This window comes from Tasmannia lanceolata, unplaced genomic scaffold (assembly GCF_043159265.1).
Source record: "Tasmannia lanceolata isolate RefF3 unplaced genomic scaffold, GAP_Taslan_0.1 ptg000024l, whole genome shotgun sequence".
Classification (NCBI taxonomy): domain Eukaryota; kingdom Viridiplantae; phylum Streptophyta; class Magnoliopsida; order Canellales; family Winteraceae; genus Tasmannia; species Tasmannia lanceolata.
The window spans coordinates 6,228,673-6,300,761 of NW_027518701.1; the positions used below are offsets into that span (position 1 = coordinate 6,228,673).

At 39.0% G+C, this 72,089-nt stretch overlaps 2 protein-coding genes across 3 annotated transcripts; one reads left to right on the forward strand and one right to left on the reverse strand.

Moving 5' to 3' along the window:
• Nucleotides 1–2,305: 2,305 nt before the first annotated feature.
• LOC143856901 (putative phospholipid hydroperoxide glutathione peroxidase) lies at nucleotides 2,306–10,232 on the forward strand. 2 transcript variants are annotated; one of them, XR_013238424.1, is made up of 7 exons: nucleotides 2,306–2,608; nucleotides 5,563–5,639; nucleotides 5,920–5,981; nucleotides 6,182–6,300; nucleotides 9,674–9,841; nucleotides 10,002–10,115; nucleotides 10,163–10,232. XR_013238424.1 is itself a non-coding variant. In XM_077367153.1 (6 exons), exons 1-6 carry the CDS (start codon nucleotides 2,330–2,332, stop codon nucleotides 10,032–10,034), a joined length of 738 nt encoding a protein of 245 aa, XP_077223268.1. In that variant the 5' UTR covers nucleotides 2,306–2,329; the 3' UTR covers nucleotides 10,035–10,232. The 2 variants fall into 2 exon arrangements, 1 of the variants encoding a protein (XP_077223268.1); XM_077367153.1 differs by having other exon boundaries at nucleotides 10,002–10,232.
• Nucleotides 10,233–15,766: 5,534 nt separating this feature from the next.
• Nucleotides 15,767–59,614, reverse strand: LOC143857134 (uncharacterized). Its single transcript, XM_077367452.1, has 13 exons — nucleotides 59,456–59,614; nucleotides 56,126–56,540; nucleotides 48,493–48,739; nucleotides 44,272–44,384; nucleotides 26,485–26,564; nucleotides 25,829–25,970; nucleotides 25,357–25,437; nucleotides 21,622–21,726; nucleotides 18,258–18,440; nucleotides 18,061–18,153; nucleotides 16,294–16,433; nucleotides 16,121–16,187; nucleotides 15,767–16,019 (listed from the first exon to the last, which is right to left on the reverse strand). The coding sequence occupies exons 2-13, from the start codon at nucleotides 56,516–56,518 to the stop codon at nucleotides 15,900–15,902; spliced, it is 1,764 nt and encodes a 587-aa protein (XP_077223567.1). The 5' UTR covers nucleotides 56,519–56,540; nucleotides 59,456–59,614; the 3' UTR covers nucleotides 15,767–15,899.
• Nucleotides 59,615–72,089: the final 12,475 nt, after the last annotated feature.

A 72,089-nucleotide genomic window follows, 5' to 3' on the forward strand; every position in this document is an offset into this window, starting at 1 on the left:
TCTCACCTCATCACTTTAAGCTTTTAAGTTTAACCTTTGACATTAAACTTAATGTTTTCCTTTTCAGGGACTTGTTGAGGAAATCATCTACCACTAGTGGCCCTTTGAGCATAGACCAACTGGATGTCATGATAGATTGGGTTGCAGAAGAAGAAGATGTCATATTCACGCCGAAAGACATTGGGTGGGAAAATCTTGAAACGCCTACTATTGTGGTTGGGGCCGGGGACGACGACGACGACGACGACTTTCTCAGCCTCTTGAAGAAGATGTCCCTACTGGTGGTCCAGGTGGTGATGACGGCGGCGACGACGACGATGAAGAAGGCATTGAGTATGATCATCCGGGTTATGATGACTGAGAGTTGTTGCTACTAGCTATTGTCTATATTTCACTTTCATGTATCTCTTCTTTTTTATGTTTTTCTATGTATCAGACTATCAGTTGGACTTGTGCAAGACTTTATGTGTTTAAGTAATGAATATGCCTTTTGGGACATATATTTTGGACTATTTATTAGTTTTTCATATTTTTCTATTGATTTTATATTTTTTTGGATTTTTCTCATATTTTTTAATATATTTTTCGTGTGATCGAAAAGTTTCGACTGAAATACACCGAAATGACCGAAATCCCACCAAAATTTCGTTTCGGTGACCAAAACGAAATTGCGACCGAAACAGAATTTACAACTATGATCGTTACACAATCATAAATTTTCTTATCATTTTTCATTTGAAAATATGGAAGTAATCAGTAATTGGGTAATGTCATTTCTATAAAATATTGAAATTTAATTTACTTATCGTTAGATGAAGCTTTATAAGCACATCTTGGTTTTGCCTTCTCTTTCGAATTTATAAGTTACTTATTTCTCATTTACTATTTATGGTTTTCGAGTGTAACGCATGGATATGCAGGTATTCAGCTTCGTGAGAGCAACAATGTGTTGGGCATCCAATGTCGTGGCCGGATTTGGAAGAAGAGGATAACTCCCAATATTATGTCCCGTTCAGATTTTGTCATTTGTCCGATTGGGTTTATCAACTAACTGTTAAAGTAGAGACTCAGGAGAGGATTGGCAATCTTGAAAAAGGCTTGGATATATCATTTTTACTTCTTTTAAGAAACTAAATTGCATAAATCTAACCCAAGAAGACAAAGAAACCATGCTTCTCTTCAACTCATAGTTTCTTTTCTACCATTTTAACTTGCATTATTGAGAACTCAGTTATAGCTTCTTTCTCTGTTTCAAAATCTTAATTTTCCAATCTCCACAAAAAAACAAAAAATTAATGATTTCCTTTCTCAGTTTCTGGAACCTCTGCTCTTGGATTTTGTTATCTCCTTCACACGTGCCAACTCCATCCGAGGATTAATTACATTCACGCAATGTAAAAGGTGTTTATTCCACAGAGTTATTTCTTCCAAAATTTCCTGAGATTTTATATGATGTGTGGCAGTATTCAAAAAGTACAGTACGGCCCCCTCCATAGGATGATCCAAACCGTCCATATGTTGGGCCCTAATGTAAATTGGTGTTGACCCAAAACTTATCTATAGAAGTCCCTCTACAGATTGGAGGCTTAGGATCATATTTAGAAATGATTTTTGGGGGCAGTGATAATTTCACCCCCTTCTATTACAATATTCACCCTGTATTTAAAAAAATGGACTGTACAGCCCACACCGTAGGATGATCCAAACCGTCCATTTGATGGGCCACAATGTAAATACATTGCCACCCGAAAATCATTTCCATAGGATTATCCTAGCCATCCAATCTATAGAGGTTTGATTATATGGAGTTTAAGAAACATCCTATGGAAATAATTTTTGGGGCACAACCTATTTACAATGTGGCCCATCAGATGGACGGTTTGGATCATTCTATTTCGGCCCAGAGTCCATTTTGAAAAATAGGGGTGAATATTGTAATAGAAAGGGGTCTTTTTTTGGAACTGTGGCAAAAAAAATGGACGGTTTTGATCATTTTATGGAGTTGTCGGCTGTACCGTATTTTTTGAAAAAAATACCGGTGATACCGCCACACATTATATAAAATTTTCCACGTCTCCTTATCTTATTGCGATTGGCCAAACAAATGGACGGTTTAGATCATCTAAATTGCGACTGGTCAGAACTCAGAACTATAGGTGTGAATAGTGGGACATTATTCAATACGTGGGAACGCAATTTTAGGAGTTCTAAGAAGAATTGCATACGTGGTGCGATAGAATTGGACACGTGTCCTAATATTATTCACATGCAAAACTTTATATACAGAGATGAAATACAAATGTTTTTTCCATTCTCTGTTTTACTCCTCATGTTTTGTTCTTCTTTCAGAAATTTTCGAATCTCTGTAATTTCAGCATCTTTGTATTTGAAAAAACCCTTCTCTTCTCAATCTAAACAATCTCCTTTCATTTCTTTTGAATCTTCTCCTTGTTTTCATTACTTTTCTTCTGTTAAATCCAGGGTTCTTTGTTCATCTTCTCTTACCTTTTCATCTACAAAAAGTTTGTTTTATTATCCATCTCGATCCTATTCTGAAATGGCGAGCCAATCTGCGAATGCCCAATCAATCTATGACTTCACTGTGAAGGTTTGTGAGCTCGATCTGTCTTTATTTCGTTTTGATTTGTGTGAATTTTGGGTGCTTTTTTTTTTTTTTTCCTAATTTGGGGTTTTGCATTTTGGGGTTTTGGTGATGGGTTTTTGCGTGTATTTGTTTGCGTGAATTAGGGTTTTTGGGTTTTGTGATATAGGGTTTTGCAAATGATTTGCGTGGATTAGGGTTTTCGGATTTTGTGATTTAGGGTTTTCAAATTAATTGGAGATGGGTTTTTGCGTGAATTAGGGTTTCTGCATTTTGTGATTTAGGGTTTTGAAAATTTAATAGAGAATGGTTCTTTGATTTATGGAATTGATGTTGTTTTTTATGAATTTATGGAGAATTTGTGTGGTTTTATGATCTTCTTCTGATTTTAAGTCTTTGTTTTCGTGAATTGGGGTTTCGGGCTTTTGTTTGATTTAGGGTTTTGGAATTAATTTGTAAGAGATAATCTGTTCTTTGATTGATGGAATTGGTGCTGTTTGTGATGAATTTGTGTTGTGACCCATTACTTTATGAGCCATTTGTGAGGTTTTATTATTATCTTCTTCTGATTCATGGGTGTGTGAAATTTTTCTCTATGTTTTAGATAGTCATCAGGGGTTTCGAGATAGGTTTATATGATTTTTGTTTTATTTGTTCCCGTAATGCTAAAGATTTTCGTGGTTTGTGTTGTGGGGTTTTGGCATATCTCCAGTCAAATATCAGAGGGAAATTTGAGATGGGTTTGTGAGAGATCTATTTTCTTCTCTTTAGCATAAGGATAATATTTTGTGACATTATGTTCCTTCGGGATTTATGTGCTGTTTTTTGTCGTATTAACACTTTTTTGCAATTCGTTTTCGAAGTTCAGTTTTCTTCTTCCTATGGAATTGATGTTATTGTTCTTTAAAATTTTCATATTTCTCATAGATTTCGTGGTCTTCTTTGAGGGTCATTGTTTCTCCTATTTTTTTTTCCAGTGAACTGATAAAATTAGGGGGTGCAACTTGGGTCAGGTTGGGTCGGGTTGAGGCCAACCCGACCCAACCCGAGGAACCCAATTTTCCAACCCAACCCGATTCCAACCCGACGGGGTTCAACCCGACCCAATCCGAGTTCCTATTTCCTCAACCTGACCCGACCCAATTTCCAAAATGCCCTTTCTCAGCACAAAAACTTGAAACTTGAAATCATTCGGAAAAAAAAAATAATGAATCCAGCAAATAGCAACATTAATCAATAAAAACTAAGTAGAAATCATAAATCCCGTAGATCTTTAAAGAAACCCACATCTTACGGAGAAAAATCAACAAAAATGCCTTTTTTCAGCACAAAAACCTCAAATCTCACAAAAAACGAACGAATCGAGCAAATAGAAACATATAATCAATAGAAACTAACTAGAAATCATTTATTAGCCAGACAGATCTGAGATCCAAAGGAAAAAGAAGAAGAAATCAACTCCAAACCTCACAAAACAAACCCAGAAAGACTAGAGAGATGGAGGCAAAGGTGAAGTCTTAAACTCTTATCGAAGCCATGGAGACGGAGATGTGGAGGAGGTGAAGGCGTGGGGATGGAGCCGTGGAGAGAGACGGAGAACAGAAGAAGAAGAAGGAAAGAGATTTAGGGCTTCTAAACTTTCTATAGTTCTATTTTTAGAGCTTCTGATTTTGGGGAAAGCCAAAGAAAAGAAAGGCCGAGCGGTATTTGCTATTTTGCTGGGAAAGAAAGTCTAAATCGTAAAAGACTTACTAAATAATTCTACATATATCGGAATACGGGAATAGTGGAATACTTGTCGGGTTTCGGGTCGGATCGGATCGGGTTGACCGACACCCCAACCCTACCCAGCTCGATTTCCAATTCGGGTTGATTTTTCCCAACCCTAACCCAACCCGAATTGCACCCCTAGATAAAATTAATGCATGGAAATAGGCTTCTGAGTCTCTCTTATAATCTTCTGATTGAAATTGTTATCTTCTTCTGATAATAAATGGATGGGCTGTGAGGTCTTACCGTTGTTTTTTATGTTTTGATAAAATGGAGGGTGTTTGAAAAATAGGAAATGTGTAATTATAAGCTGAGTCTAAGTCTCTAGGCAATTTGTTTTGTACTATTTTTATAGCTGGAAGATGTTCTAAGGAGGGTTTAATTATATTTTGATTTCTATTTTTTATTAGGGTTCATGAGATTTCATGATTTTTGTTAGCTGTGCAGTCTTATATCTTGTTTCGAGATTTAGATCAATCCTTCCCTTTAGAAAGCACTAAAGCAGCATAGTTTTTCAAAATATAATTAAACTTGCTTATTTGTTCTATCTTCTCTATTTTTGTACGGACGATCTTGGTCTTCTTTGTTTTCATCAATAAAATTGGCTACTTTTTTCCTTTTTCCAAAAAAAAAAGGGAGCATAATTTTAGAACTCCCCTTGCGTCTGCGTTGACTCACCAGAGTCGACTCCCTTTTACGTTGTCTGTGTTAAGCCACATCCTTGTTCCCCGTTTTGCCGAGTCAATAAAAACTCCTTCGACTCAAATTATGACCTTGACTCGAATTATGACCGCGACAACTGAGTACTCAGCTGCTTCAACTGAGTTATCGACCGCGTCGTTCCGAGTCAACTAGGATTTTCTTCGGCCATGTTCCATATCGCATCCACGTTTTTAATCACTGGAAAGGAGTGTTTTTTTAGTGCAGCTTGCCAGATTTTGTTGGCTTCTAATAGAATAATGGACCCTCATCATGAATGTGTGGGCTTCTCAGTCCTTTACTGGTTTAGTGTTTTTGAAATGAGGTGTTTAAGGATTTTTTTCCTTCTCACAGGACTAAGCCTTCTATTTTTTATGCTTGGAACTAGGGTTCTTGGTATTTTTTCTATTGTATTTTACTATTATGTTAGTCCTTTTGAATAGAGATATATTTTCTCATTTTTTTTAATAGTTTGTTGGTTGTCCTTGCAGGATGCTAGGGGAAAGGATGTGGATCTTAGCATTTACAAGGGAAAAGTTCTGGTGGTTGTAAATGTCGCATCTCAATGGTAAATCATATCTGTTTCTCCTTCTCTCTTAGATTCTATACTAGCTTTTTTCTCTTTCTTTTTTTAAGATCTTGTCGAAGAGGTAAGACTGTTTTGGCATTCAGTGGAGTAAAATCTCATCAAATGCCTCATTGCATTTCTTTTTATGAGTCGGATCATATTATTTCTTTCCTGTGCTCCTATTCTACTAATGCTGTTTTTCTTCTGTTGGTTAATTCCTTAATTCGGTTTTGTTTTATATTGGACATTTTTTAAAATTTTCCATGATTTGTTGTCACAGTGGATTGACCAATTCAAATTATACGGAGTTGGCTCAGCTGTATGAGAAGTACAAAGATCAAGGTTTGAATCTAGACTATCTTTCTTCTGGATTCCTTCTTCAGGCATTCTTAGTAGCAATAAGAACTTTTGGATTAACATTTCACGAAAAGGAAAAGGGAACCCCAGTTGGTTTAAATTTGAGGGGCCTGATTTAATAAAAGTTATATTCCTTTTAATTTGTCAGTAGACAAAAGGACTAATTTCTTTCATGATCATTATAGGTCTAGAAATTCTGGCTTTTCCATGCAATCAGTTTGGAAATCAGGAGCCAGGAGACAATGAGCAGATCTTGGAGGTTGCTTGCACCCGCTTCAAAGCGGAGTTCCCTATCTTTGACAAGGTGACATATTATTTGTTTCTATGTTCCCTGGCCAACTTGTTTCAATAGTCTTATGTTGCAATTCTATCCTCACACAGTCGAACAATAGATTTTAATCTGAGTAGCTAAGATTACAATGGTTATGGGAACAAACATTAGATACTTTGTGTATGAAAGAGAGAATAGCAAACAATTCAAGGAGCCTGATAATTGTTCCCATTTATAACTCACTTATTTCACCTCTTTTTTCAGACAAAAGGGGAATATACCTTAAATTGAGTTTCATGCAACAAGGACAAAGAATGAAGAATGCACATCTTATCATCTTATTATAACTTCTGATGACCCTGTCAGTGAAAATGCATCTCCTAGAGTAATCTAGTGGTTAAGAATTGAGGTCACCTTTTTACTATGATTTAGCCTACATTTTGAATTTATCACCGACACACGTGTCGACACACGTCAACATTCCTCTGGACACTTTTAAATGTACTGCCAGAAGTGTTAGACTTAATGTGGGCGCGTGGTACAATTTTGTACCGTGTCAAGTGTGACATTCTGTTTTATTATTGAATATTGTGTTTACCTTTTTTATTATTAATTTTTCTTTTATTATAAATTCTTCTTTTAGCTCTTTTTTAACTAATATTTGTTGTTATATCCCCTTCCTAAACGATCTCTTGTCCCAATACTATATTCATTGTAGCATATTGGTCTCCCTTTCTCGTTGTATATTTGAGATGGAAGAGAACTAGATGAAATTGATGAATCCGTTATTACTTGATTATCTCGTGTTTGTTTTAGATTATATGTAATTCTAAGATTTATTAATTTGTTAAATAAATACCATATTTATATTGTTACAAATTATGATAGTAATCGGTAATTTTATATGCATGTAAGTGTCACCATTTCTAGATTTTTAGATGTTGCCATGTCGGACAACTCGTATCCATGTCAAAACTCTACACATGAATCCGTATCAACAAATCATAATTATATATACTTTCTATTTCAGCCGTGTCCTCGTTTCTAAATTTTTGGGGTTTGCCGTGTCGGACACTCCGTGTCCGTGTCCATGTCGACACGCGTCACTTGTGTCTGTGCTCGCAAATCATAGCCTTTTTAAATATCTTCTGAATATTGTTTCCATTTATTACTCGTCTTCAACCAAAAATGAAATTATACCTTGAATTGAGTTTGAAAAATAGACATCTTATCAACATTTGATTTCTATTACCGACAACTCTCCCACAGAAAATGAAATTATACATTGAATTGAGTTTGAAAAATAAACATCTTATCAACATATGATTTCTATTACCAACAACTCTCCCAGTGAAAATGCATCACCTATACTAATCTACTAAAAAAGGTCGGCCCAGTGCATGAGGCTCTCGCCATTGCGGGGTCTGGGGAGGGCTAAATGTACGCAGCCTTACCCCTGCTTTGCAGAGAGGCTGTTTCTGTGACTCGAACCTAGGACCACCAGGTCACAATGGAGCAACCTCACCGTTGCGCCAAGGCTTGGCCCTCTACATATACTAATCTAATGGGATCAGTTTTTAAAACATCTCTAGCCAATAAACGACTTGTCCAGGTTGACTTTGTTAAACCTTCAATGAGTTCTTGTTCATGTCCAAGTTTCCCTTAACATGCCCAAGTTAAAACAAAATAGACCACATCAGCCGTTTACTTTCCCTAGTCGACTCCTGTTTACCTTGGCCAACTTCTCGTCTAAGTCGGAGTCAAACAGTGATTGAGATTAATTGCATTCATGCAACGCCGCTAACTTGCTGGAGCTGCTGTAAACTGTGTAATGGCAATATTCCAATTAATTGAATACTTACGGTTGAGATGGATATCCAGAATAGTGTCAATTTTGGCCTCACTGTATTTTGGATCAAGTACATACTATTTAACCCAGCTCTATAATACCAGCATCCTCTTTATTTGATATTAGTATTCCTCTGCTTTATACTTTTTGCTTACCTTCGATAGATGCTATAATTCCCAAAAGATAAAGTTCCAATATCAAACTAGGAGTAGAGGAATGTGGTTAGTCGATTATTGCTCTCTCTGTTTGGCCGCTGGCGAATCAATTGATCACCTTTTCATCCACTGTAAGGTTGCTAGAGTTATTTGGGGTCTCATCTTCACTCGCTTTCGAATCTGTTGGATCCCGTCCAAATCTATGGCTGATTTCATTAGGAGTTGGGAATGGAGTCTTTGGAGAAAGAAAGGTAGGATCCTTTGGAAGATGTGCCTTCTGGCTGCGTGGTGGTTTCTGTGGAAAGAGAGGAATGCGCGAGTCTTTGAAGGAGAGGCTCGGTCTCCCCATTGGATTTACGTAAAGCTGATAGCAGCGGTTATATCTTGGGTTCGAAGTCTTCCTTTGTTTCGTTTTGTCTCAGCTTTTGACCTCTGGGAAGGATGGGCAATCATCTGTATGGAAGGGGTCAGCAAAGTGAAAGTCACACACTCCTGGAATCCTCCTTCGCAGGGGCTACTGAAGCTTAATTTTGATGGTTCGTCTCTTGGTAACCCGGGCGAGGCAGGAATTGGGGGTCTATGTAGAAATAACAAGGGGGAAATCCTTTGGGCTTACTCAGGTCCTATCGGAGTCGCAGACTCGAATGAAGCTGAGGTTAGAGCCGTTCACAGAGGGATTAAGTTACTGGATTGTCAGGCTTTCGACAAAATTATAGTCGAAGGGGATTCCTTAAATGTCATCAGATGGCTTTCGGGTAAGGAGACTCCTCCCTGGAGATTTTTGCCTTTCTTTGAGGAAATCAAGGACCCGACTTAGGGCTCTTCCATTGTGTTCGGCCATGTTAGGAGGTCAGCCAATGCTGAAGCAGATTCCCTAGCCAAAGGAGGTGTCTTTAGGACAGCCTTAGAGTGTTTTGATTATCTTCCTCCTTGATTTATTGTAATTTTTTCTCTTTGTATCTTCAGGACCACCTTGGTTCTGTTTTTCACATATATACTATTCTGCCCTTTTCAAAAAAAAATATCAAACCAGGGAGAGCAGATATCGTCATATTCAGTTTATGCAGTAGAAAACCGCCAAACTTTGATCACCTCTCAAATACAACTATACGAGAATGGGTCTCCCGTATTAGAGTTACTTTTGTTGGAAAAAAACTATCCAACTCTCACAAGTGAAACTAGTTGAGCTAAAGGAGAAGATTTGAGAGGAGGACAGTGTACTGAACCATCAGAAAATTATTCTGCTGTCACAAGTGAAACTTGTTGGTCTACAGTGAAAGATTTGAGAAGAAAAGGATAGTGGTGAACTATCCTGGTTGATTAGGCTTATAACTAAATTACATAGGTATAAAACCATCATAAGATCACTGACAAGTCCATCTTTTATGTTTGTTGTATTTAGGTGGAAGTGAATGGGTCCAATACTGCTCCAGTGTACAAGTTCTTAAAGTCGAGCAAAGGTGGCATCTTCGGAGATGGCATCAAATGGAACTTCGCGAAGTTCTTGGTTGACAAGGACGGGCACGTGGTTGACCGATATGCCCCGACCACTTCTCCTCTCAGCATTGAGGTAAAAAACCCACACTAGCTGTGTTATAGAGGCAGGGGAAATTTGATTAAGTTAATAATATGGGATTACTGATCCTCCTTTTTCCTCTTTCTTTTATACCTTCTGTTACTATAATCTTGTAGTTATCTAAATACATCTCTGGTTTTGTTGATCTTTACAGAAGCACATAAAGAAGCTGCTGGGAGTCTCTTAAGTCTTAAGTACCATCTTTGTGAAGCTACTGAATAAATAGTTAACTCCTATGAGGAGGACCTCCTCTCTCTCTATATTAATGTTGCTTTTTTTTTTTTTTTTTTGCTCGGCATATTAATGTTGTTGATATTGTTGCTTGTTGGCTTTGGAGATGTTCTTTGAATAATAAATTAGTAATATATATTGAGCTTGTTGCCTATGATTGGTCTTAATATGGGTTGGTGGCTGTGTTGTGATGGCAATTTTGTATGAAAAATGGAGGCTCAGTAGGATTTTTCAAATAAATAACAGGGGATTGGATCCTTTTTAGAAGAATAACCAAATGCACAAGAAGAGGGGAAAATAACTTCTGATCCAGATCATACTCGAAAATCTCTATATTTCCCACCCTCTTGATTTAATATCAACTGTAAAATTTCCATATTTCCTCCTTTGCTCCCTCCCTCTTTCTCAGTTAAAACCTCACCTTGTTTCCCAGTCGGATATCTATAGTGGGAACTCGATCCTTTGTGTCCTGGGCTGATACTGTAGAAGCTGATGTGGTGTTTTGAGTTTCATTCAAATATTTTTCGTTCTACTTCTAAACAAATGAAAATTTCAGTCAAGCTTTGTCCTATTGTTTTTCCACATGATATTCAAACCACTGATCATTATCTGTTGGCTGTCTCAAGGGCTTTTGGGTATGATTTGAATTCAGTAGGTTTCCTTTTGGGCTCTGGTTCTTATCGGCACACGCACACACACCCCTCTGCAATTTGTTGGAAATATTTTCAAAATAAATGTTCAAGGGCCTGTTTGGATATGCGGATTTTAGAATCCAGATTTTAATTTCAAAAGAGTGTAAAAGAGTGTCAAGGAACTTGGGCAAGACATGGATTGTTTGAAAACTCAAATGAGCCAAAGGCAGGACAAGAAAAGAAGATATCGAGACTTAAAGAAGACATAATTGAAAACTCAAGTCAAGTCCTAGAGTCTATTTTGTAAAAAAATGTTGGATATAGTGTATTTGTATATGGGCATAGTTGTCATTGTACTTCTCTTGGCTTTATATAAATACATAGCTCTCTTGCTATTGGAAAGAAGGGCAATAAATTAGAAAACGACGGCCGGTCTCTTTCTTCTCTTGTATCCCATCTACAATTTTTTAGGAAATCCAAGATTCTAAAATCTGCGTATCCAAATGGCCCCTAAAGGTTTTGTTTATGGAAATGGGTTTTGCAAATTGTTGTGTAAAAATCTTACAGAGAATAAAAGTTTGTCTTATGTGGAAAAATGAGAAGCACGGAGAGGGGTAAAAGGAGAGGGGTAAAAGTTTGTCTCGTGGAAAAATGAGAAGCATGGAGAGGGGTTTACAAGTATTCCTCTGCTCAAGACAATTGCTTTTAAATCACATGTCTTTTGTAATCTGTGGTCCATATTGTTGCACCGTTCGCATGCACACACATGGAGGGGAAGTGGCTTGTAGGACGATAAAGACGCATGTGGTGCTGTTTGGTGCACTTTACACTTCGCACGATCCACTGTGACCAGACTTGAATGCACGCGATCTGGACTGTATAGTTGTGATCAAGTATAATTTTAGAATTCAGCCTGCACTGATCAGGGGTTATCAGGGGCGCTCTTCAACGTGAAAAGTCACCCATAGGTCTATAAAAGACCAGTAACGCATCCCATCCCATCCTTAACAAATAGCTTCAAAGGCACATGAAAACTATGTTTCTAGAGAATCTAGTGGGCATTTTGCACCGTAGGAGACCCCGATCGAGAAGATCGATGCAATACAAGAACAATTCACATGACCACTCCAAGAAAACGCACCAAGGGGAAGGAAATTGAAGACTTCCCAAACTGACCTTGAGCCACCATTCCTTGCTAGCCTATCGGCCTCCGAGTTTGCCGATTTCCTTACATGATGATATGAAATATTGGAGCCTCCCACCCAATCTGATATTTCATCAATCCACCAGGCAAACCGCCACGGATGAGATGCTTTACTCTCTAACCACTTTGTCACAATTAAAGAGTCACCCTCCACTATTACTTTGTTTAAGCAGTCTTTCTTTAACATCCTTATTCCTTGGTGAACCGCTCTCATCTCTGCCTCTGTTTTCCGCATAAATAAGAACTAGTCTTCTCATCAAGCTTGCCAAATTCATGAGATCTTTGGACTGTTTTTGCATTGATAAAAGTCATTTAAACTGGGCTCTTGTATTTTGGAGGCAAATTTGTTGTGACCAAGTGCACACCAACGGGGGGCAAATATCACCTCAAGGAAAGCGACATTGTAATACGCCTCAACATTTTTATTTTTATTTTTTTTTGAAAATTGACATTTTTTATTCCAAAAAGTGCCAAATAAGGGACAAGTTGTCCCCTAACAAGCTACAACAGTACCGCCCCCTACATACAGGATTGGCTACATATCCGTTATATGCTACCCATCCCCATTCCCCATTACACTACCCAATAGCCTAAATTGGCTCAAACATTCTCATTGACCATTATATTCTCCGCCATCCACCACCCCATTTTCGTTTACAAAATTCCACAATTGAAATATCCCTACTATCCCAATAATAGCATGTCCTTGTTTAACAGGCAAAAAGTTTGCCGGTCTGATTGTTAAGATCATCCAATTGGATAATTTTGGGGCCCTCTATGATGGGCCACCGAATGGGCCCATGTAATGGGTAGAGCATATGAATGAAGAATGACCTCCATAAATAGAAATGAACTGTAAAAACTATTTCAACAGAGAAAATCCCCTGGTTGAACTGTAATCATTATTTGATTTCTGAGTTTTTCACCCGTCTGAATGATGCCTTGATTTTCGATCTTGTTCTTGTGTGCTGTGTGTAAACTGGGTTAGACTCACTGGTGGGGAGAAACAGTTAAGTGGTTCAGTCAAAATCTACAGTGGGTATGTCTCATTGAGCCAGCACAGAGTAACAATTTCTCAAGACATCATCTATCTCTTCCAATACTCCAAAACTGATTAAGATCTGCATTTTTCTCAATTAACAACACATGTTTAGTTATACATATACTTCTTTTTTTTTGAAACATATGCAAAAGCAGTCACCGATTTTGTTTTATTTGCCAAAACAATCTTCTAGTTTGACAATTTGCAAAGGTAGTAGTCATCACATTTCGCTGGATTTTGAAAATCCTACCATGTAGACATTTTGTGATGGAATTACCCATGACATATTTTTCCTGACATATAAAAATGCTAAAATGCCCTTAGTAGAATACAAAAATGAAGTCAATTTTAAACTTAATCTGTATTAAGTAAAAGAATTGATTTAATTAGATTATTTTTTTTAAATTACCTTTTCCATAGGAAAACTAATTGTTTTGCAACTCTAAAATGCGAAATGAGTAGTTGGACAAGCTTAGGATGTCACAGTTAGTGTTATTTAATCATTTATACTTCAACACTCCCCTCACGCATGACTCCTCTGTTTTGGGCTACCCGTACACGCGGATTATTAATATCAAGGAGTTGTGTTTTGAACACAGGACCTGCTCTGATACCATGTGAAACAACCAATTACTCCAAAAGATTAAGCGGTTGGAGATGGTGTTATTTAATCGTTTATACTTTTAACATTACCCATGCGTGTTGCCCCTCTTTGGCCAACACGTGGCACATGTGGCCCCTCTTTTGGGTTGGCCATTACATGTAGATTTTATTATCAATGAATTATGAACCCAGAGTCGCTCTGATACTGATACGTGCCAAATACAGATTCTCCAAAAAACGGCTAGAAATCTTCTCCAAATAAATCTCCTAAGTTCGAGGCTTTTAATTATTTTATTTGAGTCCTTTAGAGTAGTGTTTGTTATATAGAATCGTGGCTGTTATCACTTTTCCTAATTTTTTTCTTTGTTAGTTATCTTTTGGGTCATTCTATTACTTGGGTTGTAGCATAGTTTCTAGGAGAGTTATGGTTCCTCTCGATTTGAACCGTTAGGAGGTCCCGGTTGCCTCGAACCAACCATCCACTTTCCTATTCTTCTTTTTCTTTTATTTATTTGTGTTACGGCCGATTAGGCACGTAACAGATACCATGTGAAAGAACCAATTACTCCAAAAGCTGAAGCTGTTGGAGATGGTGTTATTTAATCTTTTATAATTTAACAAGCGCCCATGATTAAGTGAATGTGTTTACTTGATTATGAATTGAATTCAGTTTCACTACAATGTCATTTTAGATAATTTTCAATTATTTACAAGATTAACAAATACTATATGTGAAAGTATTGAATTTGATGATAGAAATTCACATTTAATTATAAAAAAAAGTAAGAATATTATGAATTATTCGGGTTTTTTTTTTCGAGAACTTGGTTGCCCTCCTTTCTTCTCTCAGGGTACCATCCTTTTTCTTCTGAGCCCCTTTCTCCTTTGTCCAATTTCCATTCAAGTATGTCAAATTATACAGGGGATTGGATTTCAATTGACTGTAACATTCCATTGCATGTGCTAAGCATAGCTGTGTTATTAAGTATTTTAATTTAAGTTATTTTCTCTGTAAGAGGTGGGGTAGAATAACCCAACTGAGGAGATCCTAATTCTAGATAACGTCTTGGAAACAATTTTTGGTTTTCTTCACATAATCCTTCCTAAAATACAGCCTCCTATTCACAGCGGATTTGAGGGGCTAAGGTTATCCCATCTAGAAGACATCAGCAACCATTCCATCCCCACCGTTCAATCCAGCATCATGCTCCCTCATATGAAAGTAATTTCCTCTCCAGCCTATCAATGAGACTCAATTGTTAAAAATCTTGTCTGAATGAAAAGACCACTGATCCAACAATTTCAAGCATCCAATGGGTTGTATTATACAATGGGTGATTCACAATTCACGATGTAGATAGGCGGTATGGATCATCCAACCGTGCGGGCCCATCATCAATTGGCTACTATATAAGAATCACTCATGCAATCCCAACTCTTTTGATTGATGAACCTTCGCCCATTAGATGCAGATCTCTGATCATCTTCTTAATTCTAAATTTATCTCAAACTCAAGGCATGGCATTAATGTAAGGGCAATGATATTCCCACTTCCTTTTGTTTGTCTTCTCCTAAAATTGGGATCGTTTTCACATCCTTTGATTTGCATTTCTTCTTAAAATAAAGTTGGTTTCAGTAAGGCTTCATTTCTTTCGACATAAAAATGGACGTAAAAATTTGTTTTATGTTCAATTTTACAACGTAAAGCAAATTTAATGTCCATTTTACATCAAAAGAAATGAGAGCCAGATGGTGGACACGTACCATGACTTGATGGGGACCACAAATATGGCACTTTTTGTTGGACTCAATACAAGTGAGGCTAATGGGTAATGTAACGGGGAATGGGTAGATTTTGGAATAATAAATGTCAAATTGAAAAAAAAAAATGGGGTGGAAATGCTGGGAAAGGGGGTGAAAAAATCGTCAACCATTGAACAAAAGCTTAAAACATAACATGAAACTTTTACAACCGGATTCAAACTCTGCATATGCATTTTCGCCCTCTAGTGAGAGAAACCAAGAAGGCCCCAGGTGATTTGAAGAGAATCAAAACGCGGCCAACGGAAATCTTAGTTGAATTGGTGGGACGCAATCTTTATGGGGCAAAACATAGACTGGGACAAAAACTCGACCAACGTAATAAAGAGATGATGTAGGGGAGTTTTGAAACTATGATTTGAATCATAAAAAAGAGATGCAATCAGACAAAAGGAGAAACAATAATAATGTATTGTGGGTGTCATCAATCTGCAGAAATTTTAGTAGGCGGTCTAAGTTTCAAGACAAACATGGATGCAGAGAACTCGTATCTGATCCAAAATTCTGGAAAAACAATGTTTAGCTAGACATCATGGTCTGCTCACTTGCCTGAAGTGCTTGGTTGGCGAAAAACCTCACATCCACATCTGGATCCTCACTAAGCTCCACCAAACTGGGTCGGATCGTCTGCTCCACCACCTGCATCAAAAGAATCCCAAAAAACACTTCGAATATAGCGGGACCATGAATAACAGTATAAAAAGTAAAGAGTAAAAGCATGGTATAACAGTGCTACTTACAGACTGGTCAACTATGGGAATGAGGGATTGTAACACCTTTGCCACATTGAATTTGATGTTTGGTACCCTAAGAAATGTGGATGGATTCTTAGTTGGAAGCTTGAAGCAATCAAATTAAGAAGAAATGTTCTACTTGTTAAGATCAACTGTAGTTAAAAGTTTTTCGGCTTTACCTGTCCTTTGCGGAATTAATGATCACGGGCAACAACTTTTGGCATGTGATATCAGAGCCCATGACGGGGGCGAGGAGAGAAATTGCATGTAAAATGGTCATCCGGTACAAGTAATGTGGGTTGTTAATCATTTCCAACACCTGTGAACAAGTCACGACAATTAAATTGTCAGATAATTCAAGGATAAAATGGGGGGAAAAGAAAATAAATATTATGCAGACATATGTATCTAGACAACACATGAATTTAAAACCAGCAAAACATTAAGTACTACAACAGGGCCCAAAAGAAGCCCGGGAAAGTAACCAAGAGGCGACATCCCAAACTTTGAGCAGCAGCTATGTAGGGCATAAATAACAAGGTTTTCTGACGATGTTGTCTAGGCGAATAAGAGAGTTCTTCAATTCTTTCAAGTTTCTTATGAACTATGTTTGCATGACTTAACTGGGTCCATTGTTTCCCTGAAATTTTGGTTTTCATATGGCCCACATCAATTAAAAATTTGCATGTCTTTCCTTAAATGAGTAATAGAATGTTGTTCCTCATAATTAATTTTATTTAAAAAAAATGAGGAGTCCAACTAGATGGACAACCACCATCGGAACCAATTCAAACGAAACGTTTTGGATCCCCTTTTATCCTGGCCCAGTGCCCGAATGGACGTTCCATGAGTACGAAGAAAGGGCTACAAAAATCAAAGGTTCTTGGTCGAAGCTGCAGAACCTTAAATGAGGGTTGATGGAACTAGGGGCTAGGATGATCCGATCAAGATGGAGTCAAAGAAAGTGGGTCCACTTGCAGCTGTGGGTCGGATCAACGAACCTGATCACATCCATGTGACACATGATGAGTCCAACTAGACAGACAACCATCAACGGGACCAATTCAAACAATCAAATGGGACACACGTGCAAATGAGACCAATGACCTCTTCTTTTTTTCTTTTTTTGAAATTAACAATCCATTAAAGTTCAATAGATTTGGCCGGGGACAAGATGTCAGCGACAAATACAAAGGAACAGTCTGGAGACCAATTACAAAACCTTTTATAATGGAAAGTTAATGGATGACACAACTAGTACAGATTCCCGGTGGACTCCCTCCTTAGCAAATGTATCCACCGCCTCATTTGCAGACCTCCTCCGATGCTAAATCTTGGGCTCCAATAATTTCATTAGATCTAAGATTTCCGCGATTAGTCCTTGAATCCTCCGATGCTCAATGAGACCATTGATCTTGTAGTAGACCACCATGAGTCTGCCCACATTATCCTGGCCCCATGCCAAACGGACGTTCAATGAGTAAGATAAAGTGCTACAAAAATCAAAGGTATAGCCTTTCTTGGTGGAAGCCGCAGAATCTCAAACGAGGCTTGATGGAACTAAGGGCTAGGATCATCCGATCAAGCTATGGTCAAAGACAGTGCGTGGGTCCACTTGCAGCTGTGGGTAGGATTAACGAACCCGAACACATTCATGTGGCACACGGGACTAAAAAGAGCTTAAGAGTCTCCATCTTTTCAGAATTCCTCGGAAAAGATTAGCATGCCAAGAACTCATTAGAAACAAGTTATGATGTAAAGGGGGATGTGCTGGAAGAAAGAAATTGATTCCAGGATGTCCTCGTAGGCCCCAAGTAGGGCGGGTTGTCAGTTTTTTTTTTTCCTTAAATGAATGGTAATGGGTTGACAGTTATTATGAACAAAAGAAAGGAATGAATAATTTTTTACTAATACCAGTTTGTAGTTATAAAATTGTCAAAACAAACCTGTGGAACTATATGCTGCATTGCCCATTCTGGGCCAAATTCTTCAGCAAGACGCTTCAAGTTATTAGCAGCTGCATCACGAATTGAGTAAACCTGTAAAAAATTCACAGAATTGACTTGACAGTCACAAAATTATTATCTTTTTACTAATGATATTTCCACGGCCTAGTCATAAAATAAAGAAGAGTGTGGTAAACCTTATCTTCCAACCATTGCATGCAAAGAGCACCAAGCTTATCATCAAAAAATCCTACACCCAACTGGCTTGCTAGTAAAGGGATGTACTCAATTATTGCAAGGCGAACCCTCCAATGTCTATCCTCTGCAAGCTCAACGATGGCCGGTAATAGTGATTGGGACAACAAATCGATTCCAATCACCTGAAAGGAAGACTACATATCAACACATAGCTGCGTAAAAGATATTTTATTCTTTCTGGAGTATCAAAATAGAATTTCTAAAGAAATTCCTGAGTTCAATGTCAGTGATGACTACTTAATGTAGTACTAACAGCCAATTTACGTGCCACAAAAACACTTCTGGCAGCAAAATCTTAATAGATGGGTGTGGCATTGTAACCATTGTATTTAAAAGCATGGTTTTAAATTTCGGCCGAAATCAGAAATTTGACGAAATCCGAAATTTCGGCTTTACCAAATATCGGCCGAAATTTGGGAAAGAATAAAATAATACTTTTTATATTACCGGATTTTGGCCAAAATTTGTACCGAAACCAAAATTTAAAACCATGTTAAAAGCAAGGTTTAAAATTTCGATTTCGGTACCGGTTTCGGTCTTCCCTAAAACCGAAATTTCGGTCGAAATTTGGTACTCGTTCGAAATTCCGGAGACAAATTTCAAAATTTCGGACCAAAATTCCGAAATTTCGGCTGAAATTTTGTAATGCTTTTTAAAATAAAAAATAAAAAAGTCATTTTCTCGAAATTTCGGACCAAAATTACCGAAATTCCGAAATTTCGGCCAAAATTTGGTAAATGGCGAATTTTCTAATTTCGCCAAATACCAGTTTCGGTCCCCACCGAAAACCAAAATTTCGGATTTCGGTCGAAATTTTAAACCATGGTTAAAAGCACATGTATAACAGCATCTCAGAACCAGTGGGAATCCTAGAAGAAGACTACTTCACAAACAAAAAAGAAATTCAACAACAAAACAACTTTCTGACAATTCTCCCATTTAGCTGGATATAGCCAACTCCTAGAACAGAATTGGACAGTTTAAAAATGAGAACCAGATTGTGTCTTGAAGTTATTTCCATAGTTTTCTTCATTGAAAAGTAATGAAAACAGGAATACAAAGCCTCGCAAACGGGAATCCTGGCTCATATAACTGTAACGTGAACCATTTTCAAAAGGTAACTGCAATTGATGCTTACGATTGACATTTATCAGCCCGAGAGTTGCCTCCCCAACGAGTGTGGGAGAGCCTTCCAATATGCAGTGATGTGAGAAAATGGTACAAATTGAAAATTTCCAACTAGAAAACACGAAAGGGCGAGTTCTTAATTTTTAGCAGATTCTGGAAGATGCACACAGCTCTTTTCGTGAGAACTCAACACTGAATCATTTCCTATTTATAGTTTTGGGCTATGATTTACCCGACACTTCGAATTTATTGCCGACACACGTGTCTTGCCGTGTCCGACACGACACCCGTGTGGACACAACACCCGTGTCCACACGTGTTGACACTCCTTTGGAGACTTCTAAATGTATTGATAGGACTGTTAATGTGGACGTGTGGACATGTATTTGTGTACAAATCAATAATTTTGTGTATGTACGTGTCACCATTTCTGAATTTTTAGATGTTGTCATGTCGGACAACTCATATCCATGTTGAAACTTGACACACGAATCCATATCGACAAATTATGATTATATATACTTTCTATTTTAGCCGTGTCCCCGTTTCTACATTTTGGGGGTTTGCCGTGTCCAACACTCCGTGTCAGTGTCGACACGCGACACTTGTGCCCGTGTCCACAAATCATAGGTTTTGGGTGGGTTGTTCTTTTTCATTTGTGTGGGTTGGAGGTGGGGGTAGGGGGTAGATAGTTGTGATCCATCATCTTACACTTGTCCCTTAGGCTCTGTTTGGATGCCACATGCCTAGCATCCTCAAGGATTTCCCAAGCAACAAAACACACTTTTCTTCTACTTTATTGTGCTTGGTTGCCAATGTAGCATCAAAATCCATGGAGACAAATCTAAAAGAAAATTTGATGATCAATTATGAACATCAGAATGAAAATTTATGGATCATCCATATTTTTATCAATATTTTTTTTTCATTAAGAAGATAATTCTTGTGTCGCAACGAATCTGGCGAACTCACAATTTGAGTGAAATTGAAATAAAGTAAAGAAATAAAGAAACAAACTTATGCTCACAAGTTTCAGAGATAATAATTTCATGTCTGATGACTTGGCATCAATGTCCCCTTATACTTTCCAAGCCAAATTTCTCAAAAAATGAGGAATTTGGCTTGAAATTTTTTGCTTTCTCTCTTCCTCTCTCTTCCCTCTCTCTCTCTTCTCTTTCTATATTGGTAATGACACCCCCTCCCACTGCTCTATGAGGTTGGCAACCACACACTACTTATCATTATTCTGCAAGGTAAATTCTACGTAAATCAAATGTTTGTCTCCTCCCTATTGACTACTTATACCACTAATCTACAAGGTAACTACATGTATCCAAACAGAGCCTTAGTACCAAGCTTGATGTCCTGTCCATTTAGGTGGGAGCTAAGTTCCAAGAGAATAAAATAATATTAAAAAATAACTATAATTGAATACGAAAATTGATAATGGACATTCAACCTTTCTACCATTATTTGGGATGAGGCAGAATCTTGGGGGTTGATGGTAAACAATATCCTTCAAATGGGAAGGAGATAGCCATGAGTTTGTTTAGTAACATTTTGATCTCTTCTCCTTTCGAATCCGTAGTGCTGATAAAGCCAGAAAATGCTTTTAGAATGCTTTTACAAGTTCTCTTATTGCTGCTCTAATTACACTGCCTACTTTCGTTTTATTTTTTGGGGGTCACCTCAGCCCCTTTGTTGTCTTCCACTCATTAAATAAATCTATCGTTACTATTAAAAAAAAGGATATCTGGATTGCAGGGTGGTTATTGAATGCTCTTTAAATCTACAAGATGCATAGATCAAAATAAGTAGTGTGCATTAGACAGGAAGTTGTATTCTACAGTTTCCCCACCTCTTCTAAAATACAATAAGAATATCGGCTGATTTACATTGATTAGTCATAATACATCAAAAAGAATAATAATTAGGAAATGAAGACAGGCTAAATGATAGTAGATAGGAAAGAATAGAGGCAAAATAATTTAGAGGGAGAAGAATATCGTTAAAAGTAATTGGATGGTGATCAAAGTATTGTTAAAAGGCATAACCAAACATCAACAGAAAATCATAATTTGTTACTATGATCAATGAAGATACTCCTTGGAAATAGGAGGTGGACAGGATGAAGCCACCCAAAAATCTAGATTCACCTGATAAAAGATCTCGTACCTGATTAACTTGATCAAGTTTGCTGATAATATTCAGCCGGACATCAGGGAATTCATCCTTCAAAAGGGAAAGAAAAATTGGAAGAAGTTGTTCAATTGTTGCATCCTGCATACACCACCCAATAACAGTTAGCTAGCCTATAGAGGCAAGGGCTAATAATTAATAAATAGTTGTCATTATTAAGGTGATACAAATTGGTAGGCAAACTAAACATCAGTAGAGATGCAGATCTAAAAATCCTAGGAGGGCCCAAACATTAGTGCCACTGTAAATATTATTTACCTTCATAATGGACAATTTGTGGTCTGAATGTGCCCAATATCACCCATTAAACCCAAATAAACCAACAACATATGATCATATAATCAGATGCAAATGGCCTAAAAAGTTCACTGGCATAATTCACACACAATGCATCAGAACCACAATATAAACCGAGCATTCCATTAATTATCATATAGAAGATTTCATACCTCAATCATAACAAAGCAAATACAAATGTAAATGAAAATCTGCTATAGAATGTTCTTTAATTGTTATATAGAAGATTTCATATCTCAGTCATATCAAAGTATATACGAATATAAATGAAAATCTGATGTAGAATAATCTCCCATTGATAACTGACATGATGTAAAAACTCCTAAGGAATTCATAGAATTGATTAGTGTTGATTATTAACAAAAAATCATTCCAAATCAAACTAAAACCACATAACACGAGTAAGCTGTACTGATTAAAAAATATGGAGCTAGCCTAAAACAAGTGAGTCAGCCTAGGACAAGTGACCTAGCCTAAAATAAACTAAGGTGGGAAAGGGCACTTGAACTTCCACAAGAAAGCATGCAAGAGGCTTATAAAGAACACTACAGTTGCACTATGAGAATGTTTACAAGGCTAGATTCAAAGGTTGTCTTTAAATGAGGCGCTCACACCTACTTAAAGACTCACTATCTCAACACCAATGGCTTGGATCGAGTCATACAGCAGCCATCCAATGGTGTAGAACAAATGTATTAATTCTTTTCTGTTTTGAAAGGGAAAATGGATTTTCTTAAAGGTAACAGTTTTGTTTATTACTACAAGCATATTACTAGAAAGGTTGTGTTGCATTGATTCAGATTCGCGTGTCAGGATCCGATACAGATTCGAGGTCTTGGATTCGATAACCCCCAAAAGTAGGATCCAGATTCGGTAATTTTTAAATAAAATAAAATTTTCAAAACTATATATATATATATATATATATATATATATATATATATGAGAAAAGTGTAGCTACACATACGTGTAGCTAACTTAGCTACATCAAGGGCTTAAAATACAGTGGGCCCCACATTGTTTGGGTGATGCAAACCATTCATTTGATGGGCCCTCATATAGATAGGGTGTGCCCAAAAAATCAGCTCTATAGGATCATCCCAACCCTACGATTTGTGGAGGCAAAAATGAACGTGTAAAAACCTTCACAAATTTGTCCATTTTTGCCTCCACAGTTTGAAGGGTTGGGATGATCCTATGGAGCTAATTTTTGGTGGACACCCTATCTATGTGAGGGCCAATCAAATGAATGGTTTGGATCACCAAAACAATGTGGGCCCATTGTATTTTAAGCCGGCGGTGTAGATAAGTTAGCTACACCGGCGGTGTAGCTTCACTTTCCTCATATATATATATATATATATATATATATATATATATATATATATATATATAGCAGAAGAGAAAAGGAGAGAATTATTTGAATTTCTCCCAAAATTCTATGAGAATTACACATCACTTTTTTTGACTTTTTTTAACAAAGGCACGCATTCAACCCCACATATTTTCAATCCTACCCCCTCCTTTATGCTTTTTAACAAAGGCACCCATTAAAGCCACATAATTTCAATCCTACCCCCCTCCTTTATGCTTTTTTAATTATGGAAACCTCTATAGATTGGAGGGCTAGGACCAGGGAAATGATTTTACGGGCACAACCTATTGATGTTGTGTTCCATCACATGGACGGTTTGGATCAACCTATGATGTGGTCCGTATAGTTCTTTGTCGGCCCGTGCATCGCACAGGGTTTTTTACTAGTGTGTGTGTATATATATATATATATATATATATATAGAGAGAGAGAGAGAGAGGTGTATCTACTCGATCGAGTAGATAACTTATCTACTCCGTCAGCTTAAAATATAGTGGGGGCCCACATTGTTTGGGCAATGCAAACCATTCATTTGATAGGCCTTCATATAGATAGGTGTGCCCAAAAAATTAGCTCCATAGGATCATCCCAACCCTTCAAACTGTGGAGGTAAAAATGAACGCGTATAAACCTTCACAAATCTGTCCATTTTTTGCCTCCATTGTTTTAAGGGTTAGGATGATCCCATGTAGCTGATTTTTTGGGCACACCCTATCTATATGAGGGCCTATCAAATGAATGCTTTGGATCATCCAAACAACGTAGCCCCCTCTATGTTTGTGAGCTCTAGCTCAAATGGCTTGTCTGCAGCTACACAAATAAGCTATCTGTGCATGGCTGCACAAACCATGGTGGGGGCCACATTTTTTGGGGGATCCAAAACATTCATTTGGAAGGGGCCCTTCCATGGATAGGGTGTGTACCAAAAATCAGCCCTTTAGTATCATCCTAACCCTGCCATTTGTGGAGGGAAAAAATGGGCAGAAACAGTGTCTGTCCATTTTCCCCTCCAACTTTGATTGGGTTAGGATGATCCTATAGGGCTATTTTTGGTCCACACCCTATCCATGGAAGGGCCTTCCAAATGAATGCTTTGGATCCCCCAAAAAATGTGGCCCCCACTATGGTTTGTACAGCCATGCACAGATAGCTTATCTGTGTAGCTGTACACAAACCAACGGAGGGAGTCGATGTTCGAGGGTCGAGGCATTAGGGTTTTTATTAAAAGAGTACGGGTTGTGCTTTCATATAAAAAAGTTAAGAAAACACGTTTAAATAAAAAATATACAGGATTCACATTTTAAAGACAACGATGAATCAGATTCACCCGAAAAAATAGGATTCATGCGGGACACAGCAACGACGACCGAACATCCTCCAACTCGCACCCATTACATTAACACTCCCAACAGCCTATGTCAGCCTACCTCGACTCACCATAACCAGATCCAAGCCTTTGTTGGATTCAATCAGAAAGCAACCTGAAAACATGAGAATGGCCATTGAAATTAGGGTGCAACTCGGTCAGGTTGGGTCGGGTTGGTTTTTTCACAATAAGCCCTATAATTCATGCCTAGAAAGGTAGGAAATTTTCTTGGTGTATGTAAGGTGTGAGTAAGAACAACATAAACTTCAAATCAACCAAGTGGAATTACTCAAAACCAGTGCTTATTATACTAACAGAACTGCAGTAATAAGTAGTTATTATACCTATTAATCAAAACCAGTACGAATGTCTATCAGGACTCAGAAAAGCTAGAAACTTGAGCATAACAGAGCCGAATAAAAGGACATGTCATTTAATATCTACTTGGTTTTGTACTCAAATGAAATGACATGACATTTACGATCTACAGCTTGGTTTTGTACTCGAACCCGTTTATCTGCACAAATAAAATATTAGCCTCTTCTTCACGCAGTTTTTACCTTTACAACATACAGATGGAAAATAAAGGCCTGCAAATTCCATTCTCTTACTAGAATAACTACATGCATCATCAATATCCCATTTTTTAATGGCAATAATGCCCCATCATTACCTTTCCTAAGACTGGTGCCATGCCCATTATGACCGAAGCTAAAGCAGAACGAACATGCTGTGAAGAATCTGATGACAATTCCTGCAAAAGGATAGCACTTTCATTACAAAGTTCATGAAGATGATGCTACTAGGGGTACAACTAGGGTCGGGTTGAGGCCAACCCGAACCCGACCCAAGGAACCATTTACTCAACCCGAAACCCCGAACCAACCCGAGTTTTTAAGCTTACTAAAATAAAAAATAATAATAAAATGCCGGGTTTCACTTGGGTCGGGTTTCCAAAGCCCTCAACCCGAACCCAACCTGGGTTGGGGAAACTCGACCCAACCCGACCAGACTTTTTTTCGGGTTGAATTCGACCCGAGTTGCACCCCTAGATGTTACTAAATTAAACATAACCACATGACTCCATGCCCTGACAAGAAAAAATTAATGCCAAACTGCCTGAACATGCCACACAGCACATATACCTTCACACAGGGAAGAATGTGCTGAATAGAGAGTTGTGGATTCAAGATCCGGCAGAACTTTGTCACCTTTCCGGCAGCTGCGATGCGTACTTCAGCCTCATTATCTCGAAGTAGCCGCACATATGCGGGCACCAAGTCCGCCCTTAAGAAAAACCAAATCACTGTCAGTAAGATATTCACAACGATATAGAATGGACCTTTTAATACAATAATTCATGAAAAATAAGGTTCTCAACCACATTTTAAAGAAGAAGAATAGACTGAATGGCGCCCTTGCAAAAAAACAGTTACAAGGGCGCCCCCATTTGTCCTTGTAAAGAAAGTGCACACGGAAAAATAGGAAAGGGCGTTGACAACTATAAAGTTAAAACAGCATTAAATGCACCTTATAGTTGTCAATGCCATTTTCTATTTTTCTGTGCGCACTTTCTTTACAAGGACCAATAGGAGCGCCCTTGTAACTGGTTTTTTGCAAGGGTGTCCTTCAGTCTATCATTCCTCTTTAAAGAACTTGAAAACTATTAAACAGCACCTTTCAAGAAAGAAGACGTTTTTTCCCATGTGTTCCCAGAAGTAGCAATAACAAAAGGCCAAAGTATGGAATAACCGATCATCTATTTGATAAAATAGCATACATTAAACTATGATAGAAGTACCTGGTGGGTTCAGGGCCAACAGCTTCACAAAGCTCATATAACTGATTTGCAACCATATACCGAACGCGCCAAGATTTATCCTATCCAAGAAATCAAAGTGGACGTTAAATTTTATAGCATTCAACAAAATCTTGATCAGATTTCACATATCTTCTGACACTAATAGTTGTAGTTAACCGAGTATTTAACATTTAGCTGAGTACTATGAATAATTACTCATTAAGTTGATCTATAAACAAAACCAAGTATGATAGAATTTTGCTCAGAACATGGAACCCAAACCATATGACAGAATGACACAGCCTTAAAGTACGGTTATCTGCTTGGGACTCCCCAGATTGACTCGGGCCTTGTTAGGGTCAAACTCATCTAATTAATTAAAGATTAGAGATTGAGTCTATCCCTAATCTATCTTAATCTCATGTTAACCAATTAAAGAGACCCTCAAAAAATAGAAATCTGCAATCAGAGAGAAATCTGAAATCTGTTCTTCTTACTGTCCAATCCTATTTCGCCTGCAAGAAGTCCTCAACACATGTTCTAAGGTAGGGTTTCCGATCCTTAGAAGCAGGAACCTCCTCTCGGGGTGCCGCTCCCACCTCGGAACCTCGATTCCGCGCTCCTTAGGAAGGAGCTTCTAGGGAGCGCGACCCCAGAGAGACAGGAACTGTTCTAATGACGCTCACAGCCTGCTTCTATTACTCTACAAGTCCCACGATCACCAACTTCCTTATATCAAACTCCTCAAACTCTTCAAAGTAATTCGTTGGAGAAAGCACAAAGGCTTGTGCATCTTCAGAAGGCACGAGGAACGAGTGCACACAAATGAAGATGGTTAGAAATTAACTTTTAGATGTACTTAAATTTTGAAAGATACATATGAAAATGGTTAGAAACTATTATTTTTTGATGTGCTTGAATTTTGAAAGATATATAAAGAAAATATTACATACACGCTCCCATGACGCTCCCAAACTTAGACTCTTCTAGAACCCACGCTTCCCCGCCCCCGCTCCCGCCTCCGCTCCCGCCCCCGCCCCCGCTTCGTGCTTCTAAGTTCCGATCTAGCTCGACACATGTTCATTTTCCGCCAACTCCTTCGCTTCCTATCGTTTCAGTCACCAACAACTCAGAAAAGACCTGCAGGTCCTCTTACATAACCAGCTTTGCAAAAAAGGGTATGGAGCAATTGCAGAGGTCGCAACTCGCAACTCGCAACACCACCATCGCCTTCTTCGCTTAGCTTCCTTCTGTCATCGCCATACCCTTTGTCTGGCTCCACCTCATAACCTCAGGCCAGCCGTTGATCGGAAAAGGACCAAGAGAGAGAGAGAGAGAGGAGATGTCGAGCCCATTTCTATTCGTTTTTGTGAGAAGAGGTCTAGTGCGAATAAAGGTGCCTCGATAAAGAAAGATTCTCGATGTAATTTTGCCTTTTTTGTAGTTGTGAGAGGGAAAGATGTATGTGAACAACTAGTCGACAAGTCACCAAAAATGGAATCCACATAGGATTACTTCAATAAGCAGAATGTGCAACAGAACGACCGAATTTCTGTCTTTTAGGGAAAAGGGGGCTTTTTTCCTTTGCCTTTCCCATCGAAGTAACGCAACTGAACAGGGCCTAAATTGTTCAGTAATATTTTATACATCCTTTTTGTGTTTTCCAAAGGATCTAAAGATGAAGAAGATAATTGGTAGAGGGCATGAATTGAACGTCTATTACATAGATTATGTGGTGGTTCTGAGCTCACGGTGTTACAATCTTCAGCGACACTGTCACCGTGGACATCCATCATTACAAAGTTTGAAGCTAACAATCCCTTCTTTGTGCCAGTTGTTGTCCTTAGAATGTGAAGCATGTCAATTTAGTAAGTAGAACTATACCAATGAGTACTCTTTTTGTCTAGAGTCAATAGTCGTGTCACTACTAGTTCATTTCAGTTGGTTCATTTGGATGTTTGGGGGATTGGGTTTCAAGTACTTGGTTAGTTTGTAGATGACTATTCCAAAATGATGTGGATATATTCAATGAAAGATCGTATACAATTTGTTTTATATTTTTAAATCTTTTTGTATCAAGATTAAAACAAATTTTGGTACTTCTATTTGCATGTTTCAAGCAGACAATGCCAAAGAATATACTTGACGTCAATTTTGTGAATTTTGTTGATCATGTGATGAAACACCAAACTCTGTGTGCTCATGCGCCTCATCAAAATCGTGAGATTGAATAGAATAATCGCCATCTTCTTTAGATTGCCCGTGTTTTACTATTTAATATAAAAGTTCCCAAAGTTTATTGGAGTGATGTTGCTGTAAATGCATGCTTTTTTAATCAAATGAATGTCATCATATGTTCTAAATGGTCAATCTCACTCCATTTTTTTTCCTGGCAAACCTTGATTCCCTTTTATTCATATTTTTTTGGTGTTTGCTTTGTTCATCAGGTCTGGCATTGGCAAGTTAGATCCCTGAGCTGTAAAATGTGTTTTCTTGGGTTATTCTTTAACTCGGAAAGGTTAAACTGTTCTAGTCCGACATTGCAACGTCATTTTGTTTGGGCTAGTGTTATCTTATTTTAAATTAGCTTCCTTCTTGATGAAAGTCAATTTGTTGATGTGGATGTGTCATTTATTCCTCTTCCAGTCGCTGATTCTTCTATTGTGTAGGAATTTTTAAAGCTCGCCATGACACAGGTTTACTCTGTCGTGCTTATCCTCCCTCCGGTGAACTGCCACTCACACCGTCCACTCCGGCACCTGCAAATTCAATAAGTTTGTTACCATCTGCAACCCATGTTCCTACTGATTCCAATGATCTTGATACTCATATTGCTACCCTGAAGCCAAAGCATGACTCAAAGGAAAACCCTAACCTCCTTTTATCTCGTTGGTCTCATCCCCTTGATAAGTTTGTATCCTATGCTTGTTTGTCTTCTCCTCTCCGTTGCTTTACTTCCACTCTTTGTTGTCTATTCCTCAGTCTGTGCAAGAGGCTATTTCTGATTCTGGGTGGAGGAAAGCAATGGAGGATAAGATAGATGCTCTTACTTGAGAACTAATTCCTTCTTGCATGGGAAATCAAATGTTGGTTGTCTGTGTTTATACTTTTAAATTTAACCTAGATGCTCTAATGAAAGCTTGAAGGCATGTATGGATGCAAAGGGGTACACTAAGCTAAACTCTTTTTTCTCATGCCTAAGATTGCATTTTTGCGTGTTATTATTTTTTGCTATTGGTAAATCTCCATTGGCCTCTGTACCAGCATGGTGTGAAGAACGTCTTCTTGCATGGTGACCAGCAAGAGGAAGTGCATATGAAACAACCTCCTGAGTTTGTTGCTCAGGGAATATATGGCCTAGTAGTGTGTGTGGCAGAGATGCGAATGCTTAAATGGATGTGCGGCCACCTAAGTTATCAATTATGTTCCGTTCCGGCCGGAACGCACCGGAATTCCCGTTCCGGTCTGGATTCCGGAACAGAATACCCATATTTTCCGTTCCGGTCGGAATTCCGGACGAAATGGGCGAAACACCCTGTTTCGTCCGGAATTTGCTGGAATGAAGGAAAAAATTCAAAAAAATTCAAAAAAAATTACAAAAAATGCCATTATGGCCGTTGGGGACTGTTTTTTTACACATTTACCCTCATTTTATGACAGTTTTATAGCTGTTGGGAGGGCATTTTTCATCTTTTTGCACCCCAAAAGCTATAAATAGTCCTCTAACCATTGTTTTTTCACCATCTTCTCCTACAACTACAAGTCTTACACTACATACAACTACACTACATGTCTTCAGTTCTCCTACAACTACAAAGATCATCTCAAAGGCTTTTATTATTCCACTACAAGCTCAAGATTAAAGGCTTTTATCTCCTACAACTACAAGCTCTACTACACTAAAGGCAAGAGCTAAGGCTTCTTCAACTTATTCTCTTGGAAGGCTTCTATTATCTCTCTTCCAAAAGCCTTAAGGAAAGTAAAAGCTTTATTTGATTTAATTTCCTTTCATTCATTATTCTCTTTTTCTTCATTTCAACTTAAAATATGAGTTCTTCTGGAGGAGCCTCATCTATCAGTTCCACACCCGCTAGATCGGATGACCCGGCATGGGATAAGCCTAGTGATTCCGGGTCAACGAAACTGTGTTAAATGCACCTTTTGTGATAAACTCATAAAGGGTGGAGGTATAATCCGGTTTAAAGAACATCTAGCGGGTGTTCCTGGCGATGTAGCGGCATGTAAAAAAGTCTATGCCGATGTAAAATGCAGAATTGGGCAAATGTTAGGCAAAATGAGAAAAGAAAGGGCTATAAAAAGTGTACTAAGGGCAAAGGTGGGTAGTTTTTACGCCACAACAGAAGAAGAAGAGGAGGAGGAGGAGGAGGAGGGGGATGAGGACGAACCGATGGAACCACCTTCGCCTAGGCGTAAGGGGAAAGAAGCTGTTGTAGAACCGAGTGGGGCAAAGATGAAAAAGAAGGGTCTTGTAGGGGGTTGAGACATTTCTTTGCACCACGAACAACCCCTGGATCCCAGCCAAGCATTAAGAGTGCTTTGGCAACAAAACAAACAGTTGGCATGCTTTGCTATGATGCCAACCTGCCTTTCAATGTTGCCAATTCACCAAATTGGCAGCCGATGTTTGATGCCATAAATGTTGTAGGCTCTGGTTATAAGGCGCCTACTTTTCACGATTTAAGGGCGGCATATTGAAGAAAACTGTAGAAGAAGTAAACAACTACATCGGGGAAATTAAGAATTCATGGAGAACTAGTGGTTGTAGCATTATGGCCGATGGATGGACAGACACCAAACAACGTGCCTTAATTAACTTTTTGGTGTACTGTCCTAAAGGAGTAGTTTTCCTAAAATCCATTAATGCATCCGGCGTAGTGAAGAATGTTGATGCGTTGTTCGCAATTTTTGATGATATTGTTTTGGAAGTAGGTCCGGAAAATGTAGTGCAGTTTATAACTGATAGTGAGCAAAGTTATAAAGCTGCTGGGAAGAAATTAGAAATCAGATATGCCACCTTCTTCTGGTCCCCGTGTGCAGCCAATTGTTTAGACCTAATCTTAGAGCACCTAGGCAAACCAGATGTGTTTCCTCTAATAGGAAGCACAATTGACAGGACCCGAAAGGTTAAGGGGTTTATCTAGGGGTGGCCAACCGGTTCGGTTCTCGGTTCTCGGTTCCTTTTTTTTCGGTTCTCGGTTCTCGGTTCCATGAACCGTAAGAACCGAACCGAACGGTAGTACACAGTAGGACCGAACCGAACCGGACCGAACATAATCGGTTCGGTCCGGTTCGGTTCTTCGGTTCTAATGGCTAATTATTAATTATTAATTATAATTTATAAAAACTTTTAATTAAAGTTATAATATAAGTTACTTTCTTATTATAAGAATAGTATTAACTATTACTTATTAATATTATAAGTAATTTATATTATTAAGTATATGTATAATAGAAATATAAAAATATTATATATATATATATATATATATATATATTCAAAGTTCGGTTCTTCGGTTCCGGAACCGAACCGAGAACATTAGACCCGGAACCGAACCGAATAATTTCGGTTCTTCATCAGTGGAACCGAACCGGACCAAAAATATTTTTTTACAGTTCGGTTCCGGTTCGGTTCTTCGGTTCTGGTTCGGTTCTGGCCGCCCCTAGGTTTATCTACAACCATGCAGGTCTACTGAACTTGATGAGACAAAAATTCACAGGTGGGAGGGGCTTGTGTCTTCCTGCGTTGACCAGATTTGCTACAAATTTCATTAGCATACAAAGTCTGGTGCTTCATAGGAAAGCCCTACAACAGATGTTCGTGCCTGGTGAGTATGTTGCTAGTAGATTTGTTCGACATTAATTGAGTGAAGAGATCGTGACTACAGTGTTGGATAAACAATTTTGGGACAACTGCAAGTATATTTTAAACATTGGCGAGCCACTGGTGAGGGTGTTGCGTTTGGTAGACCGGCAAGACAAACCGGCGATGGGTTACATATATGAGGCCATAGATAGGGACAAAGAAAACATCAAGGTTAGGCTAAGGAACAAAAATTCAGATTATTGACTAAAGATGGGACAAACAACTTTACAGTCCCCTCCATGCAGCGGGATACTTTCTTAACCCTGCTCTTTTTTCAGTCCTACTTTCTCCAAGCATCATATAAAGTCACCCGAGGTTTAATGGACTGTTAGTCGACTAGTACCTGATGAAGGTACGCAGGACACCATCACTAGTCAGATTGAGAACTATCGGGAGTCTACCGATATGTTTGCAATGAAGATGTCAATCCGCAACCTAAGCAGATTGGGACCAGGTATATTGGTTTGTGCATTTAATGAAGTATATTTCATTTAAAATTTCCCCAAGTAAATGCTTAACTATTGTTTACTTTACAGTTGCATGGTAGAACTAGTTTGGAAATGGCGTCCCGGACTTACAGAGTTTCGCCGTCAGAATTCTCAGCCAAACCTGCAGTGCTACTGAATGTGAAAGGAAATGGAGCACTTTCGAGCACATCCACTCAGCAAGGAGAAACAGGTTGGAGCACCAGAGGTTGAATGACTTGGTGTTTGTGTCCATTACAACCTCAAGTTTAGAGAAATGTATGCTACTTAATTGAATTGGAATTAATCTTCTAATATTTCACCTCTTAAGTTTAGATTTTAAGTAGTACTTACTCATTTGTGTTGGACATTCTTTTCAGGGACTTAAACAGAAGATCTTCTACCACTAGCGACCCACTGAGTATAGATCACCTAGCGGAAGATCGAGATGTTATTCTAACGCCAGACGACATTGGATGGGAAAATATTGAAGCGCCTTCTAGAGTTGCTGCGGCCGACGAAAACGACGCAAACCTTGAAGACACTCCCCCACGAGGTGGTGGTGACGACGATGATGAGGGCTACCAGTTGGTTGAGTATGATGATTAGGGGTGTCAATGGATCCAGACGGTCCGATGGATCGTCCGAATCCGAACGTTAATGAACGGGATCTAAACATATGAATAGGATACATGGGCATATTCGGATCATCAAATCTGGGATCCGAAAAATTTTGGATTGTGTATGGGCACGCCACAGATGCCCATTGGATAGTCACGATCCGAAATGGTTTACAAAAATACCCTCCACATTTTGTTAATGCTAACCGTTCTGTGAAGGGTATTTCGATCAAAACCTCTCTTATCACTTAATGAATCGGATGGGAATGCGATTTCACTTATTTCAGTCATTTCATTTCATACTTTCACGAAGGAAAAGAGAGAGGGGTTTTGTTCTTTATGCATCATCTTCTTTGATAATAGTTATACATTATATTTGTGTATGTAATTTTGATTAGTTTTATTGTTTACAAGCATTATTATACATATAGATTGAACATAGATAAAATTTTAATTTAGTTGAAGAAAATGCATAGAGACACTAATAGTGGACTGCCATTCCATCTCTTTTTAAAAAAAATAAAAAAAATAATTGTATACTTAGCTTAGTGGGACATAATAGGACACTCCGATGGACGGTCAGAATTAAAATGGATTGTGATCGTGACGTGGAAAGTAGGATCCGAAGAACAATCCGACTCCGACCCGACTGATAAGGAATTTGAATGGATCATGACTGTGACATAGGTGGATCCGACTCAAAGTGGATCCGTTGACACCCGTAATGATGATCCTCAACCAGACGATTCACCACCATCCTGATTTAGATTTAGAGATGATCTGAGATGTGGCTGACAGTAATTTAGAGATGTATTTGGCTTTTTTTCTTGTATGTTCTACTTTTTTATGCCTTAGCTGTAGTAAACTTTATTTTTTAAATAATAAAGATGTCATTTAGTTCATTTAAGTGATTCTTATATTTTTCTAACAGTTTTTATTTTTTTGGATTTTTTCATATTTTTAACTACTTTTTTTTAAAATTCCCCTCGCCAGAGTGGAACGAAAAGTTTCGAACGAAAGGCCGAACGAAACGGGCAAAACACCGAAACATTCCGTTCCAGTAGCCAAAACGAAACGGTAACCGGAACGGAATTTATAACTTAGGCGGCCACACAAGGTTAGATAGAATAAAAAATGAAGACATTCGTAAAAAGGTGAGGGTGGCACCAATTGAGGAGGAGATGAGAGAGCACCACTTAAGATGGTTTGGAATTTGGATATATCCAACGTAGGCCTTTGGATGCTCCGGTGAGAAGAGGCGACTCGTGATGGAGTAAAAAGAGGTAGGGGCAGACCGAAAACAACTTGGGTAGAAACAGTGAGGAAAGACTTGATAGCTAGGAACATGAGAACATGACCTTGGATAGGATAGAATGGAAGAAAATGATCCACGTAGAAGAACCCAACTAGAACCAGGATTAGAGCCGGGTAGATTCCTTTTACTTTCTTCATGAATTTTTTCTAAAGGATTCATTTTAGCCGACCCCAACTAGTTTGGGACAAAGGCTTAGTTGAGTTGTGTGTGTGTGTGCGACTTGAAGAGAATATATGGCCTTAAGAAGTATCCTCATGCCTGGTTCAGAAAGTTTAGTGATGTGAGCCAATCTAATCACTCTATATTGTGTTGTGATTCAAAGTCTGGAAGGACTATTCTTGTGGCATATGTGGATGACATAGTCATCACAGGTAATTATGATAAAGGTATTGGATATTTTAAGACATTTCTTCAACAAGGGTTTCGCACCGAAGACTTGGGAAAGCTTTGGTATTTTCTTGGTATTGAAGTTGCCCGATCTAACAATGGAATAAACTTATCTCAAAGAAAGCATGTTATGGACTGGAGGAGACATGACTATTGAGGTCAAGGCCAGTTGAGAATCCAATGGATCCGAATACTGCACTCTGACAATCAGGGAGAGTTGCTTGAAGATTTGAGTAGCTAAGATTTTTAGTATCGAAGTTGAACTACTTGAATATTCCCAGACCTTTTTTTTTGTAAGGAGCAAGGTGAGTCAATCTATGAACTCTCCTAGAGCTCCTTAATGGGAAGTCGTAATACGAGTTTTGTGGTATCTTGAGAGAGGCCCTCAACATGGTGTACAAATCTAATGGGCACTTATAGATTACAGGGTTTACAAATGATGATTGGGCTCCCCGGTTTCAATTCTCCCTCCCTTATTTCATTCATTTATTTAAACCAAACACCAAAATTGGGCTGAATAGAAAGAGGATGATCAACTAGCTGATTAATCTAGAGTGGAACTAAATCACCCACCACTAACTGTTCTCTATCTAGAAGCCGATAAATCTAGAGCTAAACTGAATCAGCTACCACTAACTCTTCTTGCTCTACTCCTTTGCCAAAGCATCAGCCATCTCATTTGTTAAAACAAGTTTGTGTCAGATGAGGGGATTAATTCTACAGTACAAATGGAGATTAGAAGTTTGGGATTACCGAGTACCTGAGACTTTGTGTTCAAAGATGCCATTGGAGCTGTGGGAGGTTTTTTGGTAGCGTGGGATTCAGCGGTGTTTGACCTAATTGATTATTGGATAGGCACTGTCTCAGTTTCAATCTTAAGAAAATTTGTGATTGGCCTACATGGACTTTCATTGGGGTTTATGGGCCGGTGATCTAGGAGAAAAAAAAACACTTTTGGAAAGAACTTTCGGAACTTAGTGGGAGATGGGAGGACCCGTGGTGTATTGGAGGGGATTTCGATGAAATTAGGACAATTGAGGAGAGGTTGGGTTGTAGTAGGGTGAACCACCACATGTTGGCGTTTGCAGACTTTATTGCAATCCATGAATTAATTGATCTACCTATTTTGAGAGCCCAATTCACTTGGTCTAGGAGCATGAGTCGAAGTAGGATTGACAGATTCTTAGTGTGTCCTAGATGGTTGGACCCAAGGAAGCAGGATTCTTCCCTGGGAGTGGGGAACCTTGATTCCCAGCTTCTCGAATCTGAAAAAGGAATCTTCTCAAATCCCCAAAAACTGGGAATCCCGGATCGGATTCGCCTGAAACCCGATTCCCACTTTTGGGAATCACGGTTTATGATTCCCGGGAAATCTGATTCCCACTTATGGCAACCGCGGTTTATTGTTATGAGAAACGCGATTTCCCGGCGATTCCTCAAAGATTCCCAACTCCCCAGCGATTCCAGGCGATTCCCCGGCGACTCTCCGGTGACACTCGGTAACTTCACGAATCCCGCTTCCGACCATCCCGGGAGCCTTCGATTCCCGCTACCGATTCCCGTTTTGATTCCCGCTTTCGATTCCCGCTATGGCAACCTTGGTTGGACCTCTTACCGGACTTGTTTCAAAAAGCCTTAGTGCATTCAGTGTCGGATCACTGTCCTACGCTAGACTTAAACTCTTGAGGTCCTCAACCATTCAGATTTAAACTATCATGGTTGCACTGCCCAAAGATGGAAGAGAAATTGGGAGAGTGGTGGCCTAGTGCCAAGGTTGATGGCCCGGCCGATGTTGTGATTGGTTCAAAGCTCTGTCTTTTGAAAAGAAAATTCAAAGCCTGGAGTTTGGAAAAATCCAAAGAAGCCAATGAATAAAAGGAGTGTTAGCAGAAGTATATGTGTGCCTAAGGGAACTTTAGTCTTTGTACTCTTTTCTTTTATATAAATACATAAGTGAGGGGGATAGATCCCCAACTCACGCATTCTCTTCACTCTCCTCGCTCTCAACATGGTATCAGAGTCCTAGTATTTTGGTGCCCTAGGGACCACCATTAAAAGCCACTCTTGCTTCCTTCTTCGTCCCTCCACTCATCTTCTTCCTCTCGCTGTCGTATCCACTCCTCTTCTTCCTTCAATCGCAACCCCACACCGCCCCTGTAATTTCCTCACTCGTAACCCCAACACCCCCACGATTACCAACACTCCAACACCACCCTTAATCGCACCCTGCGATTAACCAACACTCCAACAACCACTCTTAATCGCACCCTGCGATTAACCAACACCCCAACACCACCCTTAACCGCACTCTTCGATTAACCAACACCCAACACCACCCTTAATCGCACCTTGCGATTAACCAACACCCAACACCACCCTTAATAGCACCCTGTTATTACGCAACGCCCTGTGATTAGCTCCACCACCACCCTTAATTCGTACTCTGCGATAAACAACCCCCCCCCCCCCCACACACACCAAATCGCACTCTGCGATTACCGTAAGCGCCACTCTATCTGCCACTCGCTGCCCATTTTTTCCTCCCTTTCCAACCCTCCCAATAGGGTTGCAACCCATTCATTGTTAAACCCCTACTTTTTCTACTTCTTTTTATTTAACCCTTAACACTTATTTCCTAGTTCATACCCTTCTTCTTCAGGATCGAAATCCTATTTGTGTCGCTTTTATTCCTCCCGCGGCTCCGATCCACTTGATGGTATTATGTCTCTTTTTCCTACGGGTCTTCTTCGGGGCCGTGATTTCCTCTTTGGGCTCGTCTAGTGGCTCTTCCTTCTTACTTGCCTTGTCGTTGTTGCGGTTGAGAGTTTTCTTATCTCTTTGTCTCTGTGGATCCTCCCGTCATTGAGGATCCCTCTCTCGGCCCGACTCTTGAGGTCCGTGACACTCGACCACCTCCGGCTCCTTCTTCATCTACCCATTCTCCTTCGGTGGAGGGTTCATTCCAACCGATAACTACAGTTAAACTAGACGGGTCCAAGAGATATGGGAGCAGGATGATGCTCTCATTCGCACCCTTCCTGTAGAGCATGGCCCCTCATATAGCTGGCACCATGATGTGCCTTCCGACATCCAAGCAAAAGTCTGGGACCATACAGTTATCCTATATTCTGGGATTGACAACTTCGCCCGCATTTCAGCCACCTATTCGCAGTAGATGCCCCTTACATCTGATTTGGCTACTGCCGCTCGACAGCGGGAGCAGCTCCGCATCGTTCACTTCCTCGAGGAATTGGGCCCTGACTTTCTGCCTCTCCGACAGCAAATCTTCAGCTCTAGTTTTATGTCATCTCTCATGGAGGTGTACTCGCGTGCCCCAGCAATGCCTCTCCGGTGATTCTACTTAGGATGTCTCTATTGATAACTCTGCCTTGCTGCTTATGATATTGGTGATCGTTCTATCAGTGGTGGCGGTACCTTTGACTGTGGTCGGGGACGTAGCACTCGCGGCAGTGGCCAAGATTTTGGTGGGGGTTGTGGTACTGGTGGACGTGGCCGACCCTTTTGCACTCGTTGTAGGAGGGAGTGACATCATGTTGACAGTTGCAACGCTCCACATCCCCCGAGCTACGTCCGCCTCCGGAGCCTCGTTCAGGCCGCTCGGCACACCTTTATGCTCCTGGCCCTCCTGATGCATCGGCTTCTTCCATCGCCAGCCCAACGGCTCCTGCTGACGGTTTCTTTCTCTCGTGCTAACTATAAGGAGTTTCAATGCTTATGATTGAGCAATCGCCCACCTAGTGCAGGTTTTCCCCAGCCAGGTAGTTCTTCTACCTCTCTTCTCACTAGTTCAAGCTCCTGGATCATTGATTCCGGTGCATCAAACCATATGACAGGTAATTCTCCATACCTTAGCTCATTTCGGCCTCTTCAGTCTAGCTCTCATTCTATTACTCTTGTTGATGGGAGCACTACCCCCATCTTTGGTATTGGTAGTATCTCTTCCCACCCTGGACTTACCTTATCCTCAATCTTGCGTGTTCCTAAGTCTCCATTTAGTTTACTTTTGGTTAGCCAACTTACGAAAAATCTTAACCGCTCTATCTCATTTTCTCCTTATTGTTTGTTTCACAATCTCTTGACTGGGAAAACGATTGGTTTGGAAAGTGAGGTGGATGGGCTTTATCGTATGGACTGTGGCCCCTCCAGTGCCATTTTGCACAGCTCCATCGACGCCTATCAGTGGCACTGCCGCCTTGGTCATCCCTGCCCAGAGCGCCTACGACAGACATCCATTGTATCTACGACCCCCCCCCCCCTCCCGCGCCTCAGCCATTTCAGTGCAAGGCCTGTGAACTTGGAAAACACCATCATGTGCCATTTCCTCCTAAGCTTGTTAGTCGGGTCTCGCACCCTTTTGAGTTAGTACACTCCGATGTATGGGGTCCCTCGAGGACCACCTCACTTTTTGGATATTGATACTTTATTGTCTTTATTGATGACTTATCTCGTATGACATGGCTCTTTTTACTTAAAGACCGCTCTGACATCTTCCTTGCTTTTCGCACTTTTCATGCAGAGGTCACTACTCAATATAATTGCACCCTTAAATGTTGGCGTACTGATAGCAATTGGGAATATTTTTTCTAAATCGAACGGATTTCAGGAATTCCTCTCTACTCATGGCATCCTCCGCCAATCTTCTTGTGCTTACACCTCTCAACAAAATAGTATGGCTGAGAGAAAATTGAGGTCTTTACTGCATGTGGCTTGCACCCTTCTCCTTCAAATGCGGGTTCCTAAGCTCTATTGGACTGATGCCATCCTTACTTCATGCTTCTTAGCCAACAGGCTTCCCCCCTCCGTTCTTGGTGCCATTCGTCGTGCTACATCCTCAGCACGATCCGTTTCCTCTCACCACTAGGGTGTTTGGTTGTGAGTGCTTTGTTCACAACCTTAGTCTTGGCCTAGATAAATTGGATCCTAAGGCCAAACGGTGTATCTTTCTGGGTTACTCTCGTACTCATAATGGTTATCGATGTCACATCCACGGTAACGTCGATCCTTTGTCTCTACCGATGTTACCTTCTTTGAGTCCGAGCCTTATTTTACTGCTCCTCTAGAGGGTAGTAAAGCAGCCCTTGATTCGAAGATCCCTCTTCTTGTTCCTTTTCTTCCAGATCCAGTGTCATCTCCTTCCCCTTCCTTGCAGGTGCCAGTGGATCCTTCCAGATCCAGTGGCCTCTCCTCCTCCTTCGTTGCAGGTTCCTACGGATCCTCTTTGTCCTCCTCCAGCTGCAACAAAGACATCAGAGACGTTCAAAGTCAACTAGATGTGAAAAATGCATTTCTTCATGGAGAGATCACTGAGGAAGTTAACATTGAGCAACCTCCAGGGCATGTTGCTCGGGGGGAGATGTCCTCCTCAATGTGTCGCTTGAGAAAATCTATCTCTGGACTAGAACAGTCTCCTAGAACGTGGTTTGAGAGATTTAGTGAGGCTGTCATGCGGTTTGGCATGAAGTAATGTGTCATTGATCACTCCGTCTTTAGCCATCAATCTATTGCTGGATGTGTTCTCTTGATCGTTTGTATTGATGATGTTATCATTACTGGATGTTAAAGCTACGCCTCTATTCAGATCTGTTTTAGACTATGACCTTTGGGATGGGACGAAGTGTGCAATTGGCGTAGTCGGAAGTAAGAAGAACAAGTCGAGGATTGAACGCCGTCAACCACTGATCAAATTAACCTTTGAATCCACGAAGGGTGCTCGTCGAATCCACGAAGAACAAATAACACTACTACTTTCTCTAAAAGAAGAAAGAAGAAGCTTTTCTTAAAATTCAAAACAATTGTAAATCGTGCCACAACCCATGCACGTAGGCATATAAATAAACTATATTTTCCAATTCGAAACAAACTCCTCATATCCTAACATGACTCAACTACTTCTCCTACTTCTAGGAAGACTCAAATACCCAAACCCCTAATTTACTAGTACTCTTTACAAAGCAATAAAAAATCCTAACAAGTTGCAGCATGTAACGATGTGTAGTCTTTTTTCTTAGACTCTGGAATTGGATAATCATGCTATAGAGACATTGCATCGTGCCTCTAATAGGCAAGAGTTTTTAAATTTTAAAATACTTCTCACCATGGAGGTTTGGATACGTCATTCCCCTCCACTCAAAAAGAACTCGACCTCGAGTTCATTAGTGATGACGTCGTAGCATCTCCAACCTCAAAGATCTTGACACGCCGATGCTTTTATTTTTCTGCATTGTACTTAGCTTTAGGCTCAATAGGCTTCTTTTGCTTCCTTTTTATGCCGTCTCGTATCACTCTCTTCTTGGATTTGGCAAAGAATTCTTTTACCATCAAACATGATTGCCCCTCCAATTGAGAAGCTTTGAGGTCCTTTTCATCCGCCAATGGTTGAAGTGCATAACTCTTGTTGTTTTGGCGAACAACGAAGACATTATCTCTTCCCTTATGAATTGAATCCCTGTAAAATTGCCAAGGCCTCACCAACAAAATATGGCATGTATCCATATTGATAACATCACATAGAATTTCATCCTTGTAAGTACCAATTTCAAAAGGAATACGACAATGTTCGGTTACCTTTTTTTCGTTACCCTTTGAAATCCAACCGAGCTTGTAGGGAGTAGGGTGTTTCTCTGTCTTTAACGAGCTTCTTCACCATGTCCTTTGATGCGTAATTCTCCATGCTACCTCCATCAATGATGACGTTGCAAACCCTTTCTTTGACCATACACAAGCATCTGAAGAGATTGTTGCGTAGCGTGGGCTCCTCTACTTTTGAAGTGCACATAACACGATGTATCACCAAGGATCGTCCAGGAGCACAAGTAGTAGAAATGGGATCGTTCTTATTTTCTTCCTCTTCATGCTCTTCTTCATTTTCTTCATGTTCGTCGCCAACAACTAGATTTGTAGTATGCCGGCCACGTTTGGGACACTCATTGGATTTGTGACCCAATTGGTCGCACTTGTAGCACACAATCTGCTGCTCGAACTGGGACTCATACGGATCCCATAGCGGAACTTGGGTCGTTGTTGAAGTAGAAGGAACATCTCCGAGTCCTCTTCCTCGTGTTGGGAATGCTTGGGCCGACTTGCTTACCCCAACAAGAGGATCCAAAACCACCTTCTCTTTTGCTATCTGAATAGTTGTTTGCGGTGTCTCTACCACAGTTTGACTCTCATAAAAATCCCTCTGGGACGACCCGTTGAGCATGGTCTCAACTTTTTCCACCATCTTTATTGCCTCAGATAGTGTCCAAATTGGGTGGAGACTGGAGAGTGATTTCATCATGGATTGCCTGACAAAGACATCCTTTATAGCGTGCCACTCGTTGTGCCTCGGTCTCCGAAATATACTTTCTAGACAAATTTTAAAAAGCTTTTCTTAAAATTCAAAACAATTGTCCATTTCAAAAAAAAAAAAAGAATCCATTTCAAAAAAAAAAATTCAAAACAATTGTAAATCGTGCCACAACCCATGCACGTAGGCATATAAATAAACTATATTTTCCAATTCGAAACAAACTCCTTCACATATCCTAACATGACTCAACCACTTCTCCTACTTCTAGGAAGAATGAAATACCCAAACCCCGAATTTACTAGGAATATTTACAAAGCAATAAAAAATCCTAAAAAGTTGCAGCATCTAACGACGTGTAGTCTTTTTTTTTAGACTCTGGAATTGGACAATCATGCTATAAAGACATATTGCATCATGCCTTTAATAGGCAAGAGTTTTTAAATTTTAAAATACTTCTCACCATGGAAGCTTGGATACGTCAGCAATAGTGTGGAAATTAAGCAAAAGGTTATTCAAGCCTGGGATCCACATGAGCCTGGGCTTGTGAAATTTAATTGTGATGGCTCTAGCTTGGGGAATCCAGGCCCGGCTGGGATTGGGGAGCCTTAAGAAATGAGAAAGGGGAGATTGAATGGGCTTATGCAAGCCCTACAGGTGTGGCAGATGCTACGGAAGCTGAGGTGAGGGCAGTGCGCCAAGGTTTGAGGCTTAGATAGTAAAGCTTTTGATAATGTGGTCGTAGAAGGGGATTCTTTGAACGTAATTCGATGGCTCAAGAGTACTCAGAAGCCGCCGTGGAGATTTGATAATTTGTTTGACAAAATATTTGATTTGGTGGGATCCTCCTCTATTGCCTTGCGCCGTTCTGCCAATGAGATGGCGGATCACCTCGCTAAATCTGGAGTCTTCGTGAAATCCTTAGCGCTTTATGATTCTCGTCACCCTTGATTAGCTTTATTGTTGTTAGTATTTCTCTTTTGTTTTGCTCTCTCGCTTTGCCCGTCTTCTCTGCTTCTTAATAATATTGGCTACCATTTTCAAAAAGATCTACAGCACAAATCTAGTATCTCCATAATAATTCTCACCAACCTCAAAGGTCCCAAGGATTCTCTTTGTGCCCATGAGAGGATACTTTTCGAATTCGAATCCCCAAAGAGCGCGTGCCTCTACTTCATTTGAATCACATTCACCAGGTTTGTTTATGTTTATAGTGCAAACAAGGGTTTTCGTTGTATGAAACACTGAAACATATATTTTAGATGGAGACACTTGTGATCAGCCCACCACCATACAATATGAGCAAGATGGCCCTCATGCCAAACCGAAGTTTGTTCTATTGTGAATCAGCCATTCTACAAGAGACTAGTGAGTTCCATTAGTGGATGAACACCATATCAAGGGCCCTAATCATCATAGACATATGCCATGTGTACTTAGGGAGGTGAGAGACCAAAACCAAGCATTATTAGAAAATCCCACTAAAACCTATCTGATCTATCTATTCATATGCAAAAGATGGTTTTTAATGTACCGAGTTGCTTGCATGACAGGCAATGCCAATTTTGTAATTTTTCAAGCGACGTGTCACTTGTTATTTTTACTTTTTTTTTAATATTTTTTCCAACTTTGAATCGGATGTTTTTTTTTTCTTTAATATAATATATTTACCTATTCGAAAATATATATCTCCTCAGTAAGAATTCATTTAAGTTGCATTGAATTGGAATCAACGAGCATTGAGAAATCATGAGAAAACAAAATACCATCAGTAGGATTTAAACTATTCATATCCTCAATAGGCATACCTGAGAGAAATTAACAATGACAGGAAGGATATGTGCTTCACAATCTTGAGGTTCCAACAACTTTCCAAGTGCCGCACACCCCTCAACAGCTAACAACCGTACTGAATCTTGATCTGAAAGGCAGCAAATTTAATATATACATTGTTAGTAGTCATATAGAGAAAAGAAAAAAATTAGGGAACAACAATTAAAAGGTAAAAGCAGAAAGAAAAAGCACTAAAATCAACAGGCAAGAAAATATTTCCTTTTCAGTAAAAAGGAAGTTGCTAACTCGTAAAAAAAAAGGTTCAAATAAAGGCACCAGTTCATATTTAAGCTAGGAGAGACTCAAGCATACATGAGACAAACAAATCAACCCCATTATCAGCAAAGCAATCACGAGTTATGCGTGCTTCCTATTGTAAAAGACAAATACATAGTCACCCCCCGTGAGAAAGACATAAAATCTCATAAAAAGAAGCCATGTTTCACCTGCACCCCCGTCACCCAATCAAATGGCATTGAGGAAATCCCTCAAAGGTCACATCACCAAAGTGCATTTAACATTCTTTGACTTTTACATTTTAGAGTGACGTGCAGCCAATGGGGGAGCCCTTTCATCTCATTTTTGCAAGGGCTCCCTTCAGTCTAGATTCCTCTTAACAAAAATATTTATACATAATACATGCACCACATTTTGCGTGAAATTCATATAAATATAATTGTGTAATGCATACTAGTATATTATACAACGACTACAATTACAATTTTAGTTTATGCATTTCGATCATTTCAATTTCGGTGGGGGTGGAAACCGAAACATTTCGGTCGTTTTGTGTCGGTTTCAGTGAAAATTTATAACCGTAGAGCGAAAAGGTGGTCAATGTAAAAGTGAATCGACTCGGCTAAGTAGACGATTGGCGCGGGAGGTTTTAAACAGTGTATCTAACATGTAGGAGTGATATAGGGTCGGAGTACACTGTTGGCGTATCTGTTCACTCACAGGCGGACAGTTGGAAAAATATGAGAAACTGAAATTTCTGATACTTTCCAAAATATTATTTTTTATGAACTTTGAAAATCTGACTCGAGAGGAAAAATAGAATTAGATGTGAGGCCAGAATTTTCAGTGTATGTGAAAGGGAATCCAAGGTGACCGCAGAAGGCAATCATCCTTTCTTCATCCACGTGTGTCCCTCAACAAGTGGTGGAGAACTTGATAGTGTGTGCACTTTTTTTTTCAGTAGTTCAAAGACAACCAGTTGCCTGGACAACAGGACAAGTTTGGGAACTGAAAGTTGATGAGAGTAACTGGGGCAACCAGAGGTTGACATCATTAATGGTTTCAATCATGATGCTCATAGTCATAGGTGATGGCATCTTGCTTTGTGGAGCATATTTGCCCAGAAATTTTCACACAGAGCTAGAATCCTTGTCCATTAATTCAATTAATTCAGTGTTTATACATAAAACGATACTAGCACAATATTATTAGATGGGTAGTGAAATGTGATTCCAATAGGGCATCTAAACCTTGCCCTCTGGGTACCATACAGGAAGGCAGCCACAATGAGTGGAGTCACATCCTACGCATAGTTAGGAATTGTTTTTGCAATAATATTGGAGTTTCTCCCAAGCCATTATGTTACTTTTGTTTTTTTGTTTTTTGTAGATTTCCATAATGAAGAGGAACTATTGGTTTAAAAAAAAATCAGTGCTAATGACTTGTGCAAAAGCTATAGGCCCCCAGAAACCATTAGGTGATGTTTTTTTTTTTTCATTTTAAAACATTACAAAATGAGCTCTAATTAAATGACGAAAGTTCTTTTCCATATAAGTCCAAAATAAAAAACAAAGGTGACTGCTTACAACTTACAAGTCAATGAACAAAAGAAAGTAAGACAGAGATATATGGACAAAACACTACGATTTTGAAGAACAAATATTTTTTTATAATCGCCACTTTCATTAAAAAGAGACCGAGATGGTCAAGATACAAGAGTGGAAAGAGATACAAAAGAGGAAAGAAACATAGACAGAACAAGATTCAAAAAAGCAGAAGAAATCAAAAGGGAGAGAGTCAAATAACGCCAAGGACTCTTTCGACACCCCCAACCTTGCCAAGCTATCGGCAACCTCATTTGCTGATCTACGCACATGCTTAAACTGTAACGCCTTTGATCTCTTGCAATCACCTATCTCATCAAAGTATTTGTCAAACCTCCAAGGATGCTTTTGGGCTCCTTTGAGCCACTTTATGACGTTTAAGGAATCCCCTTCTACCACCACATTATCCACACTATTAGATGCCAAAAGTTTTATGCCTTGATGAGCCACACGAACCTTGGCCTCCGATCCACTCTGATGGGCCCCACAAAAGCCCAAACTATTTCCGCTTGATTGTTTCTTAACAACACGCCCCCCCCCCCCCCCCCCCCCCCCGGCAAAATATATATATATATACTAGCCGGGCCTGGATTGCCCATGCTAGAGCCGTCAAAGTTGAATTTTAGGAAACCCGGACGGAGGAAGATCCCAACTTTGGGATATTTTTTGCTTCTTTTCCACATCACGATATACCTCTTGCCAACCTTCACAAAGGTCGTAAGCCGATACAAATCGGTGGAAGAGTTTTTACCTAGGAGATAGTCAATGTGATCACCTAGATGAATAGGAAGGAGGGGCCTCTCGAGACTCCTTTAAATAATCTTGCATTTCTTTCTTTTCATAGTACCCATATTGTGGCTAACAAAGAGACATTCCAAAAGATCTTTCCTTTTTTCTTCCAAGGAACCGAAGACCATACATGTAGAAGCTCAATGAGAGATTCAGGAAAAACCCAATGCATTCCAAAACGGTTGAGCAACTTGCCCCAAACCACCCTAGCCACTTTGCAATGAAGAAGGAGATGATTAGCTTACTCTCCTGCTTCAATACAAAGAACACAGTGATCTACAAATTTTCTCAAAATGTCCACCGTGTGAATCCTACCACAGCAAACCGCCCAACCAAATACACTGACTCTTGGAGGAACTTGGATTGACCACACTTTGGTGAATTTTGCAGACACAGGGCATACTACCAATTGATGGAAGAAAGATTTTACAGTGAATTCACCCGATAAATTCCAGATCAAAACCCTCTTATCCTCCCCATCTTGCTTAAAATAGTCTTCTTCAAGAACCTCGAAAAGCCTTGCAACAGATGTTGTCTCCCAATCGAAAGCGTTTCTTCTAAAAATCGATTTCCAAACTATCATCCCTTCTCTTTTTCCCATGAAATCCATAACATAACCATCCTTATTCACGGCCATAGCAAACAGGTCTGGAAACATAGCTTTGAGTGACTGATTCGAGCACCATTTATCTAACCAGAATCGGATCCTGCTTCCGTCATATACTCTGAATCGTATACCCTCCTCAAACAAAGAATTGATGCTCAGAATATCCTTCCATACCGTCTTGCCAGGTTGTCTGAATCTGACATATGAAGTCCAATGACCCAGTAAAGCATCGTATTTACCTTCAATACTCTCACCCACAAGTGATTTTCCTCCTTATCAAACCTTCACAGCCACTTGCCTAGAAGTGATAAATTCATTTCCTTAATTCTCCCGATGCCGAGCCCACCACTCTTGATCGGTTTACATACTGACTTTCCACTTTACCAATGGAAACCCATTCTTATCTTTGGATCCCCCCATAAAAACCTTCTTTGAATCTTTTCAATCTTCTTAACCATATTCATGGGACATCTAAAAACCGACATTTGATAGATTGGGACATTATCCAAGTCCCACACTCATGGGACTTACTCTGATGAAGAACAATTGCTTACATGAATACAAGATTAGAAATCCAAATGTAGCATAACAAAAAATCAAAGGTGCAGAATTATGAAGATGATAAATAACAATATTGATGCAGTTCGCCATTGAAATAGAAGGTACTGAAGCAGTTACTATATGCAGTCATCGAGCACTGGCAAGAATAGTTTGACTGTCTATTTCCTATGTATATCCACATCAGATATGACCACAATGATAAGCAATTAGACAACAAGATATAAAACGGTGCACCGGGAATCTGCTCCAAATAACAGATTCACCATTTACATAATTAAATTAATGAAAGAAGAGTAAATCAATCAGCAAATAAACTGAAAAAGAGGTAATAAATTAAACCAGATATTTGCAAAAGATAAATCAAACAATCTCCAATAGAACACAATATGAATATATACCATCTTGTGTCAGATCGTCAAATATTGACATGATCTCAGTCTTCAAATGGGTTGGTTCAACTGTAGCGGCAAACTTGCCCAGGTTTGATGCAGCGGATCTTCTCACCATTGGCATATCATCTTGACACAACTGGCTGTATATAGACCGTAGTTCCGCCTTTAATAGCTCCGATGCACTCGGATAAGCAATATGAAACAGTCCGCAGGATGAAACTCGAGCAGTAAACCACTCACCAGCTGCTAGTCTCTGTAGGTACAAATTTATAGCATGTGAAGAGATTCGAACATAAAATAAATATCAAAAGTAGAAAAGTATATTCTTGAAAAAGAAAATTATGATTTAGCGGACACTTTGAATTTATTGCCGACACACATGTCCTTCCGTGTCCGACACGACACCTGTGTCCACACGTGTCGACACTCCTTTGGACACTTTTAAAGGTATTGCTAGAAGTTTTAGACTTAATGTGGGCATGTGGACACATTTTTGTATCGTGTCAAGTATGACATCCAGTTTTATTATTGAATATTTGGTTTATCTCTTTTATTATTAAGTCTTCTTTTATTATAAACTCTTCTTTTAGCTATTCTTTAACTAATATTTGTTGCTATATCCCCACTCATAAACCTAAAACCCTAAACAATCTCTTCTTCAAAAAAAATAACCCTAAACAATCTCTTATTCCAATACTATATTCATTGTATCATATTGATCTCCCTTTCTCAACTCATGAAGTTGTATCTATAAATCATGATTATACCGTGTCCCCGTTTCTGAATTTTGGGGGTTTGCCGTTTCCCTGTTTCTGAATTTTGGGGGTTTGACGTGCTGACACTCCGTGTCCGTATCGACACGCGACACTCGTGTTCGTGTCCACAGGCATAATTAAAGCAATAGAAAAGTTAACATGAAAACAAATTTTAAGTATGTACATCATGCAGTGACTGAGTTCAAAATTTTCATAGCTACAAAAAGGTTTTGACAGACCTAATTCTTTTAGGAATAACTGCCAATGCTCCTCTTGGTCCATTTCAGGAGACGAAAAACTTTAAAAATTGGAAACAGACACTTGCAGTAAACATAAATAAAACTAAGCGATCAGTATTGTCTTCTATTTCCCCTATAGTTTTTTTATAGTAAGTGATACTTTATTGCAAATTTCAGCAGAATTACAGATCAATCGTAATCGCAGCAGAAATTACTACCAAAAAACAAAACAAAAAGAAAACTTAGGGGATGAGCCCAACAAATACAGTCTCTACATCTGAAATCCCCTTACGTTGCCCAATTTGCTGAATCAATCCACCACAGATATGTTCAGTACAGTACACCTCAAGCTATGGAAGAATGCTTCTATAATGGAAATGAATCGCTGTCTACAGACTACAGCTTCATTTGCTAGTTTTCCGCCATCTTATTCGCTGCTCCAAATTTATGTTGAACTAACGGATTGGTTTCATGCAAAGGTCTAGAATATACTTGATGATACTAGCTAATATCTATGGCCACTTTGGATTTTTATTCACCCTTGCAAATCACTTTGGTAAATCTCCAACAATGAGTTCACCACTAGATGAGATGAAGATCTTTAGCCCGCAAATTAGAGCCCTTACGTTTGCTTTGTTGGAGTCACAAACACCAGCTGGACCAGAATACACATTAAGTACATTCCCATTTAAGTCACAGAAAACTCCTCCCACGCCAGCTCAGCCTGGTTTACCCCTCGAGCTACCATTAAACTTGAGTTTGATCCATCCACTAGGAGGGACCAACCACTTGGGAAATGCTCTCGGGAAGGATCGGAAGTTATGTTGCATGGATTCTTTGTCCCCCTATGCCGAATATGTGTCGACACGTCTCCGCATCCGAATCAGACATGGATTCATGTGGGACACACCTGTTGTCGTAGCCGTGTCCCACACGAATCCTAATTTTTTCGGGCAAATCCAATTCATCGTTCTCTTTTGAAATGTGAATCCTGTATATTTTTCCTTTAGACGTATTTTCTTCTTAATTTTTTTTATATGTAAGCACAACCAGTACTCTTTTAATAAAAATCCTAGCGCCTCTACCCTCGAACATCGACTCCCTTCCTCCTTCAACTCTCTTAATACAAAACTCACCTCAACCCTCTACCCTCAAATTTTTCATGAATATATATATATAGAGAGAGAGGAAAAGGATTGTGAGCTTGAGCGCTGGAACCTTATGGTGCGCTTGAGCTCTCAAACCCATGTGGCCCACATTGTTAGGATGATCCAAAGCATTCATTTGAAAGGCCCTTACATAGATAGGGTGTGTACAAAAAATCAGCTCCATAGGATCATCCTAACCCATCCATTTGTGGAGGTCAAAATGGACAGACCACAAATCTGCCCATTTTTGCCCTCCACTTTTGGAGGGGTTAGGATGATTCAATGGAGCTAAATTTGGTACACACCCTATCTATGATAAGGCCTTGCAAATGAATGGTTTGGATCCTCACAAAAATTGTGGGACTCATGTGATTGGTGCACTCAAGCACACCATTTGATTCCAGCGCTCAAGCGCACCAACACATTCCTCATATATATACATATAAATTTTAAAAATTTTATTTTATTTAAAAATTACCGAATCTGAATCCTACTTTTGGGGGTTTGCCGAATCCGTGTTGGATCCCGACACGTGAATCCAAATCCATGCAACGATTCCGAACTAAACAATATGTGTCTCACTCGACCATTTGTATCTACTCTCGTTGATGTATCTTTCTTTGTAACTTGACCACCTTCGTCTTTCTATTAATAAATTGGCTATCATTTTCCAAATAATAATAATAATAATAATAATTAGTCGCTAAGAGGGCAGAAGTCTCTCTCTCTCTCTCTCTCTCTCTCTCTCTCTCTCTCTCTCTCTCTCTCTCTCTCTCTCTCTCTCTCTCTCTCTACAGAATGAGGATAATATTCATTTGATCTTGATCTTTGGGGAGAATGGCCATTGGAAGGAGATTGCGGGAATCTGTGGTTGAAAGAATTGAAAGGAGACTGGAGACGTGGAAGAGGAATCTTGTTTCCAGAGAGGGTAGACTTGTATTAGTCAAAGCGGTTTTCACTAATATTCCCATTTATTATCTGTCTTTGTTCAAATGCCCGATTAGTGTTGTATTGCGGATTGAACAAATCCAACGTAGATTCGTGGGGAGGTAATGTCGAGAAGAAAGGTATTCCTTTAGTGAGATGAGAAAAAGGTGTGCCTCCCTATCAAGAAAGGTGGTTTGGGTATTAGAAGAGAAGGAATTTAACCATGCTTTGTTGGGGAAGTGGTTATGGAGATTTGGAGAAGAACAAAGTCAAATGTGGGTTAGGGTGATTGGAAGTAAATATGTAAATATGTTTGTTGGCAGACAAGTGGGAATCTGATAACCGGTTCAAAAAGCAAGGTTTGACGATGTGGCGTGACATTTTGAAAATGTCTGATGTGTTTAATTTAAGTATTAGGTTTAAAGTCTATAAGGGGGATAGGATCAAATGTTGGAGTGATGTGTGGTATGCAGATGCACCTCTTAAGGATGTATTCCCGGATCTATATAGAGTTGCTTCTATGAAAGAAGCATTCTTTTGCGATTGCTTTGTCCGCAATGGAGGTGGTTTAGTTTGGTCGCCGGTATTTAGAAGGAATTTCTTTGATAGGGAGTTAGAGTTGGTATCTCAGTTTCTTATGCTTCTAGATGGATGTTACATTAAGAGGATTAGGTTGGATAAAAGAGTATGGACTGCAAAATCTTCTGGGATCTTCTCTGTCAAATCTTTCTATCTTTTTTTTGGTGCCCGTTGGTGTATCCTCTATCTCAACCAAGGTTTGGAAATCTCATAGCCCGCCTAGAGTTTGTGTCTTCGCGTGGGCGGATGTCGTGATCGGATTCAAACGATTAACTTCCTTCGTAAGCGTGGTATGATGCTTGTTGATCATTGTCCTCTTTGATTGAGGGATGGGGAATCTGTGGGTCATCTCTTCATGCATTGTTCCTTTACTCCTCAGATATGGAGCTATATCCTTCTGAGGTTCGGCATCGTTTGGGTCTTTCCTTTATATGTGCCGGATTTGTTGCTTCAATGGGGACTTTTTCAGTGGAGAAGGAAAGGTACATTGTTGTGGAATATTTGTTTGCTTGCTTCATGGTGGGTGATTTGGAAGGGAGAAATTCTAGAGTATTTGAGGGGATTGCCAAATCTCCGTATTGGCTTTACATGAAAATTATTGCTCTCTCGATTTCTGGGTCAAAATGTCTTCAAGCTGTCCGCTTTGTATCGGCCTTCGAATTATGGGAGGCGTGGAGGGAAGTTTGCTTTAGTAGGAAGGGAGGGCCTCGGATAGTTCAGAGGTGGGAGGCTCCTCCTATTGGCATGCTCAAAATGAACTTTGATGGGTCAAGTCTTGGTAACCCGGGTCCGGGTGAGGTTGGCAGTTTGTGCCGTGATGATTGTAGTTATGTGGTGTGGGCTTATTCCGGCCCTCTTGGGATTTGTGATGCGTTAGAGGCCTAAGTGAAGGCGGTATATTACGGGATTAAAAGACTAGATAAAGAAAGTATGGATCGTACAATTGTGGAGGGGGATTCACTTAATGTGATTCGGTGGTTGAGAGGGGCGGTGGTGCTCCCTTGGAGATTTTCTTCTATTTTTGATGAAATAGAAGATCTAATCTTGGGCTCTGCTATAGTGTTTAATCATGTGCAGCGGTCGGCTAATGGGGAGGTAGATTCGTTGGCAAGGGAGGAGTAATCATGTATGGGTTTGGAGTGGTTTGATTTCCTTCCTCCGTGAGAGTTGTATTGCTTTTTTTTGTTTTTTATGTTCTTGTGTTTTTTGTTCTCTTGTTGTGGTCCTCCTCGGCCCACTTCCTTTTTTCATTAATGATATTATTCTGCCATTTCCAAAAAAAAAAGAGAGAAGCAACTCTCCATGAGAATTCTAATTTCTAGGCAAAAAGGCAAAGAAGTAGATTTATCCCAATACGATCAAGAACAAGAGAAAGAACTGATGCAACTTCTTTACGTTTTTCCCAAATGATGGTTTTCCAATTTCTAAGCATTTCATGAGTTCAAAAGATGACATTCCCCTACTATTATGCGCCCATTGGATGAGATCAATTTTTATATTCATTAACATTCTTCCCAATGCCCTGCTCTTGTCCTTGAAAATTTAGTTGTTCCATTCCTTCCAAATTTGCCAACCATTACCAAAGTGACATGGCACCAAAGAAGCTTTCTGGTACTTCCAAAAAACTCCCACCCCAATTAACAATAGTCTTCTTGATTGGCGATGGAAAAATCCATGAAACTCCAAAAGGCCAGAACTATTCATAATGCCATACGGCCCATACCAAAGGTGATAAGAGAATTAGCAATTGACTATTAGATGATCTAAATCTTTCTTCGCTTCTTTACAACGGATACACATACTAGCAATCTCCTTCTAAGCATATGAAACTTCATTTCATTTTTTTTTTTTCATTACCATCCAAGAGATAGCAAGTCAAAATTGTCTCCTTTTAAGCATATGACACTTCATTTTATTTTTATCTTTTGGCATTACCATCCAAGAGAAAGCTACAGCTCTCAGTGGAGCAATAGCTTTCCAATGTCTACCAATAAGAGATGTTCACCCATCCGATTCCATTAAGTTATGAAAAAAGTAGGACGAAAAAAATCCATTGGAGTCTGGAATGCATAATCCTTGAAACTGGGTCACGACTACAACAATAGTAATTGCTCAAGCAAACCAAGAAGAGAAGTTATCAATTTCTCTATCTTCAAAACCCCTTCCAAGTCATATCCCAAAAGATTGTCCAGTCCCCATTCTCTCAATATAGTCACAAACTCTCGCCCATCTATCGGTCGCTAAAAGATATAGGTCCAGAAATGCATGGTGCTACAATGACTCACTTATACATAGATCCTCCCAAAACCTAATGCCCTCCCCCTCCCCACCCTATACTTAATTCTAGACTACAAAGATCTTGGATCACAAATAGACCGGCATGCACCAGAACCTTTACCTAATGGCGGTTTCCTCCCTCTCAATCCCCTCAACCCTTCCCATATTCGTTGCCAATAATTTTTCTCCACAAATACCTCTTTCTCCTCACCATATCTCACCATCCATTTTCCAATGAGTGGCTTATTTCTCAAACTTATTTTACCAAAGCCAATTCCCTCTTTCTTTTTTTAATCTACACACCTTCCATATCATGAGATGCTGGATTTTTTTTATTAGATTTTGTTCTTTTTAATTAGATTCCCTTCCATATCATGAGATGCTGGATTTTTTTAATTAGATTTTATTCCTTTTAATTAGATTCCATTCCATCCCAGAAAAAGTCCATTTGGAGCTTCTCTATTTTACTTGCCACTTTTGCAGGTATCTTGAAGAGTGATATAAAGCACAAAGGTAGATTAGTCAAAGCCGCCAGCAAATGTTACCCACATTTGCAAAAAATGCCCTAGAACTCCATCAAACCTAAGTCTGATGAATCTAACTGGCAGAGACTGCCTAAGACATTGAAGATGGGCTCCAGTCATTAGGAGGCTGAGCAGATGATAACCGCCAAAAAATAGATGCAAGAATAAACCAAACTTGTCAAAACAATTCATGGGGGCAAGTAACTTTTCAATTCCGATAGGACTATAGTAAAACACCGAGTGTTGTATGTTTTTTGAGTTATATAGCTTCGACGCACCCATAGCCACTTGCCGCAAAGACAACATAGGCTTTCTGAGATGATTTGGCCTGGTAATGCCATAATCCAAGGGAAAACAGAAGCCTGACCACAATTGATGGACCAAGTCGCCTTACACACTCTACATATAGGTAAAAACCAAAGAATATGTGGCATTAGAAAGACTGAAATGGAAAAGAGAAAATTGGATTCAAGTGAATAAGAAAAGGAGAATGATGAAAAAAATGGCTATAGGTGTCAGTTGCCATGTACCTTGATTTTGATTTTTTCTTTTTTTTAATACACTTTTCATGTCTAAGTTACAAAATGCATGACCACTAGTACGGCTCACGCAAGCAATAGCAACGGTCAACCATTTGTCTGTTATCAAATTATTGATAGAAACTAAAAGTTCAATATACATGGACCAATAGTCCAATACAATTAATGATACTAGTCTGAAGGCGGAGAGAGCAAAACATCGGTTGTGTGTTTTTTACTGATTGATTTATGTCTTTCTTATAATATATTATATATTATTATTTTATTCCCTAGGCTCGCCATATGGCATAGCCATGGGGCTTCGCATGTGTGAAGTCTTGTGTGGACAAAACATGGGGTTGTGTTTGTGCCAAGATATTGCTGGCTCCTAATAAAATTACACTCATAACTGATGAAAAGTTTACAATGCCTAGAATTTCTTGGATTGATCAAGAACACAACAATATGATAGAAGATTTTCCAAATACAAAGTGTAACCTCCTACAAGACAATGAAATGTCCAAGGAGTTACGAAATTACTCAGCATTTGTAAATTAGATTCCAGGGGAAGAAGGGAAGAAAATTTAGAGAAGAAACAAGTAATGACCAACCATTAGGGGAAACCTGGAAGGCAAAACTAATCCACAAGCAAATAATGCGAAATAATCTTACCTTAACCAGAGGAATGAACCAGTCTACTAAATCACTTTCCTTCATCTGGGCCCCAATTCGACACAACGATTCCATGGCTTTGTCCCTTACAACAGTTTCCTCCACAGTGCATAGAGTTTCCAAAGGGGGAAGCAAAACATGGGCATAATCCACTCCCCCGACATAGGGAATAAATACCCCCAATTCTTCCGCCATTGCAAGAAGTACCTCATCATCGTCGTCATTGTTTTCACTAAGAAAAGGAATCAACTCTTTTCTGGTTCTCTCCTCACCAAGAGCCCGTGCAATTGTTGAAAGCCTGCGAATGGAGTTCAAACGCAGCTGAATGTCTTCATTTTTTAGTTCATCTATCAAAATAGCAATTGGATATAGTGGCTCATCAATCATAGCCATTAGATTTCCCAAGTTCTGACCGCTGCAAATGCAAAAAAGAAACGTTACAAATTGTCAATTTCAACAGCAATAAGCAGAAAATGCAAGATGTATGTTAAAATATGGCATTAATTAGAAGTATCTAATAAGAAATCCAGGACAGGAAAGAAATACCAACAAAGATAAAGCCAGATAATTGCAAGAAAAATTGATACAATAAAAACCTCTGGTACGCGTCACCCAGCAGATAAAGTATATTACATAGAGATTGGCGACTTCCATTCATGTTTTCCATTGGTGCAAATCCAATCACCTCGATTTGGGATGAAAATCAACTCCCTATTATAGAAAATTCCTAGAAATGAAATTCTGGCACTTCAACTTAGAATAGAAAATTGCCTTCCCATAAAACCCCAAGAAAAGATGGAAGCAGCATTGGCAAACATCTATAGAGTCATTGACTGCAGAGCTAGAAATTATAGAGCCTTAGGCTGTGCCTACCTAAAAACTTCTGAAAGGCAGATGGTTTGGAATCCTAAGTGTACAGATGGGCTGGCCTATAGACGCTGGGGAGAAATTTGAGCAAGATGGGATTTCCCCCATGACAACTTGGTCTTCAAGGACAAAAGGAATCATTTAGTAGAACTTCCACCAGGAAATGCAGGGTTGTGGGTTGCTTTCGCTAACATATGGCTCTGGTTTCACTAGTAAATAAGATTGCAATTGGCACTTAATGAAGGGTGGTGGGTTACTTTCGCTAAAATATGGCTCCGGTTTCACTAATAGATAACAATTAAATTGGAACTCAACTTGAAAAAGACAACATATCTCCAATAAGAATTTTCAAGAACACTGAAGGGCACATTTACTGCATAAAGCTGAGTTGTAGAGGCTTACCATAAAATTCTGGAAATCAGGTGGGGTAGGAGTATAACTTGTACAGAAGGGCTAGCCAATGAGTGTCTTAAACAGTTTATGTGTCTCTAACAATAGCTTGACAAGATTTGTATTCCCAACCCGTACGGGTGTGGCTCTTTGGCTTAAAGTCATGGGTATGCTCCCCATTGACGCGAGTTTGGATCCCCATGGGCTTACCCGATGCGCGTGGTTTACGGGTGATTGAGCGCATCCGTAGGGAGTAGTCCCACCCTAAAAATTGGGTGTGGGGATACCCTATCTCATTAAAAAAAAAGATTTTTTTCCCCGACAATAATTTATGGTATTCTATTTTTCTCCGCTTCATTTTTCTTTGGCGATGAAAGAGATATATTAAAAAAGAAGAGAGGAATTACAGGGAAGGATATTTCCCCCACTAAAAGTACATCCCTAAAAGTTCTCCACTTTAGCAAGTGAGTTTTTTTTTTTTTACTTTTTCTTCTGCTGCTTTCTCATTTTTCATTTTTGAAAAAAAATACCCTGCTCTCCATCGTATTGATGCAATTCCTACCTTGACAAGACAAGTAGATGCCTTGACGAGACAGATAGGTAGGGTAATGCGAGAACCACAGTTCGTGTCAAAAAACAGAATAGCAACATGTCAACAAAAGCTGATAGCCCTTTAAGAAATTCCAGCAAACAAGCAGAATGTGGTTAACCCATTAACCAAGCAGAATGTGGTTAACCCCTTACAAAATATCACCAACCAAGCAGAATGTGGTTAACCCTTTAAGAAATATCACCAATCAAGCAGAATGTGGTTAACCCATTAACCAACCGGAAGGTGGTCATAGGAATTAACTAGGAACAGGGGGAAAAAACCTATGAAGAAATAGAAGAGATCCCTTCCCATGACCATGCATAGGATGTTGATGTTACGAAGCACGGGGGATTGGTTGAAAGGCTCCTTCAAGCTCTAATATATATGAAGAAAGTTGTGGGGATTTTTCAAAATGCTTAGATAATCTGAAATGTGATGGGATATGTTTGATGAAGGGCTCAGCTATACTAATTACTAATGAAGTGGATGATCTCTTGAAAAGTTCTGACAATTACATCCATGATTACCATTTTAATTTCATTGAAAGAAAATGATGACTATACGGAGAAAGAAGCTTCTTATAATGATCATGAAGTGGATGAACGAGATAATTCAACATGACAATTTTGAAGCTTCAGAGATATTTAATTAAAAGTTCTCAATTGAGGATACATAAGGAGTGTTTCTTAGTTTTTCAACAAGTTTTTGTCATGAAAAACATGAGTGGTTTGGGGGAGTCTTGAGTGAATAAAGGATAATAAATTGTAGAAATTTTACTTAAATTCTCTACATGTTACAAAAACTTAAACTACTACATATATATAGTAACTTCTATTTTTGAATGACAATACATATATAGTAATAAAAAATGATTTTGAAAAAAATGAGTTTTTGAAATCAAGTATGTATGCAAACTAGTAGAACCCAATAGTAGAAAGTTGATTAATAGAAAAAAAATTGAAAGAACCCGCATACAAATAAATGAATTGGAGTAGAAGAGGAAAAAGAAAAAAAGAGCTTCTCAAGAGTATGACATTTTAGTTTTTAGTTTTTCTTCAACAGCTTGAATAGAATAAAATCTTCAACAGCTTGAATAGAATAAAATCAAAAAATTAAAACAATAATAATAACACGACGGTTTGATATGGCCACTACCTGCAACTTAAGGAGGCGTTTGATGTGAAAAGCCTGAGTGTGTGTGTGTGACAGAGAGAGAGAAAAAAAGAAATCTAGGGTTCCCTCAACGTTGATCTAAGAAAAGGAGATTTATAGGGAGAGATCATAACAAATACAAAAAAACAGAGAGAGAGAGAGAGAGAACTAGGGTTCGGTATTTTTTGCCACACCGATAAAAAGCAAATCAACCCTTCTACTATTCCAATAACCTCGATCTCAGAAATAGAGATTTATAGGGAGAGATCATAGCAAATGCAGAGAGAGAGAGAGAGAGAGAGAGAGAGAGAGAGAGAGAGAGAGAGTACCTGGGCTATTGAGAAGGAAAAATTCTGGGCTTTCGGTAAGAAATGAGGGAAACCAGAAAGAGAGAGAGTTCAGGATCCTCTTTGGTTTTGAAGAAAGTTGTCCACCTAGGAAAGCATTTTCCGTTCTCTTTTCGAGAAAATTGTTTTAATCGTTTGGAAACATGAAAGAAATCTCTTTCCTAGAAAAGTATTTATTCTGTTCGGACACCCATCGACTAGAAAATCATTTCCATAGGTTGATCCTAACCCTCTGATCTATACAGGGACCGCACATTAGAGGGTTGATCCTAACCTCTATAGATTGAATGGTTAGGGTATCAACCTGTGGAAATGAATTTTGGGGCACAACTATTTAAATTGTGTCCCATCTTATGGACGGTTTGGATCATCCTATGGTGTGGGTTGTACGGTACTTTTCGAAAAATAATGAACTATGAGGTCTTTCATCATATAAAAACTCTAGACGAGACCTTCTCTAATAATTATAGGGAGATGATAGGAGCACCACCATGATTCAGTAATTACATTGTCCTAGCTTGTCTTTTCTTTTTTTAAATAGCTTGTGAGAGCTTTTTCGGAACTGTAATAACCTTTTGACAGCTCTTTAAATACTAAAAGACAAGATGTATTAGCGCAAATAACAAAACATGGTTTTGCTGATACCATCTCTCTAATTATATAGAGATTTTATATGGTGTAAGCAAGTATAGTCCACTATTTTTCAAAATGTACTATATGGCCCACCCCATAGGATGATCCAAACCATCCATTTGAAGGGGCACAAGTTAAGTAGGTTGCATGCAAACAATCATTTCCATAGGATATGGGTTGGCATTTGAGTGACCTGTCAAAATTGACCCGCGAGTCACCCAACCCGCCAAAACATGGTTTGGGTCACGGGAACCTGTGGATGCCTGCATTTCTTTTTCTTTTCTTTCTTTCCGAGTAGATACCGGCCGCATTTTACAAAGGGTAGCTTTTAGATAAAAGATGAGATTTCTCTCTTTTGGAGGGTACTCCAGGCATTTTGTGTTACTTCATTGACAAGCAATCCATACGAGCCATGGGATTAAAGAAAAGGAGAAATGGACGGTCTAGATTAAGATGAAATGCAACCTAGTATAAAAGGGCCAAGGGTTCGTTTGTAATGGGGGTATTCTAGGCATTTTTTCTACTGTTCTTTGTTGCTATAATTTCCTTATTAACCCCCAAAAAAAATACTATTTGGCAAAAAATTGCGAGTTACCCACGGGTTGACCCAACCCACCCGGAGTGGTTGTGGGTCACCTAAGTGCTAACCCGTAGGGATGTGGGTTATTTTTTACCCGCACCCGCATGACCCGCAGGTAACCCAACCCAACCTGCCCGTTTGCCGGGTCTACCAATTATAGAGGAACTACATATTATGGTAACCTATATGGATCTGAGTGTTGGGATCATCCTATGGAAATGATTTACGAGGGACAACCTATTTACGTTGTCACCTGTCAAATGGACGGTTTGGATCATCCTATGGCGTCATCCCGTACAGTACCTTTTAAAAAATAATGGATTATAGTGGTTTACACCATATAAAAACTCAATGATCTATTAGTGTGGCCTACATAAAGGACCAAATGGTAATAAAATAATAGATCACCACTATACTGATCAACGACCTACTAATTGGGGCTGGATGAAGGGGCCCAATGTTTAAAAACAATGGGGGCCACTGACTCATTTTTATGCCACAAACTAGACCCGGTAAAATGGCACCCATACCAGCAGGTACACCCGGCCCGTAGAAAAATTTGTGGGTACGAGTACCAATTTTGTTACCCGCAAAAAAAAGACCCGCACCCGTGACCAGCGGGTGGGTCTGGGTCGGGCCCTGGTGCCCGCATGTTACCATTCAAAACTAGGGTTAGGTTTTTTCTTGGTTTTCATTCACTAAAGACTAAACAGTAATATTGATTCAAGCTGAATTTCAAGCAGATTTGGCACAAAGCCCAGTTGTAATTTCAAGCAGATTTTGCTACATGCTGAATTTCAAGCTCTCATCTCCAATTGTTTTGTGGACAAGTTTGGCCCAAGATTTAGGTTGGTATGGAACAGTTTATGCAGACAATAGTAGCTAGAAAATTGGTTGGACTTGGCTCCCACAAGTGATATCTTGCCTTTCTGCATCCATGAGTAGAATCCTTCTGTTACATACAGTCCTTGACTGGGCTAAGTTTACTAGAATGTGTTTATGGAATTTATAGTAAAAATATAGTCAGGTTTATTTATAATTCAAGATATGCATGTTTAATAATGTAATAATTGAGTGATATCTATCACGAAGTCTCCATGGTTATTTGATGCTCTTTTGGGATCATTTGCTCCTTAGCAAGTACTAACATTTCCGGTGGTGGCATTGAAAACCATGGGCTCCTGGGAAATAGCAAAGCAGAGACTGTTATTTCCACGTTCATGATTGTTGATTGAGAAGTTTAGATATTCAAGGAGTTTGTAAGGGTATCTGTGGAAATTACTGAATTAATCACTGCACTTGCCTGCATTTCCTATTGGATTATGTCCATAGAAAATGAAATCGCCTTTGCTGCAATAGGTTTTTTTTTAAAAAAAATTAAATATATATTTGCTGGGTTACCTGCGGGTTTACCCAACCCGTGCGAGTTGGGTATGGGTTACTGAAAAGCCTACCCGTAGGATTGCAGGTATTTTTTACCCGTACCTGCGTGGGTCGTACCCGTACCCGCGCAGGTTACCCGTTTGCCGAGTCCACCACAAACAAAGAGATCACTAAATCGGTCACAATCAAATTAAGAGAATAGACATAAAGCAAAGGGAAATGTTATCAGCACTACCATGTTTTGATGACCACACTCCTCACTTATATTAAAAAGTAAGGTATGGCCCGCACCATAGAGTGGAATCCTAACCCTCTATAGATTGGAGGGTTAGGATCAACCTATGGAAATGATTTGTGGGGCACATCCTATTTAGGCTGTGGCCCATCTAATGGACGGTTTGGATCATCCTATGGTAAAAGGGGGCGCATAATCCTAAAGGGGGCGAAAAAGTCATCTCCCTTAGTAGAAGAAGGTAATGCCCGATGGACCAAAGTAGTCAAATGCAAGCTAAAAGCTATGATCAGTTAAGTTACGTCTATCTATGGATTTGCCTAACCTTAGTATATACTTATCAACGAGAATTGAAGGCATTATAGTTCTTGTTTCTCCATCGAGGAAGAATTAGGGCTCTATTTTCTTGCTTAAAAAAATTGGAAAGGAAAGCTAGGGCTCAATAAAGGCAGAAAAATCAACACAGGTACCCCTTTATCTCACTTCTCTTCTGTTTGCAAATAGAAAATAGAATGAAAATCCAATCAAATCAGTGATCTAGAGCTCCAAATTTCTCCCTAGAGTAGATTAGGGTCCCAGGAAGGTCCTTGCAAAATTTTGTCAAAATCCGAGCAAAAATACCTAATACGACGAGTCGAGTTAGAGGAAGTGGTGCAATAGGGGAGTGTATTAGCTATTAATCTAGCTAGCTTTTACACTAGAGTGAAAGGGGGTGATTTAGTTAATTACCCTAAGAAAACTTAGCTTCCCTATTTCGACAAAACCATGTTTAAAATACCTAGGAGGGGGTGTCGTAGGGTAAGCAAAGGGGGAATAGTTTATGTTAATTTTTTATTAAAGCTTTTACCTTACCACTCTAATTAATAAAAAACAAAGTCAGAATATCACATTTTGGGGATGCCCTAGCAACTAATGGGGGTAAAAAATTATGCATAAACTCTATAAATAAAACATTTGGGCTCTCATTTGAAAAAAGATTAGGGTTTTTAATCTCTTTTTAGAAAGAGAGAGATAGAGAATTCTAGAGAGAGGGAGAGAGCTTTCTAGAGAGAAAGAGAGCTTTCTAGAGAGAGAAATAGAAAAAGAAAAAGAAAAAGAGTTAGGAAAGGAGGAAATCAAAGGAGAAGGTCAAGGCTGTTGGAATTTACATCAAAAGCTTCAAGATCTACTCAATTTTGGTTGTAATTTTTTATTTTTTGCTTCAAAGGTGAGTAGATTTTGAGTTTTCTTTGAAAATCTAGCATAAAAATCTAAGTAAAAATACTTAAAATGGTTTAGATCTAGCAACCTAGGGCTAAAATCTACCAAACTATGTTTAAAAATATGTCTCATATGAAGATGTAAAGCAATTCACCTCAGATTTTGAGCTGTAGTTGAATTTCGATGCGAAAATAGCAAATATAGGTGCTGTCCAGATTCATTTTTGTCATTTTTTTTAATCAATTTTCGGTTTGAATTCATGGAAATTTCTCGCGAGAAGGTGTAGAGCTCGTTGAGATCTTCGATTTGGCGTATAATGACCCAAAATTGGCTGAGAAACGAAGAAGTTATGCCAATTTTAAGATTTTAGCTGAAAATTTAGGTTAAAATGATGAATTCTTGGATGATTTTTTTGAAAATATTTAGATCTGATGTATTAGGCTTTGGAATTCAAAAATATGTGTTAATATGTGTGTGATATGAATATATAGTAAAATCCATGATAGATCTTGGGTTTTGATGTGAAATGCTCTTGTAAGATGATGAAAACTTCTGAGCCATTTCTGGCAAGATTCAGCCGAAGCCAAAGAAGACAAAGTTGTTCGCCACAAAATTTGCGAAAACTTTGTCAATGTGTTCATTTTTCCAAAAACAATGTCTGGTGTGTCGAAAATTGCTTTTAAAATTTTAGTTTTCTGGAAAAATTGTGTTTGCTGTAACAGCAGATTGTTGGCAATTTTTTGGGGCACTTCTGGCCGGATCTGGCCGGAACCGTAAAAGACAAAGTTGTTCTTTGAATGATTTCTTAAAACTTTATTATTGAGAAATTTTGACAGAAATGATGTTTTGAGTGTCAAAACTGAGCGCGAACTTTCAGCTGAAACACTAATGTCTTTTAATGGCGGCCATTTTTCGGCTACTTCTGGCCGGATCCAAATGAAGTGTTCAACTGAGAGAATGTCATTCATGTTGAGATCTACAATTTTTATTAGTAGGGTTTTTTATGATTTTGATTTTTGAGGGGTCCAAAATTCAATGCAAAGTTGCATTTTTCACACTATGACATAACTACACGATTTCTTGAAAATCATGAACAACATGAGCTCTAATCATTTTTATTGGTTATTTTTGGATGTTTTGAGCTTGGTAGTAAGTCATGAGTCACCTTTGGGATGTTTTTCATGATTTACTCGCCATTTTTGGGACATTTTTATGAAAATTGCATCTTTAGTTGTGATTTTGCCTTTTATTGTTTTTTAAGACTATTTTGGGCTTAAATCACTTTTAATGCTTATAGTTGGATATTATGAGCGTGCTAACAAGTTTTAAATCATATATTGAATGATTTTCATGAATTGTTTGGCATTTTGTACCCTTTTTGGTGAAAATTACATATTTGGTGGAAATTTTGCCTTTTCTTCCTTTTTAATGTTGTTTTGAGCTTAGATTAATTCAAATGAATGCTTTTGATTATGTTGAGCATGCTAGCAGATTGTAAATCACATATAATGTAATTCTTATGATTTATTTTGAATTTTTGTGCATTTTTAGTGAAATTTGCATATTGTGTTGTGTGCTTTCAATTCATTTTCAATGCTAAGTGATTGAAATCAATGATGTATGCAAACAAATGATTTAATCATGATCAAACCTGAATAAAATATGCTAAAAATATCTAAAAGAAGCTGAAATTAAGCATTAAAAGATGCTAGGACCTTGCTAGAGACACACCACGAACAAGCTTGCTCCATTCTTCCGGTTCTTGAACTAAATGACAACTTAGCATCTAAAACTCATAGGATCACTTCTAAAAATGTTATCCTTCATTTTGATCATGTCTTCTTGAGTCTTCTCCCCTCCGTGAGGGAATCGATCATGTCAAGGGCGATGAAAGCGTTAGCCCAAGCCCATTCTTAGAGGAACCTACCGGATTATGGTAGCACCATCTGTTATTTTTTTCTCTTCTTTAAGATGTAATTTTATAGCCTTTTAGGTACCTTTGGATATTAGAGCCTTCTTTCATTACAAGGGCAATGAAAGAGACATCTAGAGCCCCCATCAGGAGACATACATTGTCTCATTTCCTTGAGTAGTCCTTTTCTTTTAGTAGGCATACCTTGTCTTATTAGCACTCATCTCTTAGAGTTGTTTTATGTTTATTTTGGAGACAAGCTTTGTCTCATTTACCTTAGTTATTTTTTCCTTTTTTAGGAGACGACTTTGTCTCATTTAGAGAGTTTGTTTATAGGAGACTACCCAAGTTTCACAAGTTGCACCCTTATTAGTTCAAGACCAACTTGGTCTGTTAGTTGTCTATAACCTTATTTATCATTGCAATGGCAATGATAGGGATACTTGGAGCCCATCTCTGTGTCTAGAAGACTTAGCCAGTCTCACTAGCACCTTTTAGTCTCTTCTTCATTTAGGAGTCAGTATTTGACTTATTTACCCCTTATAGTGTTGTTAGTGAGTCTTTGACTTATTCACCCCCCATTCTTGGTAGCGTTATTAGAGAGTCTTTGACTTATATGCCCCTTATTTTTTATAGCGTTATTGACAAGTCTTTTACTTATTTGCCCCCTTTTTAGAGTTGTCACTTCACCTTTATAGGGACTATCTCAGTCTTATTACCTATTTGGGATCTTAGATCATTTTTATTGTTCTTAGGACACTAGTTTACTCATTTTGGGATCATTTCACTTTTAGTAAGTTTGCTTGTTTGGAGTTTCCTCTTCAGCTCTAGGGCTTTGCCCTGGTTTGTTGTTGTGTTTGCTCCCTTTAAGGGTGAAATCATTTGAAAAATTAAAAAAAAAACATTAAAAATTCAAAATTTTGAAACATTTAAAAATCTAAAAGTTTTAGGAGTAGTTAGGAAAGTTGAAAGTTTGTTTCCAAACTACGTTGGCTTGATCATCTTCCACGAGGTACGAAGGTAGCTTGGGATATTTTTCCCAAGTCTAGCCAAATTTTGTAAATAAATCATTTAACCCTTTTAAAAATACAAAAATCTTTCATACAAAATGTTTTCAAAAAAATCTTCCTCTGGAGTTAGGAGTATATTCTAGATAGAGTATTTTGGTGGTTGTGTGTTTGCTTTAGAGTTAGGAGTTTGTCCTAAAGTTATAGGAACGCCTTCGTCCAATCAGCTGGTGATACTTTTCGCTGACTGATGACTAGATTTAGGGTACGTTAGATAGCCCATTGTTTTCCTTAAGACATACAGCCTAGTTACACATAGGTTATACGAACCACATGCATTAGTTAGAGGCTAACTTGCATTTAGTTAGGGCATATAGGGTGTCTTAAAATCTACAATCCACTTGAGTTTAAATAAACGTTTAAGAAGCTTTAAACACCAGTCTGGTCTTTTAGGTCGGGTTTAGTTTAGTGGTCTAGATGTCTTAGGCATCATAGTTGATTCTTGGGGAGGCGGGGATATGTAGGCGGCTTTGGATGAACATCAAACCATCCAAAGAATCGGGCAAAAAGTTTAGAGTTTTAAGGTTTGTTATTAGTGTTTTAGGGTTTGTGCTTATTGTTATCATTATTTCTAACTTATGACTATGATTGTGTGTTTTATTTCAGATTATAATCGTCTCTTCATTTGTTTACTTACATGCTTAACTGTAGCTCACATGTTTAGTTGTATCCCTTTATTATTTACTCGTATACTATTTTCTGCTCATACGCTTAGTTGTAGTCTTTATTATTATTGATTATCATTTTGCTATCATTTAATGACGTTTGTTCCTTGCGTAGGTACATTGTATTTAGTTTATATATATGCATGTGCTTGTTTACCGCTTTACTAGATATGTTGGTTAGGATTAGATGGATGTTTAGAGATAGGTAACAGGGTTATCAGTTATCAGATTAGCATTAGTCTTCTCTGCCTCTATGAGAGACAGTGGATTCTAGTATTAGTTCTAACAATAGATGATACTGGTACTAGCTCTCTTTAGGTATAGATGTTAGATGGATGTGCTGAGATAGATAACACGGTTATCAGATATGAGATTAAATCTAGTTTTATTCACCTCTTTAAGAGATGATGGATTCTAGTGTCTATTCCCATGTCAGGTAATACTGATATCACTTCTTTTTAGGATTTGGATGATTATTTTCTTTGCCCATCCCCGAGTCATGCATGTTTAGGTAGACGTTTTCTCGGGGATGCTCGTTCCTATTTCACATGATTTTCACCTAAAATTCTTCAAAGTTAATAAATAAATTGCATAAGAGACCAAGTGCTTGCACTTGGATGGATTGAGATGCTCTTCGGACCTTTCTCATCCGTAACCAGGCACTGGTTATCCGTTGCACAAAGGATTTGTTTTCGGGTTCCAGGCTTGACTTCCCTGGATGGCGACTCTGAGTTATTTTAGGTACGTCTTGGTTTCGAGCTTTGGCTCCGGATCAAGAGGTATCTCATTTTTATTGCCACTCGTGTTATGCTATGAGTGTGGTACCTGTTTTGAGAGTTCCTTGATAAAGCTCTCTCTTCATGTGGAGATCCAAAAGGACCGATGGGGGACCCGTTCCTCTCGCCGCCTCCTCAAGATCGGGGTCCACAGGCCCATAGACCAACATGAACCCTAAGGTCTAAGGACATGTAAAGGGTCCTGTCTGGTAGAATAACCTTACTAAATCCTGTCAACAGGCTATTCTAGTTTGATCCTGTTCAGTGGCGATCATATCACTGCACCCACTCTTCTTGCTTAGAGTCGACTACCCAAGTGACTGAAATAAGCCACTCCATGACACGTGCATGTAGGCAAGACTGGCGCTGATTGTGTATGAGGAGATGTCCAATCTCGATCCCAACCAGGAACCTTTAAGGTCTGCAAAGAAATGGGAGACCATATCTCTCTACTCCCTACGATCTGTGAATCCTTGAGTATGGTATTCCTACTTTGCTACCTAAGAACAAATATGTTACGAATAACAAGCACATCACACATATTCAATCATATATTACCCATTAGATGTCATGAAATTAAAACTTTATTAATATTAAAGTAACAAGATAGACTAACTGTACTGGCTTTTAGGGCACTAACTCTAATAAGTGTTTCAGAGCTTCAAAAAGAATTCGAAATACCTAGAGTTCTTGGATATTTCTCCAAAAATTGCTTTTCTCCTACACTTTTTAGTCCATTCCACATTTGAGCACAATTCTAAGGTAATTCAGAGTGGGCAAGTAAGGAAGTGCACGTCTACTAGATCCTCTTAGGACTGTTTTTATCTTGGAGAGTCAATTAACGGATCCCGGTTGCACCGTATGGGGTGAATACGATTCCTAAGGAGAGTGACACATGGCACGACTTAGTCATTTCTCTTCGACAATCGGATTTTACAAAGGATTTTATCTTCAAATCAATAAGTGTAATCTGCCTTCTTCAATTTTATTCTTACACTGTTTTTTTTAAATGGAAGCCAATTTTATTACTAGAAAAAGCAGACCAAGGCAGTCGATACACCCGGATAAAAAGAAATAAAAGGAAAAAATAGAAAAAATTAAGGAGAAACACATAAAATAAAACTCAAGGAGGAAGGGAATCAAACATGGCGAAATCAAGTTTAGATATCCCTTCCCTAACAAGGCTATCAGCCATCTCATTTGCAGATCAACAAATGGGGAGAAAAATAATAGAAGCCACCAGATGAAATTAAAGAGTCCTCTTCTATGACCACTTGACCCACACTATCTCGATCAACAACTTGAGGCCTTGGTGGGTAGCTCGTACCTCAGCCTCTGCAGAATCAGCCACTCCAATGGGGCTGGTGAAGGCCCAATTCACCCCCCCCCGCGCTCGTTGCCCAAAACATCAACAATGCTAGCAGGACCGGGATTCCCAAAACTGGATCTATCAAAATTTAGCATAAAAAATCTAAGCGGAGGGGGCTCTCAATGTTGACCACTCGTGCCTAGGCTCCACACTAAAATACACTTCTCTCCACGCATACCATAAATCATATGCAGAGACAAACTTGAAGCACAAGAGGGATTTAACCCAAGAAACAGTAAGCACAATCACTTTGCCAAAGAGAAAGGCGAGGCTTTTTTAAACACCATCAGATATTCTGGCATTTCTTTCTTTCCAAAGCACCCAGATGGTAGCTAAGAAAGAAACATTCCATAAGATTTTTTTTCTTTTTTCTTCCACGGAACTGATGGCAGGCACAAGAGGAGATCAATAAGTTTAGTAGGGAAAACCCAAGCAATGAAAAATCTACTGAATACTTTGCCCCACACTTCCCTAGCAAATTTACAATACATAAATAAGTTATCCAATATTTTCACTGCTTCTAGACAAAGTGCATAGTGATCGATAATGAGCATCTCCTTCTTCCTCAAAAAATTGATCGTCTGAATCCTGTCAAGGAGAGCCACCCAGCTGATGGTACATACCCTAGGCGGAGCTTGGATTTACCACACTCCAGCTACCTTATCAGACACATGACTAGCCACGAGGTGATGGTAGAAAGACTTTGCAGAGAAATCACTATATGAATCCCTGATCCAAACCCTTTTATCCTCCTCATCTTGCTTAATATACCCCTCATGTAACATCTCCAAAAGTCTAGCAATCGATGCTAGTTCTCTGTGAAAGATGTCCCTTCAAAAAAGAGGCTTCCAAACCACCAAGTTCTCTCTCCTCTCTATGTAATCCATCACCAAGTCTTCCTTGTTCACAGCTATGATGAATGTCGGAGAATAACTCTTTTAGCGGCTGCTAGGAGCACCAGATGTCCATCCAAAACTTTATCCTTGACCCTGAGTAAACTCTGAACCAGGTTCCTTCCGAGAACAAATTTCTACATCGCAAAATTTCCCTCCATATCGTCAACGCCATAGCTCTGAAGTTGTCTTCCGATTCCCAATAACCCTGCGACGCTCCATACCTTCCTTCAATGACTTTAACCGAGAGGTGGGACCCCTCCTTCCCAAATCTCCACAACCATTTCCCTAGAAGGGCTATGTTCATTAATTTAATTTTTCTGATGCCTAAACTGCCCCCTTTTATTCTTAAATTTTTATTTTACAACTGTATCAAAACTTGGGTTCGGATAGCACCGAAGTTTGGTTCAAGTAATCAAATTTTGGGTTCCGATAACACAAAATTTGGTTTGAGTTTGCCAAAGATTAGTTGATTCATCTCCCTATTATATTATTTTCCCGTACTAACTCATCTATGACTAACAATTTTCTCATTTACTGAAGAGATTGCGTTAGAAACCAAAAACCTTCAGTTTAGAACATAGAACATAAAATAGCTTGTAAGAAACGTTCCTCACACACACACACAGAGATTGTCGCCATCAACGGCTCAAAAAATCATTTTTAATGAACAATCAATATTCCAATTTAAGTAGAGCAGTGGGGAATTATAACTTCAGTAGTAAAAAAGGGAGGACATTAACAAACCGGGTCATCTCTTCATAGTTACCTCGCAGAGTAGTAGTAAGTAGTGTTTGGTTGCCAACCCTTATAGAGTAGTAGAAGGGGGTGTCATTAATCGCAGTACTTTATTAGGAAAAAACTACATATTTGGTTGGATTTTGCTTAGATTTTACCAGCTAGTAGTTTGTTATTATGCCACATGACCTAACAAGGAGCAATCCCCCGGTCGTTTGAAACCTACATGCAACCAAACAAAGTGCGCCCATGCTAACTTGGCAGCCAAAAACCACACAAAACCCATACAAAACCTTGAATATTGTGCAACCAAATAGACTCTCAGTTTGAATCAAGCAATCTGATCACGTAAGCAAGGCAGAAGCATAGCATAAAATAGTCATGCTTCGTCTAGGGTTTGACAAGAAAAGCTAATCCATTGATTTTTGTTGTCCTTTATTGTACACATGGGATGTCAATTCAGAATTGGACGAAGACTATGTAAGTCGTTTCATGATCAATGGTCGCGATCCCACATATGTTGATTTTGTTGTCATTCTAAACACCGTTGATCAAGCATGATGAAAATGATGTGTTGAAGATGTGTTTATCTGTCAATTTTGCATGCCTCCATTTTGCGATTGTGATTGCTAATTAACACTGAACTTTTACGCACTTGGTTGCTGACGCAGGGGCGGATCGGATGGGCTGAAAAGATGTGGGTAAAAGTGGGCTATAGTTATACTAGAAGAAAGGTGGAAGACTTGGGATATTGGATTGGGCTATAGGTTGGGTCCACGGAGAGGTTTTTCAATCGTTTAACAACTAGGAAGAGAGGCTGTTTCGGTTAAGGTATTGCTGTACTGCCAAAGAACTATGATGGGCTGTTGGGTTATTAAAGGGGTGAGGTTTACGATGGACCTTTGGATCTTCTATGGATGGATCTTGTGGCGGTACTTGATGGTTGAATTAGAAAATGCTACTTCAATGGAGAAGGGTGCTGATGGAATCCAAGAAAGCAACCAGGGTTGGTGGGGAAGAAGATGAAACAAGAATCTTGGTTCTTGTTTTGCAAATTCAATCCAAGAAAAAGATGAACTTTGTTTTGCAAATTCAATCCAAGAAAAAGATGAACATAAACAAGGAATGAAATTCCTAAAAATATCTCAAACTTATTCATAAAATCAGC

Coding starts and splice junctions, on each gene's coding strand:
- LOC143856901 (XM_077367153.1), top strand. CDS start 2,330: ATGTTTTGTTCTTCTTTCAGAAATTTTCGAATCTCTGTAATTTCAGCA. Junction 6,301..9,673: donor AGTTCCCTATCTTTGACAAG/GTGACATATTAT, acceptor TGTTGTATTTAG/GTGGAAGTGAATGGGTCCAA. Junction 9,842..10,001: donor CTTCTCCTCTCAGCATTGAG/GTAAAAAACCCA, acceptor TGATCTTTACAG/AAGCACATAAAGAAGCTGCT.
- LOC143857134 (XM_077367452.1), bottom strand. CDS start 56,518: ATGGCTATGATTGATGAGCCACTATATCCAATTGCTATTTTGATAGAT. Junction 21,727..25,356: donor TGGCACCAGTCTTAGGAAAG/GTAATGATGGGG, acceptor TGGTGTATGCAG/GATGCAACAATTGAACAACT. Junction 18,441..21,621: donor AACTTGATCAAGTTAATCAG/GTACGAGATCTT, acceptor TCTTCCTTTCAG/GTGATTGGAATCGATTTGTT.